The following is a 63,725-nucleotide window of genomic DNA, read 5'->3' on the forward strand; positions in this document are numbered from 1 at the left end:
GTTTTATTCTGAAGTCAAATGTTGAATGCAGCACCTTTCTACTTTCACTAAGGTGAAGAATTTGAATACTTCCTCCACCACTGGTTATCACGATACACAGCACTTTTTGAATGATTGACCATCTCTAATGTGAACAGATAGTTCATTACAATGACTTTACATAGAAGAGTTGTGTTTTGATTATATTTTTTAAATTAGTCGAGATACACATATCGGCCAGTCTGCACACTAAAACTCTGCTCGCATCTTTATCAGAGATCGAATGACACCAAAAGGGATCCTCGTCAGATTTTCAACTTTCTTGAGGATGTTCTATGAGTCTGTGGTGGCCCAGTGCTATCCTCTATGCTGTTGCATGCTGGGGCAGCAGGCTGAGGGTGGCGGACTCCAACAGACTCAACAAACTGATCCGCAAGGCCAGTGACGTTGTTGGGGTGGAGCTGGACTCTCTGATGGAGGTGTCAGAGAGGAGGATGCTGTCCAAGCTACAGGTCATCTTGGACAATGTCTCACACCCTCTCCATGACGTACTGGTCGGACACAAGAGCAGCTTCAGTGGGAGACTCATTCCTCCCAAATGTACAACTGAGCGCCACAGGAGATCATTCCTGCCTGTGGGCATCAAACTGTTCGACTCCTCCCTCAGTGTCAGACCTACTTCACCTGTCATGTACTACCTCATTATTTATTCTTTAAATATACACAACGGTGCAATACATACATATATATACATACATACATATACACTGTTATTGTATATATCTTTTACTTTTATTTTTCACTTAAATATTGTAAATGTGTATATTTTTTATTCCTTATTTTTATATGTTATTTTTGTACATACTTTTATTTCTAAATTTATGCTGCTCTCTACTCTTGAGTGGGAGCACCAGTACTGTATAATTTCCCCCCGGGGGATCAATAAAGTATTTCTGATTCTGATTCTTTGATAAAGTTTGGTCCCATGATTACATTGTGGGAAAGTTTGTATGCTTGTAATCGCCCAATAATCCGCTTGTAATGTGCCACAATGCACCAGAAGTCATTACAAAGTCATGTTATTTCTCCAAACTTTGTTCAAACCCAAAATTAAATTCTAGTCCAGATCCCAACATTTCCCAAAGACACCAAATGTTTCTGAATTTGGGGGAAATGTGTCTAAAACGATGCACAAGACAACCAGAATAATTCAATTTGATTGAACGGTGCAGCGATAAAAACAAGGAGTCTTTGAATATTTCACTCAGTTTAAGCATCCTAGAGCTCAATGAAAAGCTCATTCAGAAAATATACTGTCTGACAAAAATGATTTTAACTTTAAAGGGAAACTGAAGGGGGAAACAGTTTGTTAAGAGGTTCTTCTTCTACTGCTATCTCACCCAAACGAGATGATACATCTCAAGGGGTTTATCCTGATACAATAAATCATCTTCCTCTGTTACATTGCTCACGTTTTAACTGAGCTCAGACAAATCAAACTAAGCGGTTTTAAGCTTTTCCACAGACACACACACACACTCTGAATGTCTATCACACACACTCACAGAGATCCTCTTGCACAGTGTCAGTGAATATTGCAGCAGTAAAAAAAAAAGCAGCGCCTTGCTAAAGCCTTGATCCCTCTTACTTCTAACAGGATTTGACCCTTAAGTCCCGGAGCATGACCCTCATCTGCTGCAACACCATCATCCTGTTTAACATACACTCTCACTATTGTCCTCCTGTCTCACACTCACACACATGAACACATTTCAGGCCCTGAAACCATCAATCTACACTCCTTCCCATCATCCCACACACACACACACGCACACACACACACACACACACACACACACACACACACACATGCACCCACTGTACTGTATGATGTAACACCGCTTAATTTTACGCATAACACACAACCTGATGGATCCAGTTAAATGTAAATTGTGAACAACCGCTCCTGGCGCTGCAAAGAGAAGAGAAATAAGGAGATGACAAGGGATGGAGGGATGGAGAGAGGAGGATGATGGAGAGGTGGTGGTGAAGGGGGGGGGGGGTTAACTTGCTGCGAGAGGATGATATGATTGAGTGAGTGAGAAAGAGAGAGATGAATGGAAAAGAGAGAGAGAGAGAGAGAGGTTGAGAGGATGCAGGGAGAGGAGAGACTGAGCAGGCAGCTAAGCACCAGATTAAACTCCGGGGTCGTCAGCTGTAAAACAAACAGTCCTTTTAGTGGGGATCAAATCCAGACTAACCCCCCTGCCCCTCCCTCTCCTCACTCTCCTCTCTCCTCCTCATGCTCTTCATCCTCCTCATCCTCTATCCACGCACAAACACACACACACACACAGTTCGTCACAGAGGAGATAATGCCGCTCGCCGAAGGAGAGGATGACAATCTCGGTTGAAAGCAAATTCCAGTCTCAGGGCCAGTTTTTTTGTGTGCTGCCACCTAAATTGCCCCTCAGGGAATGTAACGTTTTATTATACCCAGGCAGAATTCCTTCATTATATTTGTTTTTTGTCCTTTACAGCTTCTGTTGGTGATAGACCGGGCTAATATCTTGCACAGAAACACTGCAGAGTAAATAAGGCAGAGGAGCGGGTTTTCTTCTTACAATCCTGTGTTTATATTACATCTTTAAAGTAATATTCCCCTGACAACGCTGCTCGCCTCAATATTCAGCCCGTTTGTTTAAATCTCGCTTTCTGTCATCTGGTTCTGCCTGGGCGGCTCCATCAGTCCGAAGGCTCAATTTCCAAACTGTCAGCTTTTATACTCAGTGTGAGGCCTCTTCCTTTGTTGTGTGTGTGTGTGTGTGTGTGTGTGTGTGTGTGTGTGTGTGTGTGTACAAAGATGTGTCTGTGGCAATCCATGAGCAGCAGCTGTGTTTTTTATTGTGTGTGTCTACTTCTATCTTTGAGAGGACCAATTTGAGTTGTGGTGGTTGAGATTGAGAGCATTTTTGGAAAGTGGAGACATTTTTGGTTGGTCCTCACTGCTTCCGAGGGCTGTTTGAGGGTTGAAGCACATGGAAACTGACAAAGCAATCTCCACTCAAGGTCCACTCCATTCTGGAGCCTTCAACAGAATCACACGGTCTTCATCAGCAAAGTTTGCTCAGTTGTCATGTAACTGCAGATTGTCAAACCTCCATGTTTGTTTTAAAAGTTGAACTTTTGTTGAAAAAACAACAACTGAGGAAACAAACTGGAGCATCTGCTGATAAATACTGTGTGATGCCGTTGAAAGCTCCAGGAGAAGCAAGTAAGTGGACCTTGAGTGGTGGTTGTTATGTCAAATGTTTCTTTCCAAGTATTAAGCATTTCTTTATAACATTAAATATGTGTATCTAAATGATTAATAATACAAGTGTTAACATTCTTTAACACTCAAAAACTTGGTTGATTGGATCTGATTTGTCAGTTGCGTCTCCATGGCAACATAAGCAAACAACAACACGTGTATGTATGACAGTATAGTATAACATAACTCCCACTAAAACCCAAAATTCAAATTTTTACATTTTTGTTTGTGTCAATTAGTGAGCTTTAGAGGTGCTGGTGGGCATATTTCGCCGTTTCCCCCTGCTTCTAGTCTTTTTTTTAATGCTAAGCTAAGCTAATCACCCACTTGTTCCAGCTTCATACCAGAGAGTGGAACTTATGACTGAAACTATTTCTTAAAGAAACAGGTTTTCGGTGTCTTTAAGACTTGGTTTTAAGATTAAGGTTAAAAGTAGGCCTATGTTGAGGGTTGGAGCTGTGATGGTTGAAGGTCCATACTAGTGTTTTTGCAAGTTTAAGATGACCATGTAGTTTCCAGACATGCTGTATATTATTATATTTGCAGCCTCATGAAACTAGTGATTTGAGTAATCCATCACACTGAAGAAAAATTCCTGCATTGCACACGGTAATGCAGTAAGTGCAGTATCTATACTAACAATAATATAAACTACAAAAATGAATGCAGGCTGAACATTTACTTTGATGGATTACATTATTCTAGCAGGTTCAAGGAGTCTGCCAATTGATTTTCACACCATATGGAAATTAATGTAAACCAATGGCCACCCACAGCATGGAAACACTACAGTATGGTCTGCAAAATCATCAAATTAAATCAATTCTACACTTTATTAAGGTTAAAGTTAGCGGCTAGGGAATGCATCACATCAATAAGGGTCCCCACAAGTATATAATTGCAAATATGTGTGTGTGTGTGTGTGTGTGTTTGGTTTCAAGCCTTTTGCATGTGACCCCGGGTCCCTGGGCTGCTAAAAGCACAACATTCAACTCAATTAGCGGCATGCATAATTGATAGCTGTCTGGGAGAGTATTTGTATTTACACTGGAATTAAAAGCCTCCGGTGTCAGCTATCGCATCAGAGGGACGATAAGTGTGTGTGTGTGTGTGTGTGTGTGTGTGTGTTCGAGGGATGTATAGGGATGCATGTATATTATAAGCCTAAATGGATTGCTGCTGGGAGCTTCTCTTCTCTCTGTCTCCTTCTCTGCTGCAGTGAAAACAGCTAATCCACCTACAAACACAGCAACACTTTGTTTGGGCTAAGTAGTCCAGAATCATCTTGTAGCCCACATCTCACCGAAACCACTTTGGAAAACATACTTTCAGATTCCATTTGTCTATGTATTAATGTTTTCACCTGTTTTCTGATTAGGGCTGGGAATCATTTGAAATTTCCGATACCAGTGCAGATCTAATAACTTGGTTTTGGCACCGATAATAAAACAAAACTCTATAAGATATATGAACATGTTTTCCTACGAAATCCTTTATTAAACGAAAGAAGCAGAACTTCTCAAATGTAAAGGAATAGTTTGGGAAATATGCTAATTTGCTTTCTTCGAGTTTGATGAGAATGAAAATATATGAAATATATGAAAATATTCACATAATTAGCTTATTGGCATTCGTCACCATGAGGCTGCCAGGCAACCAGCGGAGACTCCACAGCCACAGGTACATAACCTCCCTACTAAGACTTGTACTAAGACTACAACTTTTTTGTGTGGATTTGACAAATGAGATATATCGTGTTAATTAGCCAACTTTAGAGGTGCTGGTAGGTGGATTTTGTTACCTTTGGACAGAGGTAGGCTAGCTGTTTCCTCCTGTTTCCAGTCTTTGTGCTAAGCTAAGCTAACCAGCTGCTGGTCTTATAGCTTCATATTTACTGTACAGACATGAGAGTGGTATCAATATTCGCACAACAACTTTGCCTAAATAAAATAGTGATTTAAAGCAGGAACTATCTCATCAGGGATAAAGATTAATAATCTGTCCAGACACTCGATGCCAACTTTCGGTACTTGAGTTCAATATCCAGACATATTTCTGACTGTGCTTCCTCTATTTACATTTTTATAGTCTTTATAAATATAATCAACACGTTTTGCGCCTTCTTCGTTAAAAGCCGTGTTATTAGTGCCATGAAAAATATTTATACATTTTAAAAATTGATTTATAATTCAATAATTTCATCTAATTGTGTTTACGTTTAAATTCATTCTATTGAAAAAATTTTTTAAACACAATTATTTAAAGGCCCATTTGAGCTTCCCACATATTAAAAATGTGTCCCTGCAAAGAAAAAGATTTAATGGGCCATTAAATGCTCTTATAAATAGTTTCTGCCAAAACAAATCTTAGTGATGTGATTTGTCAGTGTTGTAATGTTACCTCTTGTGGTCTAAGCCGTATGAATTCAGCTTCAGTTTCACTGGAGCGAGACAAGTACTCGAGACTGGAGTACTTGAGGGGCCACTATAAGACGTCTGCTCGAGCAAAATGTGTCACCGCTGCCTCCACCTCTAACAGCCTGTGCGGCAGAGTATTGAACGGCCTGTTGACCTTGACCAAGGTCACTCCTGTCGAGTGAAAAGCAGCTGTAGTGTGACTCTGGTGTTGAGTTCATCACCTATTTGATTCAGCGAGGAGAAAACCTCCAGTCACCTTCACGTCGCTCAATCATATCTTTCCCCTCGGCTCGCTGTAATACGCTGCAATCCCGAGCGTATTAGAGCACCTTCACCTATTTCCCACCGGATTATTTTTCCTTTTTTCCTTGTGCTTCTTTTCAGGTCTGACCCTTTATACTCTCACTTGTAATGATGGTAATGTAAGACTACTTTACTGTTGCCCTTTTCCGCTCTGGGTGAGAGCAGCAGTTGACCTAGACTCGTCTCTGCTTACAAACAACTCCTAGTGGGCATCCCATGAGGGGCTGCAACTACGGTTCCTAAATTAGTCTCTCAACTGTTTTTGGGATGAATTGATTAATTGTTTAGTCAATAAAATATCAAGAAAAAGTGAAAAATGCCGTTCTTAATAGAGTCAAAGTTGATATCATCAGTTAGCATGTTTTGTCCGACCAACAGTTAAGAACATTTTCGCTTGATTAATGTCTTAAATCATAAACAGAGCTGAAATAATTATCCATTAGTCAATTGAAGGAAAATTAGGTAGCGACTATTTTGATTATCAATTAATAATTTGACATTTTTGCTTGAAACATTCTTTAATTCTAATGGCTCAAATGTGAGGATTTGCTGCTTTTCTTTGTCATATATATTAGTAAACTGCCCTAGATATACATATCGATTATCAAAATTGTTGTTGATTAAACTTCTATTGCCCAACTAATTGATTAATCAACAGACTAATCTGTCCCAACTTCCAAGAAAACAGTTTTTTCTTTGTGATTTGTTATTTTTTAGAGTTGAGACACTTTTAAAGACACTCAAAGGAACTCAAAAGGAGCCAACATCAATCAGTATGAGATCTTTTAGTTTTGACATAGTGTCCCTAATTCTGGGATGGGGGAGAGAGGGAGGGATGTTGTAGGAGAGAGAGAGGGGGAGGTGGAAGTGTGTGTGAGTGTGTGTGTGTGTGTGTGTGTGTGTGTGGTTGGGGGTGAGATGAAACAGAGGGTTTAAGATTCGGTCCATCAATCCTTCAGTCCTCCCAGACTTGAAGTGGGCTGGCAGACAAACTGATCATTGTTATTCATCTAACGAAGGTGTTTCCACTCCTGCTCCAATCAAGGTAACAGGACCAACGGAATTATTATTACACTTTAATTAGCTCACTCTTTGTAAACCAGATGATTGTAAGGCAGAATTCTAGTAAGTGATTTGTTAAATTACGACTACTTTATCTACTTGAAAAAAACAAATCCTCTCTCTGTCGTCCTTTTGTGCTTGACTGGCATGATGATTTCCACTTATCATTTTTGATTGTAGCATTCAGCATAATTCTGGCTATCATTAGATTAACGGTGGCTTTAGATTTGCATGTTTAGGCACTTATTGATGCTCTTATCCTGTGGGACACACTTTAATTTGTAGTTGACCAACAAAACAGCTAATAAAAAAGGGGGGGGGGGAGTACAAATATCAGAGCCAAAGTTTGCATAAAATTGCAGAGGAAACCTGTTTCAGCATGGTTGTATTTTCAGCATGGTTGTTTAAATTGTTTTTTTTGTTAACGTCTTTTGAAAGCAGAACATTTTGGAGCCTGTTTTGACTAAATGCTGCTCTGAAAGTCAAATGTCTGTGGCTCAGCTCTCCTAGTTTCCTGATAATGTCCCTGCGACCCTGCAATGATCATGTGTGAGTGTGTGTGTGTGGGGGGGGGGGTGGCATCGTTTTTTTGTTGCTCCGAGATAAGAGGATATTACAGCTCGTGGAAGAGGGCTTAAAGGAGAGGAGACATCATTCAGTGGGGGAAAAGGGTTATGTGAAGTACTTCTGGGAGAGATGACTTTCCAGCCTTTCATGGAAGATGGTGGGTGTCTCTGCTGCTCTGAACCGCCTGAGAAGGTCAATGTGTCTGTGGGTGGACGATGTGTGTGTTTATAGGATGAAATTATAGAAGAAATATAGAAAATACTAAACAGTATCTGCAGGGAAAATGATGCTTTTCACACTTTCTTTTACTGCAACATAATCTGATCTGCTTTAATCAGCTATTGGATTAGTAAATGTAATTTCAAACACATTACGAACTGAGATCAATAAACTTTATATCTACTTACAATTATATTGATATTGATGCAATATACAGGCTGGAGATCTGGAGTCTTTGTTCTTTGTTTAGATTTGTCATTAAATTAATATGTGTGAAGATGATTTAATTTTAGTGAAGTGAAACTGAGAGCAGAAGCTGCTGTAATCAGCTTTGTTGTGATGGCTAATTTAACACCACATGACAGCTAATTAATATATATTTTTTTCTTTTCCCGCCTCTCTTGTGATGGTGATCACGGTGATGAAGATACTCAGCAGTTTTATCTGATTTTATTTTGTGGTGTGTTTTCAGATGCAGTGCAGCTGTAGCTCTTCAGTAGGACACCTTTCACCGCCGTACTGGAGCAGAAGTAAGTGTGTGTCTTCGTCTCAGTTATTTACATGTGTGTGGGTCGTCATTTGTGTGGGAGATCTTCCACATTTATGTAAGAGTTATTACATATTCATTCTTTCCAGTGGGAATCTGCCTATAGTGCAGTCGCATGATAAAAATAGATAAAATCATAAAAGACCCCTCGTGACCAATCAGCAACCAATATTGTAAGTTGCCCTGTTTTGACCTGTGAGAATTAGCGCCCCCTGTAGCTCAATCGCAGTAATTTAAACTTAAAGTTAAAATCGAAGGTGTGCCGTCGACTACGGGGGACCAGAGCGGACATCCAGGATGTTTTGTTGACAAAATAATGATTCCTTTACCACAAGACATCCATTTGTCCTGGTTATCAATCTATTTAATTTCATAACAAAAAATAATATTTTTCGATATGATGCTAGCTAAGCGCAGAGCTAAACAAGTCTTCACACACACACACACTGAATTAAGGCATTAGCCATACAATAAGATTTTTACGTCAAATTTCAGGTTTGTTTGAACTGAAGTTCAAATGTTAAACTGAAGAAGCAGGATGTGACTTTTCTTTAAATGTCTAAATGGAGGATTTGTGTTTTGCTGTGAGAAACTTAAACCTTTTCAACAAACAATCATGTTGTGAACTCAAGACATAACATAACATAACATAATGGGCTTGAAATTGTTTTGTCATAATGAAGGAGGGATTAGTTTTGCGCTCACAGGAAAACAAAGCTTCATGATCACAGGAAAAGATAATGGAAGAAATAATTACACATACTGTCTATATGTCCTCTCTGGCCCTAGATAAAATTTTGCATGGCGTGGCTTGTTGAGACAACTATTTACCAACTTCTCCGCTTCAAATGGCACATTAATTGCTAATTTTGAGGAGTGAAATGTTTCATTTTCCCATCAAATAAATAGTTATTTGTGACACATTGTTGTGCAAACTAATTAACAAATTAATGAGCAAATGGGCAAACAATCAATGTAGAAAAAGGATGAAGGAATCTCAGCACATCAGCTTACTCTGAGCTCAAACCAGTGACTCAACAGACAACTGAATAATGAGGTCTGGAGCACGCGGTTATATTAAGAGCTTTTTAATGAGTTGCAGCGACTATTGTTTTGACATGACGCACGTGTTCATCAGAGTAAACTCCTGTTTAGTTTACTGATGTTTACTTTATTCTGATGGAGACATGCATCATGTCATGAACAAAAGTAACGACGTGTCATTCTCTCAAGATTTATCAAAACACGATTCAGACTGTATGAGGAAAACTGTATTTAACACATGCAGTAGTTTTTAGTTTGAAACAGGAAGTAAAAATACCAAAATGTATCAATAAGATGCACAACTCCCCAAACATTAAAATCAAATCACTTGTATCCCAGATATTGCATGATATAAAACATGGTGCATTCAAATAAATGAACCACTCATCTAACAAGTGAACCAAAGATGGATCAGTCAGTGTAAATCTGTCATTCTGAAAATGCTGGCTTTAGTCTGATGGGGGGCCTTTGTTATGGCCGAAACTGCTCATTATTTTGGGAAATACACTTCTTCACTTTACAGTAGAAGAGAAGAACGATACCTCTCTCATTTTGTATGTCAGCAGCTGGTTAGCTTAGCTTAGCATAAAGACCGGAAACAGGGGGAAAGAGCTAGCCTGGCTCTGTTCAAAAGTAACTACATCTGCCTACCTCACTAGGAGGCTCACTAATGAACATGTTATATCTGGTTTGCTCAGTTGCATCCTATTTACTGCACAGACATGAGTGGTATCAGCCTGGCAGGGACATGTCAATACCACACCACTTCACCTGTCATTCATAAGCAATAAGCAGCATGTCAGCGACTTCCCGCTCATTTACAAGACTTCCTCGTGTCTCTCCAGCAGTGCTGTTCCCTGACTGGGCCTACAAACCAGCCTGGTCGCCCGGCTCCAGGCAGGTCCAGCTGTGGCACTTCCTGCTGGAGCTGCTGGGACGGGGCGAGGGCGGGGCCATCGGCTGGGGAGGCGAGTGGGGCGAGTTCGTCATCCGGGACCCCGAGAGGCTGGCCAGGCTGTGGGGGGAGAGGAAGGGCAAACCACACATGAACTACGACAAGCTCAGCCGCGCGCTCAGGTGATGCAAAATGCACGAGGAAAGTGGACACATTAATACTGACACACATGCGGCATATACACACACACCCATGGGTTGCAGTTCTTTAACGGTGAAAGTGTGTAATCCTCCTTCTCCGTGCAGCTTCTCCCCTCAGGCGGAGGCTGTAAATAAAATGTTCTCCTCGCCAACATATGCTGTCAAATTAAAATTTAAAACCAAACATGCCCACAGATTCAACATGTGCCATTTGCGAAGCACTTTTATCTAAAGTGCCCTACAGGAACATGAGTGTATACCATAGACATTACAGCCTGGCATAAACACACACATCCAGTACAAGCAGACACGGTCAGAGTGTCTTCGTCTGACACAGAAAACATTGTACTTCCAGATACTACTACAACAAACGCATCCTGCACAAGACCAAAGGGAAAAGATTCACCTACAAGTTCAACTTCAGCAAACTCATCCTGGTCAACTATCCAGGACACCCACCACCACCACCGCCACCACCACCCAGCCATCAGGTCATCACCCCGTCTCTACATCTCATATCACAACTTAAAGGACTTCGCTGTTTGGAAAACTGGCTCCTAATTATATCACTTTTTATATAAAATGATTACAAGAGCATTTCTTTTGTCTCTGGGAGATCACATAAGCTGCAGTTTGATCAGTTTTCCAAAGGCTGGGTGTAGTCCTTTAAGAAGAGTTTTATTCCAAAAACACTTGAAATAAAAATAATTACCTCAACTGTATGACTTAATATTTAAAAATGGACCAACTTTAATAGAAACAATTACTTCAACTTTATCATTTAATATAAAACTGGCAGAAATCATTACAAAAACTTTATCATTTAATGTGAAATTGACTAACTGACTGATCCTCTAATGTAGAGGGAAGGCCCTGTGTTAAATTATATCACATTCACAGGCAAACCAAGGGCTGAGGTTACCTACCATCCTTCAGAAAGCACCGTACTTTGTTTAATTATATGATTCATTCTGTAAGACTAGGGATTCGTAGGGATGCGCTTTGTCGGTAAAAGCGCAGTCCATTTAAAGATTTATCATTCGTTTTTTGTAAATTAAAATCCCAGTATGGAATAAAACTCTTAATATCATGCATTGTAATTAAGTTTCTTACATATTTCTATTTTAAATGGGGCCACCAGTGTACAAAATATCAGAACCACCTTCCTGCTATTAAGTTGATTCATGTCTTAATCATCCAAAGTGCTTCTTTAACTTTTCTGCCTCCTCTCAACTACATTAACTTCTGAAGTCAAATCATGAATAGATCCAAAACTTCCCCTGATGTTCCTGATGTTTTGTGCACAAAGTGTCAGACTATGTTGTGTTGAAAGATCCATGTTCCCATTTCAACCATCCTTCCATCTCATCCTCCATCCGTCCATCCTCCAGCTGGTACAGAGCAGCCCCTTTCCTCTCCTCCCCGCTGAGAGTGGTCTTCCTCTGTGTGGAGGTGCAGTGATGGACAGAGGTAAGAACCCCCCCCCCCGTACAGCAGGTGTACATCTAAAGGGTCCAAACAAGTCTCACAGTGTTACAGTTGACAAAGTCATTCATTCTGTTTATTCTGTCTGTAAGTCTGAGAGTGAAGGCAGCTAGAAAATCCCAGATTTCGGATCTAAGAATCCAACTTTAAGGTGTTACTCTGTTGTCAACAAAGCCCATGAAAATACCAAAACCAACAATGTGTTGAAACCTTCTGACTACCCTGTCTGTGGCCCCACTCCCAATCCCATTGGCTCCTGCTAAAGACGTGACCCTTAGAAATGGGTCATAAATATGCAGTTTAATTGATTGCACAGTACTTCACAAGGAAAATACGATTCACACATATTCAGACAAACAAACATATTTATTACATAAACAAACCTGCGTACACACATGCAAACACATTTAAAAAAAAAAAGGCTCAGTCGCTTCCTGAGACAGCTGGGGCACTGTTACTGAAACAGGAGTAAACTGTGTGCTTGTTGGGGAATATTTTCAGCCGCGGATTGATGCACATTTGCTGCTCTAGTGAGCATTCACAGCAGCAGGAGGACGTATTTGTTTTCCTGGTAATGAAGGAACATGTCACCCAGTGCAACAGTGTGGCTCATTGGTGTGTTTTTAAAAGTTTCTTGACAACAATGGAGCTCTGTGGCACAGAGGAATAACATCCATCAGGCTTTGGCTATACAGACAATACGTGCTAGTCGGAGCAATAAATCGCCTCACGATCAAGTTTTCACAAAAGGCAGTAACTGCAGTATTAGCTGGACTCAGCTCAGAATGCTTTTCATCTATATCTGCTGTCTGAATATAGGAGAAACACCAAGAGGAAAACAATCACACTTAAACGCTTGTATGCTGCAGATTTCATAAGTCCTGAAGTTTTCTTTTTCGTTCAAGTCACAAGGAAACTGCTTTTCTACTGTGTCTGACTATTTCAAGGTGAAACGAGGTGTGTGAGATGGAAAATAATGCAAGGATGGAGTTCAATCTTGACCTTGAAGACAAATTCTGGGAGGGTTCGAAATGAATGAATTCAAGCATCTGGGATGTAACTGTGGTATTTTTTTTGAGAGTCAACATCAAAAGACGAGCTCTTTGAACCTTGAAAAATGGAATACTGCAGGTTTATTATACATAATTTATCGAGTTATTGGTTGGAAGCCCATCAATGAAGTACTACAATTCTGCAGATTATAATAGAATAAAGCAATAATATTTTGACGTAAAAGAGATTTCTTTTGACAAAAACATCTTCACTCAAAGTCCCCTTACTTGTGTTTTCTCAAGCTTTCACATCTTCCTCTGCAGATACTTTGTTCAGTGGAAGATAGCTCAGTTTAAAGCTCTGGGAAAAGCGAGTAAGTGAACCTGGAGATAAGCCTTTTTTTGGCAAACTACCGAGGTCAAGAATGAACTTTCACGCTCAAGATTTCTTTTTTTAAATGTTTATTTTATTACTTTTGCCATAAAACCATCAAATATGAATAAGTTATATTAGACGGCATCGACTAACGAGGTCAAAAGGACTTTTTTCATTTTGCTGTGAATGACTTTAACTTGATTTAAGATCCATTCATTGCGTCAAGTTAATAGTTTTGTTATATTAGTGTATGAATATTGATAAATGTGTATATGTATGTGAGCTCCTGTTGTCTTTTCCACATGTCATGGGCATCATGCAGTGGTAGAATGTAACTAATTACTCAAGTACTGTACTTAAGTACAAACTTGAGGTACTTGAGTATTTTTGTTTCATGGCACTTTGTATTTCTACTTCATTACATTTCAGAGGGAAATATTGTACTTTTTACTGAAATTATTTGACAGCTTAAGTTGCTAGTTACTTTACAAATTAAGATTTTTTTGCACACAAGACGTACGAAAATGTTCAAGTACAACTGAAACGATTATTCGATTAATCGATTGGCAGAAGATTAATTGGCAACTATTTTGATAAACGTTTAAGTAATTTTTCACGCAGAAACATTTCATGGTTCCAGCTTCTCAAAAGTGAAGATTTTCTGCTTTTCCTTTTAATTATTTTAACAAATTTAATACATTTTTAATCATTTTGAGGTTTGTTGTACGTGTCACTTTGGGCTCTGGTTAATTATGACGGCATTTCTCACTATTAGAATCCAAACAATCAATCGATTAATCGAGAAAATAATCAGCAAATGAATCTATAATGAAAATAATCATTAGTTGCAGTTCAAAACAAAATAGCTAAACATTTGTTCCACCTCAACTGACTACAACAGTAAAATCCTGCTTTTAACCATGAGTAATAATAACCAAATGATAATAATATAGTCCTGCAGTGACTACCTTTACTTTTAATACTTTAAGTACATTTTCCTGATTATACTTACATACTTTAAATAACATTTTCAATCACAGTAGTTTTACAGTATGGTATTAGTACTTTTAGCCGGTTGAATACTTCCTCCATGGCATCATGAAACTCATGAAGACAGTTTATGTTGTACTTTTTGTGACTCTCACTCTGTTTTCTTGACAGCAGTCCAGCCTGTGCCTTACCCCTTCTTGCTCCCGTGCTGCCTCCCTAAGCCCATCCCGACGCCCCGCGCTCTCCACGGCCACTTCCCCTTCATCTCAGCCCCAGCGCGTCTGGGCGCCAACCTGAGGGAGCTGCAGGAGTCGGGCCACCCGCCTCTCGCCTCGGCCCTCCACGTCAGCGCTGACGGCTGGCCGCACAAGAGCCCCGCGGGATGGGATCTGAACCACATCGGTCGAAGCCTGTTTGGTGGAGCGAAGCAGACTGAAACTCAAGGAGAGGAGAGGAGAGCGAGACATGTCGCACAGATGGAGGAGAGAGAGTGAGGAAGAAGAGGAGCAAACTGTAACAGATGGACTGCTTTCCCTCCTCAGATCTCTCAAATACACACTCTTTGTTTTTTTGTAGCTCATTGTACAGTAGTTTATCATTCACTGCCTGTGATACACAGACTTTATATTTATTGATTTGGACCATGATGTATGTTTTTTTTTGATAGAAATACTGAAGCTGCTTTTCCTCTGTCAGCACTTCTCGCCACAGTTGGGGAATTGCACTTGTAAACAATTAACTACATGGCACTTGTGTTTGAGTAAATAAAACAGTGCACTCAACTTACATTATTCAGCTGTTTGTCTTGCATTCGCCCTCCTTCTTCGGGCTTCATGAAAATAATAAGAGCCGCATAAATGATGCATTGAAACAGACACAAAGGGAGCCTTCATGTCTGCTTTGCAGCATCAGGACCAGCCGCTTGTGTCTGCAGTTACCACTCCGACACAACAGGGGGCAGTAGCATCTTTGGCATGCCACAAACTTTTCACAGCACAGCCTTTCCCCGGAGAGAGAGAGAGTCGCGTCTGAGATGTGTAAAAAGTAAAGAGGTGTCACTCTGTTGATATATTCCTGATACCCTAAATCTAAATCAGATTACTTTTCAAATAAACATATTTTTGTATTAAACCACGTGTTTGTACTTTAGGTTTTTTGTACTTTATTTTGTGAAAAACCGACCATAATAACTTACAGTCCCTTGCTGTTCAGTTACATGGGTGAATTACTCTGTTGTATGGTATTTAAGCCTGTTTGTCAGGGCTAACATGTTAGCCTCCAACCGTTCAAACTCAAACAGAAAAGCGCGTGCCTTTATCGTAACGGCCAAGTTTGCAGACCGGAAACGGGTCAGATTTTTAGCCAACGAGTGACATCACTTCGCTTTTGACAATCTTTGACTGAAATGTCATTTTGGCGCCGAATATTACAAGTATATTGTCATTCAGCAGCGCGGGAGTTGGTGTTTTTTGTGTGTGTGTGGATGTTGGACCTGTACCTGAACTATTAGTCCTAATTTAATATCAGGTAAAAGAAGAGTTTGAAGACAACATGCAGCGGAGCATCGCGTAAGTGTAAAGATGATAACGAGGAATGGTTTCCGTTTAGCTTGCTGTTGGTGGTGGCGTTAGCTTGGTGACGTCTGAATGTGTTTTAGCATTAAGTCGACTTCCCTCGGTTACTTTAGTTTAGTATGAGTTGTGTTTAGGGGTCTCTAAGTGCCTTACAGGAGAGAGTAACGTTAGCTAGCTGAGTTTTAGTGTTGACTGCACTTCCTGTAAGTTAGCATTAGCATAAATCAGTCTGCAACGTCTGTTTTGGTTGGAGGGGTCACTTTTTGCTCCCAACAGACACCAAACTCCTGTCAGATAAATGCACCGAGTAATGCAGCATGTCCGCGGGCTTGACCCTAATCGTTATGTGTTTTGGCACGACAAGAAAGTTTTTAAAACAGCGAGATGCAAATACTGTAACAGCATCTCCATCAGGCTTGCTATGTCTGCTAAGTTAGCAAGATGGTAATCTGGTAAACTAACAGTTACTCTAAGTCTATGCTAACGTTACGCTCTCGTCTTAGCTCAATAACTAATTCACTTTTAACTACCAGCCCACTAAGTTACGCAGAAATCAGCTCTGTGTTTTTAAAGTGCTCTAATGTCAGGCATGCTAACGCCCATCAGGCCATTAACTGTAAACTTACCTTCTTCCTTCAGATCTTTCTTTCAGCCCAAGAGCAAGGACAAGGATGTTCAGAAGAAAACCTCAGATGAAACAGTGAAAAAGTAAGCTTTTCTTTTCTATCACACTCAGTGGGAGGTTATTGCTTAGTAAGGCTTTACTATGATGGAGAGTTTGGGACATAACGTGCAATATTATGGACATAATCATTGGACATTTCTTATACATATATATGATCACCTTATAGTCCTTACTGCTAACCTTGTGTATATTTAGCACTCTGGATATCTGTTTTAATGATATCTTTACACTTGCGCCTTTTTATTGATATTTTATATTCAGTCTTTATATTTGCACTCCTTCTTACTTTGCACAACAGTTTCCCCCGAGATAAATGAAGCTCTGTCTTATCTGAACTTTTATGTAGGAATAAATCAAGCTCCAAACAAGTCAGAACTTTTTTTCGTAGGAATATGCCACTTATTACAGCTGTCAAACTAACAAAGTAATGGATATATCACTGCCTATGTACATACTTAAAAACACCGTTGTACCAAGGCAGTAATACAAGTTGAGAAGAAGAACATTAGCTCAGACATCAGTAAACCATATCAGTGCCTCAGCTTATTTTCAAACATGTTTCTGTGTTGAAAGTTGTTCTGACAGATTCAGTTGTCTTTGAATCACTCTGAATCATAGATCTCTATTTCTAAGTAAAACTTTTTTTGTGGCAAGTGCTTATCATCAAAAGAGATGATAACTTTTGTTTCTCATCTCTGAGCTGCTTTGACGATACTGTTCATTATCTCTAGACTGTATCATCTTTAAAGTACGTCTTAAAACTCACTCGAATACACTTGTCTTTATGTAATGATCTATTCATGGTTGCTTTGACCTCTCTTTTATGACTCTTGCCTTGATTTTGTATGTCTCAGTGATTTTGTTTAAAATTTTTTTATTGCTTTTGCAATTAACTTTATCCTTTTTTAGAATACTTAAAATAGCACCTTGTGTTTGTGCTTTTGACCAGTACCATATAAATGAGGCTCATGGCTTTATTTGTTTGAATTACACGGTGCCTTAACTGTGTGTCTGCGCTCTGGTCTCCAGACCTGCCAAAAGTCCTCTCAAGGTGCAGAACGGTGTCCGGGAGGCTGAGTCACCCATCAAGAAGGTTGCCAAACGCAGCCGTCAGATCCTGGACAGCGACGATGACGAGGCACCGGTCGTGAAAGAACAAGTCGCCACCAAGGGACAAGGAGACAAAGAAGCTCTTGGTAAAACAGAAAAGGTAAAATGCACCTTACACTTCCTGATTCAGACATCAGAGTCTCTTTGAAGTCAACAGTGACATTTGTGCAAAAACAAATTGACAGTTTGATGAGATGTCATTGTAATAAAAAGCAGAGCAGACATACTTGATTGTCTGATGCTATAATTATAAAAGATCATTTTCCTTTTTCCCTGCACCGTGTAAAAGTCATTGAAACAGCGTGTAACCCATCAAATGTTCTAAATCCACATTGTGACCTGCACAAGCTGAATCTAATAAGACTGTTGGAGCTCCTGTAGGCGTATCAGTGCCTATTGTTTATTCAGTGGTGGGAAAAACACTGTTGCACAAAGACACAGTAATTGTATGGTGAATCACCGCGTTGAATGCATTTGTCAATAAGCCACATAATGAAACCTGATTATCGGCTTTGGCTGTCGCTCAGCCACCTGTTGTTTGATAAACACTTCTCACCGTCCCGTTTGTTCTGTTTGTAATATGTCAGAAATTATTCATTATTTGTTCATTGAAGGAAGAGATTGCGAAGGATACGTGGTGTGTGTGTGTGTGTGTGTGTGTGTGTGTGTGTGTGTGTGTGTGTGTGTGTGTGTGTGTGTGTGTGTGTCAGCATGAGCCGTCCTGTTTCATATGGTTACAATTATTTGATATATTTGGGACTAGGTACTAAATTTGTACACCTTGTACTGTTGGCCACAAATCAGCTCCACCAGAAGTAAATGTGGGCAGCAACTGATGATTATTTCCAGCAGTGATTCATCTTTGTCGGTCTATGAAATGTAAAACAAAGTGTGAAAACTGCCCATCACAAGTCGAGGTCTTCATGGGTCCAGATTTGGTTTCAAGTCTGATCTAAGGAATAGAGGAGGCTTGACATTAGAGAAGGGCTATCTGCTCCAACTACACTTACTTTCAGGGATCATAGAGAAGGGTAATAGTCTGAAGAGGTCACTTCTTAGCAGTCTAACTTTTTTTTCTGGTGTAACTCTTCATCATCACCACCTGTCCCGTCCTTAAGGGTTAGGGTTAACCCTTAATGTGTTCATTTGAAAGGATTTTAAAGTCGATGTTGTTTAACACTATTAGTTATATGAAAGTAGACACTGTTACAATATTTGGTTTCATATCCAGGATCCAGGAAATGTTTCTTTATTTTGTTATTGGCCATGTTTGCATTCATACTTTTCTAATTAATTTTTATCATCTCAATCGTAGCTTGTGGTGTTCAGGGATAGCAACTTACCCAAGATGGTGGGAGAAGTATCCTATGCAAGTTGGCCTTTTGTAGCTGGTAGCAAATCATAATTTAAATTTTTTTTTTTTCTTTTCAAATTAGTTGTGTTACTTAATCTTTCCATGTACACCTTGTCAGCTGCAGAAGTACCCTCTGGGGTATATGTACCCCTGGTTGGGAATCACTGATATAAAAAACGACTTTATTGTAAGACCGACCAACACGTTTCTGCTTTTGACCTTCATCAGGGTCATCCTCATCAGTGATGCTGGAGTTATGACCCTTGTAGCACAAGCTACATGTACTGTACCCACCTTTTGTCGCAGTGCTCGTGTGGTGCTGCATAGTTATTAATACATTTCAGCTCATGCAAGAACAACCCTACAGCAGTGATTAATTGAGAATATTGAGACGTTTCATATGCAGTACAGGCCTCAACACTGGCTTTTAGAAGTGGTTCCCAGCCTGCCTGCTGTAGTGCTCCCTGCTTCCTCTGATTGATTTTTATTTTTTATTGTCTTCTAGCAGCCCTCTCTAAACGATGCGCTTCATTGAGCAACAAACTTGTTTCCTCACTGATGGAGATGTGTGTTGTTCAGGGTTTGCAGTATTGTTTTCCAACACTTTCTAAAATGCTGAGTGACTCTGTCTCATAGAGTTTGTTGAGGTTTCTGTTTTTCTGTATTTTGCTTTCAGCTGTTCCATGTTGACGGGTCATTGTTTGGCTTTTTTAAGTCCATAAACAAATGAATTCTCCGTGTCTTGAGTACGTGAGTACTGTCATTTGTCTTGGCAGAAGATGCCAAATTGAGGATGGGTGATGCAGACAATCCACAGTGATCCAGATCATATTGTTTTGGACAGCTGGACCACTGTTACTGTCAGTTCCTGCATTTTCTGTGTCAGCTGTGGATGAAAATAGTCAAATCAAAACCACGGTCGGCAGTAGTTGTATCCGTTCTGTTTATGCTGCCTCTCGTCACAGTGATCACCAGTACCATCATGGCTCGTCTCTTTCAGAAGGATGATGTGTTTAAGGCAGTTCCCACGCCCCTGTCTCCTCCTCCTGCCCCAGCTACACCTGTAACCCCAGCCACTCCAGCCACCCCGGCCTCTTCTGCATCACCTGGGACCCCCAACACCCCAAACTCCATCTCCCCCTCTGGGATGGTTAAACGCAAGACTGGTAAGTATCTGATCAGATTTGATCTATTCTTTCTTTATTTGTTTTTCAGTTTGTTTTTTTTCTACTAAATAAATCTGTGGTTCTCTTGTTTTTCTCCAAAGTTGCAGCATTTTTGAACTTTGACACCAGCTGAGGATTGATTGTTTTTCTGCCTCGAGCTATTTTACTTGATCACTTGTTAGCAGGAGCCTAATGGCTCTAAATACTCATTATTTCACAATGAGGGGAAAAACAAGACATTTATCACAAACTGAATGCATGAGGAGTTTGTTCACCACAAACACTTTCCACCCTCTTGTTTCGGTTATCTCGACTCTCTGGACGGGTCTCAGCCGTTAGACTGACAACCAGTAGACTAGATTGCGTTGCATTATTTGTCATTTATGTCTTCTGCTGAACCGCGAGTACACACTTTTTGAGCCTATATCATTATTTTTCTGCGTGTATTTGCATTGTGATAATAGTATTATTATTGCTGCATTGTCTTGCGATGTATCGTTTCCGCTGACTGCGCCTTAATGGAATCAGCAGAGCAGGTCGTCTTATTATTGTAGCTGATTGTTAATGTTTTTTTGGTTCCTTTTTGGTTTGCTGGCTTTGGTAACTTTCTTAAAAAAAGCTTGAACATATGTAGTGATTATTATTTTATAGCTGCAGTCTGCACATGACAGCTTGAACATTTCACGTGTGAAAAAGAGCTGCTGTCTTTCTGCCATACGTGTTCATTATCTGTAACTTCTAATTGAGATGTGTGTGTTAACCATCTGCATTTAACATAAAATGGAAAGGCCAAGTGACTTTAAGTGGAGCTTGCTGTGTTTTTCATGTCACACCAGAAATGTAGAATTTGTGAATAGAGAATTTAAGCTACTTAGAGCTACACAGTTTTCTAGTATTGCAGCTTTGTTTTCATTTGGGAAGCACCTCCTTTCTCACTTTGTTTCCTTCATCCTACTTTTGCAGCAGCAAAGCGGCTCATTCTCTTTTCATCATCCCATTCTCTTTGTGTTTGATGACTGCAGTATTTGCTTTCAGCAGTGGTGCGTTTCCACAATAAGCGCCCTGCCACCATCACCACTGGAGAAAACATCACATTAAAGAAATGTTCTAATTTGACCAGAAATTGCATTCTTAATGTCCTGGGTAAATGCTTTCATTATAATATCTAGAAGAAAAACTTCAGCAGTGCTACCTGTGCTAGAACTCTAACAAGGACCAAAACAGAGGCGGATGTGGAACCAAAACTAAAATTACCCTCGAGCACCACTGCTGCATAAAATTACAGAGGAAATTACACTGGAACCCTAAGCTGCTGTGCTGCATAATATCTTTCAGGATGGAATTAGTGTTTTCATTAGCAAAGTACGTATCTGCGATTCTCTTTTTTTCGTTGCCCTACATCTGCAGTAAGAGAGCAGACTCGTCCTGTTTTCATCTCCACATTCTCTTTCTGTTTGATCATGGCATGATTTCAGTTGGGATGCCTCTCATTTCTTTTCTTTTTTTTCCCTCTCCTCCTTTTTAATTTAATGCCTGTCCTGACGTGTGCAGCAAGGAAGATGTTCCCCAAGAGGAAGCTTGATGAGAGCAGGAGCGGCGGTGAGAGTCAGAAAGAGGAGGCAGAGGAGGAGCAGGGTCAGCAAAACAAACGACCCCGTGTGGAGAGCAGTGCCAGCAGCACAGGTACGCCACCTCTGCTATGACTCAGATAACAGAGTCCACCTCCTGCAGAGGGCCAGAAAGTCTTGATGAGAGTCGAAAATTAACTGGAGGCTTTCAAGGATTATCAAAGTTGGGAAGTTGCACAAACGCCTAGGATACATGGGGAGAAATAAAAACATTTAGTAAAGATTTTATTAACAACCAATGATAAATTATTAATAATGATTATTAGACTGTCAAATTCAATAGGAGTTACAAAATCTGACGATGAAAATCTTTCTTTGTTTTACAATATCAATACAATTCTTCACAGTACTATCTAAGGCATGAAATGTCACATCAACACAATTCCTTTATCACTGACACTCTCCTCTAGCCAGATATTTGCTGTGTGCACAAAACCTAAGGACATGTAGTGGCTCTAACTCTGCGTGGTGTTGTGTTTAGTGGACACGGACCACACTTCTCTGGGCTTTCTGTCAAGGCACCAGCGTAACTTACCTGCAATTGTACAAAAACAAAACATTCACAGGGTCTCTCTTGCATAAATGCTGTCTGCACCTTCCTGTACGTCTCCCTTCTCCCAAGATTTGGACTGTTGGTCAGTCAAAACAAGCAATTTGTTGGCTCTGGGAAATGGTGATAGACATTTTTCTTAATTTTTGAATGGATTCATAGAAAAACAATGATCAGATGACCTAACATCTAATGATGCGGCTGATGCGTGTTATCCAGAAAATAAGAGTATGTCGACGTGTAGTGATGATGCCATAAGCCTGCGAATAAAGAGAGTGAAAACAGCAAAAACAGCTTAAGCCTAGAAAATTAAAGAAAGTCAGTTCTCATCTGTCATTGCTTACTCCATAGTCATTATAATGCTTGCTGCTGTATAATCTCAGCTTAATCTTTCTATTAAGATGCCACTACAAGTGCCAAAACCCTCAGCTTTTGGAAAAAGTTAAATTTCTAAGCAAACTGTTGGAACTCTGCTCTGTGACAAGGTTTTACTTTTACTCCTTTGCCACTTGTTGGGAATTTTTATCCTAAATAACAGAGCAGCATCGGGGCCCACGCTGTCACCATCATTGAGAAGCAATTTCGGAAATTTACACCATCCACCAAAGCCACTTTGGCTTTGCCTAATCTGTTTTTGATTGAATTGAGTTTTCCCACAGTCAGCACTTCCTAAACCTGGAGTTTTTTTTTTTCCAAGCAGCATGTGCAGCTACAGTAGCATAGCTGACAGGGAAATGACCCCTCTCTTTTCTTAAATTGGATTATAAAATAGCAAAAGTGACTGTTGGATTCACCAATCATTTTTAACTTGCGGTTGAGAAAATTAATCTTTCATGTCTGGCTCCTCACTCAGCCAGTATCATGGCCTCAGCTCTGGCTGCTAGGACTCTGTGCTACAAGTTTGTCAATAATAATTTCTCCCTTACCTCTCGGGTGAAAAGGAAACCTCAAAAATATAACCTGCGGCATTTTATTGAAGAAGGCTGTTATGTTGAAAACCATCTTCAAACGTGGGCTCACAAAACTGGGTCGCGCTCATTAAACCTGCTGGCATTTCTTTCTTCAATGACTCCACTCCCTTTTTGTCTCACCCTGTGTAGGAAACACAGATGAACCCATGGAGGAGGGAGCAAAGGAAGAAAGAGTTGAAAAGGCAGTGACCGACGCTAACCGCCCAGATGAGGAGGTGGAGAACAAGAACAAAGAGGAAGGAGAGGAGGCCAAGGAGGAGGAGCGGGTGGAGAGGAAGAGCTCTGATGAGGAAGAAAAGAAAGCTGAGGGGGCGGTAAAGAAAAATGAGGCAAAGGAGAAGACAGATGATGAGAAAGGGCCTGCTATTGCCACGAAGGAGGTGGTTGAAAAGGACACGCGAGAGGGAGAAGAGAGCCCAAAAAGTCAAACGGCGAAAAAGCAGAAAGAAGCAAAAGAGCAGAAAGATAAGGAGCTGCCCAAGAAAGCCCCCATCAGCAGTTTCTTTGGTGAGGAGGAATTTGCATAGCTCTGTGCTTGCATAAAAAAAAAAAGTGTCCGTAAATGTGCTATGCTTTTATCAGTTAGGAAAGACAGCAAAATATTGCTCTGCCCCAACCCCTGCTCCATGTTCACCTTCACTTTTATTTGTTTCTTTTTTTCAATAGCTCCCAGAAAAGCAACAGTGAAGACGGAGAAACAAGAGAAGACTGAAGGAGAGAAGAAGACGAGTGCAGAGAGGAAGACTTCAGCGGAGGAGAGCAAAGACACTAAAGGGTAAGGCAAAGTACAACAGGAAGTGACTGACGGCTCAGGCGTGATAGGCCAGATGCGGTAGTCTCTGTTACCGGTGTTACACCGTGTTCGTGGATTCACCAATTACATTACTTGCCCACCGTCGTTTTGCCTTATTTGAAAGTAGAAATAAAACCCATCTAGTTCATTTTTGTGCATCAGCTGCCACATTCATCAAATAAAAACTCTTAATTTGTAAAATACTAAACGTGTTGTCAATACTTAGTCGGACGACGAACTTTTCAATTATAAACTGAAAGTGTTTTCTCCGTACAGTATCGGGAGTCTTTCGCATATCACGCGATGAGAGTAAGGAGAGTTGACTGACAAAGTGAGAAGCAAAAAGCGCCTGTGAGGACACCTGCTGTCCTATATGACAAAGCCGTCCGCTCGGCGCTTTTTCTCTCACTGTCAGGGCACGTGGTCCGGGGAGTGAACGCCAGTCCGCCATGTTCAGGACCGAGGCACGTCTCGCAGCGAGTGTCATCGGCGAAATCTCATATATTCAATTACATCTGATTGTTTTCATTGATAACTTCCACCAGGGAGGTTTATTGTTTTGATCCAGTTCGTTTGTCTGTGTGTCTCTGTGCCATTTAAATGAATCTTGTTCATTGTGTTAACTCACACTACGTGTTTTAATCGGCCTTTCTGCATGGCCAAAATGTACGACTTGCTATGCTCACGCTGAAGCCCTCATCAGTTCTGTCCATTGACAATTCCAGTCAAATTGAATTCAAGCAAGATGGCTGCATATACATAATGTTGACAAAACAAGAAAGGCAGCTTTACTTTATACAGTCTTACTAAAGGAAAGCAAGAAGGGAAAAAAAAACGTTCTCAAACTGAGCGTTAAACAACAGCCAGTTGAGCGGAAATTCAACCTGATTCTGAATAGTTAAACCACAAAACCAATATAGGTTTAAAATCAGTCTTAATCTGTACAGTGTCTGGTATATATAGATATATCAACGGACTTCAGTTACATGTTGTTTAAAGTTAGGCCAAAGAACAACTGATTGTTGATCCTAACACTGTGTGATAAGACATTTTTGACTATTTGTCGTATTTTCTCAAGAACGTCTGCTCGTACTTGAGTGGGGAAAATAATTGTCCCATATCAAATGATTATCTGTCACTGTGGATTTGGATGTAGATCTGGATCCAGATGCAAATCAAAATCTAAAACAAAAACACTTTTTGTTATTAAAAAAGGAGGATTTTGTAGCCTCAGCTAAGGTATGCGCTCTCTAGTGCTTTAAGACAATCAATTTCTGTATTCAACGTTATTATGAAAACGAGTCTTTCTTATAGAAAGCTGTGCTTTTATAACATATAAATAAACCAGTAGCAGCAGAAACGGCAGCAGTGTATTACTGCTTTGTCATTTTGAGGTCATGTTAACTATTCCAGCCACAAACTATTTTTAGCTCAAGAAGAGAGGAAATGCATTTTTCATCCTCCTAACTATTTATTTTTTATCAGTGCCTTGTGCGCGACAGTGTAGGAACGATAGGCGTTGCATACAAAAGAAAGTTCACAGCTATAGTATCTCTCCTTGTAATGAATTCAGGCAATGATATTTTGTTTGACTCCAGTTTTTTTGCATCTTGTGTGAGGAAAAGAAAAACTTCACATATCTTACATTTACTGCAGTAAAAAACATAACTTTTTAACCATCCTAATTAGTGTTTTTTTTTGCAAGAATAAATTATTATATAACATTGCTGACGTGGGGAAACACTTCCATTAAATATGTTGAATTTTTTCTTTATAAGTACTGGTATTTTTCTTTCGAGATGAACGTTGCTGTTGTTCAACTTCTTCCGGTGTGAACTAACCAGTGAAGCTTCCTCATTGTTGTGACAATAGTGTGCATGACTTTCTGTCTACAAAGAGGTCTGAGTTGGCTTCAGTGACAGTAACAGCTGTCACCATCATCTAGTTAGTTAGTATTGCGTTACTCTTAATTTGCTCTTTTTCTCGTTGTGATCTTCCTCAGTGAGTCAACGCCCGGACAAACGGACTACGATCCGTCTGGGGCTAACTACCATCCTGTGGACCACGCCTGCTGGAAGCAGGGCCAGAAGTAAGTCCAGACCACTTTTATCTCATCTCATCTTATTATTGTCTTATCTCAACGACCTTGTGCAGAAATGGGAACCCAAAGTCTCAAATGTATTCCTCCAACCTGGCTTTTTTGGGGAAGTCAAGGTTATATGTACCTTGATTAATTGTTTTATCTATAAAAGTACCAGATGGGTGGAGTTTACTGCTTCTGAACGGTTGAAACTGAACATGTCAGTCACTGAATTGACTTTTAAATGTCGTGTCTCTGAACTTGAATAATCATTTTGGCTCTCAGATTTTCTCATATTGCAAACGTCTGCTACTCCAAAGACATAGAGATAAATCCAAAAACTATCAGCATTTGATTTAATAAGACTGTAGTGTTCCGAATATTTACAATGCATTTAAATCCCATGATTCACCTCAGCGGCCCGCTACAGAAAATTATTTTTTGAAGGCTTTTGTCCTAAAAAAAAAAAAAAAAAAAAAAAGACAAACTCTTCAAACCCCCCCCCCCCCTTAAGGAGCATAATAGTTTTTTGTTTTTTTTCATTGTAAGGACACAGTTTTCCCGCCATGGCAGCTCCAACCTTTGTCCTCCCTGTTGTTGCTTTCATGGCTTTTTGATAACCCAGAATCAAAGCTCATTCTACTGTTGCACTAATTGCTTGTTGCTCTGAGCAGCTGAGTCAGCTAAACGCTTTGAATGTAAAAATCTGTCGGTGTGGATGCTTCGCCTGCTAACCACATGCTCATCGCTCTCCAGAGTGCCGTACTTGGCTGTGGCTCGCACCTTTGAGAAGATTGAAGACGACTCTGGCAGGTAAGAGCTCCATATGGAGGAAAAGGTGTTTGTTTTTAATTCTCAAATGAGGTAAACATCATTTGGGAGAAAGTGATCGCTGCTCTGTTCAAAGGATATAATATAAGCATTTTTACAAAATTACCACTCAAGCTTCCTGCTGGGAATTTCTGGAATATAATTAGAGAAATGTGTTCCAGCCAGGGAAAGTGAAGAAATTGGATTAATCTTCTGGGGAGGGCAGGGAACATGAAGAAATCGTACAATTAGGTCGCTTTCTAGGAATGCTCAAGAGTGTATTTTAGCAACTTTTTTCACACGTCGGTGTCATTTAATGGCTGTTTTTCAGCTCTTTCTTGGCAACTTGGCTGATGGCTTATTTACTAACTCTTGAGCTAGAGACCAACAACAAATATAGTTTTTAGTGGTGGAAATGCATGTGATTGTTAGCTTTAGGAATCCAGATCATACATTTTAATGGATGATTCCTAGTTTAAGCCTCTTTCCAAAAAATTGAAAACACCTTTACAGACTTCCTTTTTATATTTGAGAGTATTGAATGACAAATGACTCGTTGATGACTACAATTGATGTATAGTGTTTCATAAATAAACTGTTCATCCACCTCCCCAGCTTCCATTTCCGATTAAAACCTCCAGACAAATCTCATTTCCCGCCTCCTAGAATTTACAGGATGGTTTTAAAATTCGTTTAACTCGTCTTCCTTGTCTCAAAGCAATCCCGTTGTCATTTCCTAGACTGAGAAACATCGAGACGCTGTCGAACCTGTTTCGCTCCGTGCTGCTGCTCTCTCCAGGTAAATGGTATTTTATCTCTCCCATAATGCATGCTGATGTAGCTACACAGGCAGCTGGCTGCCAGCCACTCTATCAAGGAGATGATGATGAAGCCAGGTTGCACATAAAAGTGGGAGGATGAGTCAGTTCATTGATGTATGTGTGTGTGTGTGTGTGTGTGTGTGTGTGTGTGTGTGTGTGTGTGTGTGTGTGTGTGTGTGTGTGTGTGTGTGTGTGTGTGTGTGTGTGTGTGTGTGTGTGTGTGTGTGTGTGTGTGTGTGTGTGTGTGTGTGTGTGTGTGTGTGTGTGTGTGTGTGTGAGCATGTACCTGTGGGATTCGGATGATGTGTGTGTGAGCGCTTCTGTTTTTTTGTCTGGTGTTGACTGTGAGTGTATGTGGCCATGTTTTTGTTTTGAGTGTGTCTGTTTGTTAGTGTGTGTATGAGGATGTACCTGTGGGATTCAGATGGTGTGTGTGTGGTGTTTTGAGTGTGTTTATGTCCATGTTTGTGGGTGTGTGTTTGGTTGTGTCTATCCATATGTTCTTGGTTTTGTGTGTGTGATTGATGCTGTCTCAGCGTGTTGTTCCCCTGTGTGTGTGTGTGTGGTGTTTGTGTGTCTGTACTGTTGTGTCTGTGGTTTTCCGTCTGCATCTGTGCATGCTTATGTGTTCTGTGTAATAAAATGTGTGAGTGTGTGTTCTATTTCCAGATGACCTGCTGTGCTGTGTGTACCTGTGTTTGAACCAGCTGGGTCCTGCCCACCTGGGGATGGAGCTTGGCGTTGGAGAGACGGTGCTGATGAAAGCTGTTGCTCAAGCAACTGGTAATAGGCGCACGCACACAAACATAACCATTCTGGTGCACCCAAACACTTGCTTGCACATTCCCAGTCTAACTGCTAATGCCACCCTTCTTTGTTCCTCAGCCTGTGAGGCGGCTGCTATTTACCGTCTCGCTCTTGTTTCCAGGGCGACAATTGGACAAAATCAAGGCAGAGGCGCAGGAGAAAGGAGATTTGGGCCTTGTGGCCGAGAGTTCCCGTAGCAACCAGCGCATGATGTTCCAACCGGCCAGCCTGACAGCAGGGGGCGTGTTCAGGAAATTGAAGGAAATCGCCAGCATGAGTGGGAACTCGGTGAGCCATAGAATAACATTTTCATTAGGGGAAAGCAGTCCTGGGCAAATATTGTTTTCACTCTATTTCCCTCTCAGTACTGTGGTCAGGGAGGGAAAAGAAAGGAAATGTTAATGTGATTGAGCAAGGAATTATTTGTCCACTTCAGAGGGTAATCTTTCAGCCTTTGAATTAGCAGTCACCTGGCTGGAATCTCTCAAGCAATTAGATCCTTTTTCATCCGCGTTGCTGCTAGGTCTTTTTTCTTTTCTTTTCTTTTTTTTTACACTCTGGATTGAACATGGAGTTTGTACTCGCTTGTGACCTCAGTCTTTTTGCATTCTGTCTCTTCTTGCTCTTCTTCTGTGAATCTCAATTTCCTCCCGCCTGCCTCAGGCCATGAATAAGAAAATCGACATCATCAAAGGCCTCTTTGTGGCATGCCGCTTTTCCGAGGCCCGCTACATAGTCAGGTAAAATAACACTCTCTCTCTCTCTCTCACACACACACACACACACACACACACACACACACACATACACATACATATATACACAGGCTCGGTTGTGTGTGTAACCACAGGCCCACAGGCACACACACACACACACACACACACACACACAGACATCGCAGTGCCTCCTTAACTCCTTGTGGTTATGCTCAAGCGTGTAGCTGTTTTCATGGGCATCAGGTGCAAACTGACTTCAATACTGACAGCTGTTGGTTTTGTGGTTTTGATTGACAGGTCCCTGGCTGGGAAGCTGAGGATAGGCCTGGCTGAGCAGAGTGTCCTATCAGCACTAAGCCAGGCTGTGTGCCTAACCCCCCCTGGACAAGGTAATCTTGAATTTTAGGATAGATTCACAATTTTTCAAGTCCATCTCCAGTCAGGTGCCTATGTGTACATCGAACCAATTTCTGCTTGCTGTAATTATTCCTTCTGTTCAGTATAAGTTTGGAAGATACTCACGTATCTAACTCAGCGTTTTATTTTTAGAACACAATCCCTCTTTGTGTTGCCCCCCCCCCCCCAACTACAGCTCAGCCAGGAAACACTGTCCGGAAAAACGCAAAGAGGGAATTTTGTACTAAAAAGACTATCCACATGATTTGACTCAGACTGCTGAAGCCGCAGACTAGTTTCAGACAGACACTTTGGAATATTTTATGTATTTATTATGACTAATCGAGAACTGTGGAGTCTGTCCCCAAACTCTGGAACAGCTGGTGACTCACCCCATGTCCTCATTTAAGTTTGCAGTTTTTTTTTAATGGTTTTGTTACTGAGATGTTTCTATATTTGTGTTCTGATGGAATTATCCCTCATGAAATGTTAATAAAAACCTAACTGGGAGGTCACACTTAAGGAGAGGAAGGTGTGGTGTTAGAGCAAGGAAGAAGGTTTATTTAAAGAACACTTGTTAAAACTGTCAGATATTTTTTTGCATTCATTAGAACAGTTATAGATGAAATTTGAAACTGTGAAATGTGTAAACCAAACAAATATATGGCCAAATGTGTCTTTCTGAAACATGTAGAATTAAAAAATACAACAAAAACATCAACAAAAACAGCAATCGTGATGTATGTAATTGACACATCTTCACACAGCGTTAATGAATTCATTACTTTCCAGAGGAAGTTTTGACAGCCTATCTCTCACCACATGCTTTCAGCACTGATCCAACCTGCTCTCACCAGCACCACCTACACCAAATTAAATAAATTAATTCCTGACTTATTAGTATTCGTGCCTGACTCACGACTGGAGGTATGCTTTAATAAGCGTCAATTAGACCAGAGGCTCGGTGGGGAAATTTGCATTGATCTGTGGTCTGGTCTGGAAATGTTTTTCTTAACATTTTTATTTATTTATTTAACCATTATTTAATCAGGCAGGTCAACTAAGAGCACATTCTTTGTAGGGTTGAAGTGGATCATTACAATGAATAATTTATTGGAATACATTTAGTATTCAGCCATATTCTGAAAATATTGTAATTATTAATGTTGAACTGGGAAACAAAATAATTGATTTGGCCGCCAACCTTATATAATCCTAACCATTTTAACCACAGTGGGACTGAAACTACATCTTTAGGTTGAGTTCATCCAATATTGTAGAAAACACTGAGGTGCAGCTGCTGTACACAAGCGGTTGCGTTGCTGTAAGTCTTGTATATTTCCTGGCCTTTGAAGTGCCTCTGAACTTTCATCCAACAAATGTTTGGTCATACAAATGTTCAAACACTTACACAGATCTGTTTGAAATGCATCTTTTTTCTCTCCTTCCTTATAGGTTTCCCTCCCGCTGTGATCGACGCAGGGAAGGGAATGAGCGCTGAGAGCAGGCGGGCCTGGATCGAAGAGAAGAGTCTCATTCTCAAACAGACTTACTGGTAAGTGAAGCCTAAAACCCCTCATTTTACTTTGCAGTCACTCCTCAGCACCACTACAATGTGTCATCCCCCTTAAGCCCTGTCCCTCATTCTCCCTCACTTATTCTGCTCACTTTCGTTTTGGATGATATTGATTTTTTTTTTTTGCTCTTTTGTTTTTCTTCCCAAACACCCTGCCTCATCTCCCACTCACTCCCCACGCTCTCCCATCCAGCGAGATGCCCAATTACGACGTCCTCATCCCTGTTCTGCTGAAAGAGGGCATAGACCAGCTACCCAATCACTGCAAGCTCACTCCAGGTAAGCAGCCAATCGGGAGGCAGAAAGGCTATAAGATCCAAAACAGTGACTGGTGTGTGTTTATTGATCCGTTCAGTGGAGGTGAGTCAGTTATTTTAGTTGAGTCATTTATCACAGAAAGACAATAGATACCACTAAACTAAGGATTAGCTCCCAATTACATTGTTGTCAAGCTATTTGTGATAAGGAGCCTTGGCACCAAGGTGGGAAATTAATACCAGCCACCTTCTGAATGCTCCTAAATTGGGAAGCTAAATTGGCCCTTGTTGGTCAGTTAGACAAATCTAGCAGCTATTTTGGCACGTAAACAATCGTTATTCAGAGGGCTGTTCTGTTCTAAAATGCAATATAGTTAAAGGAGCTGGTGAATGTTTTGGATAGTACCAGCCAGTTTGGACAAATTGTTACTGTCCTGTCATATCTGGCTCGGTGCTCTGTAATCTGCAATTAAAGGAATTTGTTTGGTATATTTCATTATATCACTCCTCTGCTGCTTTTGAAGTTAGCTGCGCAGCTGAAGGGGATGTAAGTGAGTCAGAGAACTTTCGTATTACGGCCAAGTGAGAATACAAACTCACCAGTTTCAACTGGTGTGATGCTGGTGTGTCATGTGAGAATGTGTCATTGAAGCTAATTTCACAGCTTCTGGTTGGTTTTTTTGTTTTTTGCAAACTGATCCGAGATCTGCCTCGCTCTGATAACCTGGAGGCCTGTTAGCGACAGAGCCGCCCCTCTTCCTTTCCACACATGCCAGAAAGTGAAGAAATGAAGAAAACTTCTCCTGCGCTAACTCACAATTAGTTTCCCCCAACTATTTATAATTCATGAAATGCATGACTATATTTTTTTTCTTTTGGTGTTCCTCTGTTTTTATTTACTTTACAATTCTCCCGCCACCTTTCTTCTCCCAGGTGTGCCGCTGAGACCCATGTTGGCTCACCCAACCAAGGGTGTCGGCGAGGTGATGAAGAGGTTTGACGAGGCGGCATTCACCTGCGAGTATAAATACGACGGAGAGCGTGCACAGGTGTGTTGTGTTGTGTGTGCGTTTGTGTGCATGGAGGTGCCGAAGTGACAGAGTGCAACTGTTTGTTTTCCTGGCGTTTGTCACCACACATATGCCTGCTGAATTTTGTATGCATATACCTTTCGGCTGTGTTCTTTGAGTATGAGGTATGGCTGTGCTGTGACTCGCTGTGTGCTCACTTGACTGTGAGCTCACATGCATGCTGTTTTGGTACAGTGTGTGTGTGTGTATGTGTGCCTGTGCCTGTGCCTATTCTTTTAAGATAAACAGTAGTGCTGCTTTTGCCCTGGGCCTGTGGGCAGAGCAAGCTACTTCTGCTGTTGTGGACCAGAGAGGAGGAGGAGGAGGGGTGGTGGGAGATGGAGAGAGGTGAGGAAAGAGGCTAGAGACAGTAAAGGCGAGACACATAAAAGGGAGAGAGAGAGAGACGTACACAAAGACGCAACGAGAGACATCAGTGGGGCTGAGGAAATTTCGAGAGAGAGAGACATAAAGAGACACAGCAAGAGAGAGATTGTAATGTAAACCCCTCCAGCTGTATTGTTAATTTTGGACAGTCATGCCAATAAAGTGCCTTTGAACTGAGTTGAATTGAGAAGAAGAGAGATGAGCAGTGAGAGAAACAGAGGATGGAGAGAGAGCGGGCGAACCCCATGACGTCCTTCTCTCTCTCTCTCTCTCTCTCTCGCTCTCTCTCTCTCTCTCTCTGGTCCCACCGCAGTGGACATTACCTCTAACAGCCAGCAGAGGGACTCGTGATACACAACTCAGTTAAACACTCCCTGTGTGTGTGTGTGTGTTCAGATTTTGTGAATAGCCCTCAGACAGTGTGTGTCTGCGTGTGTGGCATTGGATTACTCTAAAATGACTGTGTATGTGTTAATGGAAGAGTGTGTGTCCCATTTCATCAGTCAACTAAGTGATTGTGTGTTTGTGAGTTTATTTATTACAGACGATGCTCATTGATCAACAGAAAACTGTAATTGAGTATAATAATAGCATAATATATACAGTAATATTTGTTATCTGTGGACAAGTGTTAAAAACACACCAACACAACATATAGTGTATAAAGTAAATGTATACAAAGTAGGAACGTAACAGTTATTGTGAGCAAGATGGTACATTAGCACTACACATTCAGCAATAGATAAGACCATCGTAAATCACATGGTAGTTGGCTGCAGTCCACACATGATTAAAGAAAGAACATAACATACAAGGAAGGGAATAGACTGACTGAATATTGAGTTCTTAAATGCCATTTATACTTTTCAAGTTGACACCCTCTAACCTTAGACCCTCAGTTCAGATAAGGAAAAACGTCCAAAACAAATGTTAAAAAAGGTGTAAACCTCAGGTAGAGCAACAGAGGAGGCATCCCTCGTCCAGAAAAATGACAGTCAAGACGCGAAAGAGAGAGGGATACCTGTGTATTCAGAGGGTGCCTCATCCGTCGCAGATCAACGGAAAATGAATAAGCAACTGTTTTCATAATTTATTAATCATTTAACTAATTTCTAAAGCAAAAAAATTCCAAACATTTTGTGGTTTCAGCTTTTGAAATGTGAGCATTTCCTGCTTCTCTTTGTTTTATGTGAAAGTTGGTTTTTAACTGTTCTTTGGACAAAACAGGGGATTTGAACTATTTTGTCTTTTTATTGACAATTAGATCACCGACTCCTGCTTCACTTTCATTCAGAAAACCATATTTATGTACAGAAACCATCATTATTGCTGTCAGGTGGGACAGTGAAGTCCTTAATGAGCGAAGTCGCGAAAGGAGGCAAGCTTTGATTGGTCGGGGTCCAGCTTGTAGTTGCCACACCGTGATCCTCCTCGAAAGACAAAACTCTATGTGGTCTGATCTTATCATCAAGTGATCAGATTTTGTGTGTTTTTATTTCCCCCCCACAGATTCACATTCTGGAGAGTGGTGAGGTTCGAATATTCAGCCGCAACCAGGAAGACAACACCAGCAAATACCCCGATATCATCTCTCGCATTCCCAAGGTAAAACACTTGAACACACAGAGCGCTGCAGCTCAGCCCCTGGGAGAGCTGTGACTGTTAAATAAGCGCTTTTACAGCGGTGCGGATAACAACTGCACACATTTATCTCGCTCACTCTGTCTTTCTCTTTGATGTTTTTTTTCAACCCATCTCTCATCTGTCTGGTTTCCCTGTGCCCACTCTTCCTGTCTGCCTTCGTCTGTCTCAGTTGGAAACCCTGCCTCAAAGTGTGTTTGTTCCTTCGTGCCCCTTCAGTCATCAAGAGCCACCACTGGCCATTAAATTTCTTTTTTAGAATTTATAGAGGTGTTTCCTCTAGGAAAGGATGGGCATTTTTAAACCAGCTTATCATGAAACTTCATCTCTCTAATAGATGTCAGAAACACTGGTCGTTTAAATTAAAACTGCAGCTGTGGGCAGTCTTGCCAAATTAGCGGGTTTCTGCTTGCGTGGGGAGAGAGAAAGAGATCACCAGTACCTGAAGCTTCGGCAGTTGGCCTGGGGTTATCTGAGTGTGCTCACCACCTCGTCGCCCGCTGAGTGTGTTTTTCTGCTTTATTTAGGAACTGCAATGAAGTTCCAAATAAAGCTGTACCAGTTTGCTCTTTCCTCTCTCTCCTATCTTATTCATTGTTGTTGTTTTCAAGACTTTGTCAAGGACACATTCATTATTGAAACACTCGGTAATATTAAAAGAAATTCCCATTTGTTCTGCACTACTCAGGGCAAGTTATTGAATCTGATGAACTCAGAATAGTCTGAGTTTTACTAATGGTTCCCTTTGCTAGAATTTATTAAGACGTTCTTCACAACTTGCGTTTACAAGAGGAAATGTTTGCACTTGTCCTCCACTGAATTTCACTCTGTGCTCTGCTTCATAAAAAGAACTGCAGTGGATTTGTTTCTCAAAACAAATTCAGCTAAAAGGCAACACTCCAGTGATTACTAAAATCACCTCATATCTTCAACATTTCTGTGAATTTTATTTTGAACTAATGGATCGATCAAACGGCCAAGGTTTAAAGCAAGATTTGTCTATGATGCATGTAGTTTCTGGAAGATTGTGTCAAGGTTATCATGAAATACCACTGAGACAGAGCTGTATGAAATTATTGATACTGCAAACTGAACATTTCCTGCTTCACATTAAAAACTTTCCACTGGTGGGGCACTGGAGCGGCCTAGGGGTCGGGGACATTTGCTGTGTTTTGCTCCCCATCGGTCTGTCTTCTCATCTCTGTCCTCTTTCCAATCAAGGCATAAAAATGCTGCATAAATACTTATAGCTATAGCTATATGGAATGTATTTGTCATGAAGTTAGCTTCGTTAGCGCTGCCTTTTGTTCTGTTTTCACAAAAAGATAAGGAATTATTTGGTGCCATTTGGACCGCGGATGAGTTTTAAATATTGCAGGGAGGAATAGCGGAAGAAGAAACAGCCATAGTGAGATTTTAGAGATGCTCATACTGCAGTTGGTTTGAACCAGCACACCATCAAGGTAAAAAGCTTCTACCTTGCCTTGCTGTCCTGTGGAAACATCAATAGCTCTGTGCCAGCATGACTTGAATGGTTGTGGTTGCACACATTAGGTCATGGCAGCAAACGAGAAGTTTACTTTTCAGTGCTACCCGCCCCTCCGTCGTTCTCGCTCTCTCACACCCTGTATCTCATCATTTCACACAACACCTGCCCTCTCACGTTTCTCTCACACTGATTTTTCATTCCTCTATTTCTTGCTCCTCTTCTTTTCAGAACTTTGAAAGCTACATGGCTCTTTGTCTCTCACCTTATTGCTCTCTCTGTCCACCCGTCGCTTTCCCATGTCTCTCTGTCTAATCATTTCTCTCCTTTCTTCTTCATTACTTCTTGATGATACCTGTTCGGTCCCTCACTACTCGCTGCACTCTTTTCACCTTTCCTTCTCCTCTCTTCTCTTCTCACTCTTGTCTTATTCATTCTTGTCTCTCTTCCTCATCTTTTTTCAGCGTTGCCTGTCTATGCTCCTGTCTGCTTCTCTCACCTTTTTTGTTTTTGCTTCCTCTTTATCCTCATCTCCCTTCTCGCCATTTGTCTTTCACACTCTTTTTCCACACAACTCTCTCCCTTTCAAAGCATTTTCTATCACTTTTTGGTTTTCTCTCTTACCCCTCTCCCTTCTCCTCATTCTCTCTAAGCTCCTCCACCTGTTTTTCTTATAAAAAAATAAAATCCACCTCTCCTTTGCTGTCTCTCGCCTTCCTTTCTCACCATTACCTCTTCCTAAACTGTTAGATTTTGAATGAAGAAACGGTAAAACAGAATGAAAAGTTTGGGTGTTTGTGCTTCATTTTCATGTTGTGACAAAGACGCACCCTTTTTAAGTGATGGCATCGTTTTATTTTATTTGAGCGTGTTTATTTAATGTGTGACTCTTAATTTATCATGATTGTGCTGTAATAGCTCATGTCAGTTGTTTTCATCGAGGAAATCGATTGCTGATCATTAACGTGGCAGACAATTGATTAAAGAAATTGCTTAAATTTGCATCTTTACGTTGTCATGGCTGCGTCTGTGTGTCAACACATTCTCATGAACATAATAAATGAACAATGCCTGGGTAGAACTTCACACCAACACACATTGCCTGCATCGAAGAGATGGTCTGATTAGATTTTACAGCACCTTGCTGCATTATTTTGCATATTAATGAGGACAAACTAATTTTCCCCGAGGCTACCATTGTGCCTTAATGCTTCTAGTTATGAATTAATATTAATACAAATATATTAATTGGTAATTCATGTATTATTTAGCCTAATGACCATATGAGTATAACTGGTTATGTTTTGATGTATTTGACTGTTTCCAAACAACCTGTTACCTCTGATGTGTCTCTTGCTCTCACTGATTTCACTCGCTGATCTGCTCTCAAGCTGTTTCAAGTTGTTCATTTAAAGCATCCTGGTGGCCCCAAATCGACCAGGACGCAAGAGATTAACGTCCCTAAGCTTCACACACAGGCTTTGGTGGCTCAGATAATTAGCAGCCACTCTGTCTGATCTTGAAAATCAGCGGTGATGGTCAATATAATCTGCTGCATAGATGGTTTATCCGCAGCGTTAACCCTATCAGTGTTTTTCCTGCACAGGGAAATATTTATCAGCTGCAAAAGCCTTTTAGTTAATTTAGAAATGGAAAAAAGTGAACTGAGAAGCAAACTGTAAAATGTCTCTGGTGAAGCATTTGGCTTTTGGCACAACGTAGGCATCCGACCAAAAGAGGGGGTGTGTTTAACACTTTAGTAACTGGATGAGTAGAAGAGACAGCAGCAGCAGACACGGCTAATCAAGTAGCAATAAATGTAGAGTAGAAAAAAAAATGTTAATGTGTTGACTTCCAAAGCATTTGGCAAACAAATTGAGGGCAGCTGCAGGTCCTGAAACAGCCTGAACATGTCTTCAATTTGATTGCCTGTATCCATGCCTTTTAAAGGCTCCAAGTTAGTTCTTGTACTGAGTTTAAATCACCAAGTTTTTTATAGTGAAACTTCTAGACAAATCTTCCGATTGCTTCAGCAGATGTTCCTTATATGCAGATTGGCAAATAATGTCATCTGGCTTTTTTTAAGTTGAAAATCCCTCCTCATCTCTCAACTGAACATAATCTCTTTGTTCATTTATAATTCCCTTTTGCTGTATCTTTGTTTTTTTTAAAGGTGAAGAAGGACTCTGTGGTATGCTGCGTCCTGGACGCAGAGGCAGTGGCCTGGGATCGTGAGAAGAAACAGATCCAGTCCTTTCAGGTCCTCACCACTCGTAAGAGAAAGGTATGGACAGAGAGGAATATAATAAGGTGGGAGAAGGATGAATGAAATGCTCGGGGTGTTTTAAAAAGGTAGAAAGTAGAAGATGATGAGAGAAGAGAAAAGAAGTGAAAAGGTTGAAGAGAGAAAACAAGGCAGAGATAACCAGAAGGTAGAGGAGAGGTAGATAATAGAGTGAAATGATCCGGCAGACAGAGAGAGATGGACGGAGAAAGAGCAGACAGAAAGAGAGGGAGAGATTGATAAGTAGGAGACAGAAGAGTCAAATGGAGAGAGGAGGGGGGGTGTGAGATTGCAAATGTCAGCAAGGTGTTTTTTCAGTTTTGATCAGAATAACGGCCTCTTTCCACTACACCAATCACATTAGAGTGAAACGGCTCCCTTTACCTTGTCTTTTTGTATGCATGATGACATCTTTGTAAATTAGGAGAGGAGAAATGGGAGTGCAAATATAGAGAACATGATGATGAAAATGGCTGAAAATTATTATCCTGATGATTTTTTTGCTAGATACTATACCGCCACTATGAAATCATGATTATTTGTAATGACGGTTTGATGCACAAACTGATTGTACTGCCCTTCTGGCATTTTGTAACAACATCTTCACTGTTTTGATACCATGAGAATGAAATATTTCGGATGAGGAGATGAAACCCGATATAGACTAATTAAACATCATTAATGGGCGGAGGGGAAAGTAATGAGGGAGTGAAAAGGAGAATGAAGGAGAAGGGGGATAAATCAGGAGTGAGGAGGTTTGAAGACTGCAGAGGGTTTATTGTAGACACTGACATGTCATTTTGTATTCCTGATCACACCTCAGTAACACTAGTCATAGAAGTTTGGGAATATCGTCAAATTTCGGAGAGTTTTCTTAAAGCAGAAAGTTAAGAGCCGGTTGCACCAGCTGTGGAGACGGTGGAGATTTAGGCATCACTCAATTCAAATGGATTGCTCCACAAAAACTATGTCTAACGTAGGGATTTGTTGCTGCTAGATATTAAGACCAATAACTGCCAGGTTTATCTGTTATGTAGCAAAAGGTAGTCAGACATCTTTGAGCTGAAGTTATTTAGCTACTTGCAAATGTTGAAAGGAAAACCTAATCACATTTGTGAGTGAAGTGAGTGAAAGGATTTAGATTCCATAAATGGATTTGATACTGTATTTGAATTAAATGAAGTGCTGTCCAACCCTATCCCTAGTTATGCAGCTTGTTTTACTGCAGTGACTGATTGCTTTTGATTTGAAAGCTGCCCAATATTTCCTGGCAACTGATTTATAAATAGCTAAACTAGCTAAGACATTTCTTAAAGGTGCCCTGTGGAATTTTTGTAAACAAAGTTTCTGTGTACATTTAGTTTTACTCACCAAAACATTACAAAAATTATATTTTTGATAGTTTTGAAACCTGCTTTGTTTACATCCATTTTTACTTGCCAGCAGTCTCCTTCCCTGCCTTTGTTGGTGCAGTGCTGTGTTTCTTTGAGTGTTACAACCACCTGTAGATCAGTGGAATAGTGTAAAACCCACATCACCCACTCGTAAAAACATTGCTCCATAGTACTACTAGTGGGTATCAGTACCCAGTATCTTTAAGTTTTAATGGTAAAACCTGGTTTAGAAAATCACTAGTTTGAAATCATCGTGTAGCTAGAAAGGAGGGACTTTACACGTGAGCAAAGTACTGAATTTACAAATAGCTGGTGCAACACAATCTTTGAATATCTTATTACTTTGGTAAAGTTATGGAAAAGTCATGAAATTTCACATCAGGGCCATGGTGGAAACACTGTTGTAAGGCAGAGTGGAGAGTCTAGAGACTGACGGGAGTAAACAAGAGTGGAATAAACAGGCGGAGGTACAGGAGAGTTCGAGATGGAGAAGCAGAAGAGGTGAGTCGAGGAGCAGGAAGAGACGGATGAAGCCAACGAGGAGGTGCAAAGCTGTTAAAAGGTAGAGGGGAGACGAGAAGGCGGGGTGGTTAACTTTCAAGATGAACGGGAGAGAAATCAAAGAGCTCTTTGTAACAAGTCCCAAGGTTGGATGTAGCGATTTGTGAATAAGATGCGTCTATTTGCATATTTTTGTCAAGGGAAAAATATTAAAATATATTTGTGTGTGTGTGTTATTTCCCTGCAGGACGTGGATGCCTCAGAGATCAAAGTCCAAGTGTGTGTGTACGCCTTTGACCTCCTCTATCTTAACGGCGAGGTAAGGTTCAGTGCTTATGAGGAAAATATTACCCAGAGATCTCTCTCAACGCTCCCGTTGTCATTTAAAACTGGCCTGTGTGCGTGTTTATTGTTTGTGAGCGTGCCCGCGTGCTCGTCGCCCCGCTGAGATGCCAACACCGTCCCTGAATGCCAATGATGGTGCTACTGGAGGCCGTAACTAGATAATGATTGTAACGCTCATTGTAATTCCAGCGGAGTGTGTCTGAGTGTGTCTGTCTGTCTGAGTCTCTTACTCTGTGTGTGTGTGTGTGATTGAGAGTGTGCATGATTCCATCCAAATAATACACAATTTTTAAGCTGATTTCCTAAAAGTCAGCCAAAGAAAATGCAAGTAAGTGACTGTTTCCATCAGCCGCAACGTTTTCCCAAGTGGACGGAAACAAAATTACAGAATTAAAAGCACCAGTGACTCTTAAGATGTGCCATTTCATTGCTGCTCCCCCCCTAATATGGCATTTATGTAAATGTTATGAATTAATTTGTCTCTGTACGTACATACTTTGTGACATTTTTTAGGCTGTTGCCCTTTTTTAAATTAATTAATTAATTAATTAATGATTTATTTTAATTGATTATTTCTCTCTTCTACACATTGTGACTGTCCAGTTCCCTGTGCTCTGCAGTCCTTGTCAGTGCTAACTCTGTTGTTGGGAAGGGCTCCTCATGCCCCCCCCCCCCCCCCCCCCCCCCCGCAGAACCCTCTGTGCCAACACCCAGCCAACCATTAGGGGCTGCTAGCAGGACTATAGCTACCACTGAGAGGAGAGAGGGAAACCAAGGTCATGTCCTTGATGCCATGTCTCTCTCTCATTGTTCTCTCTCTATTTTGGGGAATTCGGCAGGTTTAAAGACCAGAGGAGGAGTTAACATGCTACAATTAAACACATTTTACGCATGTTGGGGTTTTTTAAGGCTATATTTTTCAGACTAAGTATGTTAAAAGTTAACAGTTTTTAGGAAAAAAATAAATACAACTAAAATAAATGGGATTTTGTGGCAGTGTGGGGGGGGGGGGACGAAATAGTTTGACCATTAAAGGCAACACACACCAGCGGTGTATAACCCATCAAGAAATACACACCCTTTGTTCTCCATTTATGTGACATATTGGCAGCGTCTTGATGTGCGTGGAGAAACCACTGTCTTTTTACCCAGCGTTGACGCTTTTCAGTTCTCCAGAAAAGCAGCAATTGTATCGCATTCGCTTCCTGGATTAGCACATCCAGGCTGCTGTATTTTGGCTACTTCTTCTGTCTATATCACGCATCAGTGTGCGATTATGGGTCTTTTTGTCGTGCGTTGGTTGACAGCAATGCGCTGATGCTGCATCTGTATTTCTGCAAATTAAGAAAGACGAAGAATAAGAGGAAACAGGCCCTGCAACATAATCATTATTTGGAAAAACCTGCATATCTGTCAACATTTAGTGTTTCTCCTTTTATGAATATCGAGGTGTTTTCCATTTCGGCAAAGTATTAGATGTGTTTTGCGATATTTAGGGGATTTTGTGGCCAATTCATTCATGCCCCGAAAACTACAGTAGGTGGTTGGAAGCCTGCTCATAGTGATTGTGTGCAACCAAGACCGTGTGAGACTGTATATGTGTGTGTTTGTGTGGGCGTTTGTATGTGTGTCCAAAGCTGTCGTGACTGTGTATCTGTGAGTATACTCTGAGACTGTGTTTGTGTGTGTGTGGGTAGCTTGTTGAGATGGCATTTCATCCTTGTCATTGCAAGGCTCCAAGCTATGAAGGGGAAATGGTTGTAATGATACACAGTTTTGCCATTTGTAATGATGTGTGTGTGTGTGTGTGTGTGTGTGTGTAGTCCCTGGTGCGACAGCCGTTGTGTCGGCGTCGGGCTCTCCTGAAAGAAAGCTTCTCAGAGGTGGAGGGAGAGTTTGTGTTTGCCCGATCCATCGACTCCGACAACACCGACACCATCGCCGAGTTCCTGGAGCAGTCTGTCCGAGGTGTGTGTGTGTGTGTGTGTGTGTGTGTGTGTGAGACGGAGACTTCTTACTAGCTTTGTCTTGAAGTTTTTGTGTGTGTGCTCGCTGTGTACTTCTGTCCTCGCCTGCTGTTCCCATGCATCTTGAACCTTTTTTGTGTGTGGGTGTGTTGCGTGCGAGTTTCATTTCATTTGTGCTCTTGCCTGCTGCCTTTATGTGTAAATTGTGAGGGGTGTGTGTAGTAGTTGTGTACTTCTTTCCCTGCCTACTGTCTTTATTTTGCCTGTATGTTGGTTGTTTTATTGTGTTTTTTTCCTGAGTATGTGTGAGTTGTGTGATTGAGTTTCCTCTTGTGGTGTGTGTGTGTGTGTGTGTGTGTGTGTGTGTGTGTGTGTGTGTGTGTGTGTGTGTGTGTGTGTGTGTGTGTGTGTGTGTGTGTGTGTGTGTGTGTGTGTGTGTGTGTGTGTGTGTGTGTGTGTGTCTGTGTCTGTGTCTGACTCTGTATATGAAATAGAAACATGTTTCCCTGTGTGTACTATGTGTGTATGTGAGTTATATTCCAGTGTCCTTGTCTACTGTCTTTCTGACCTTTTGTGCGTGTGTGTGTTTTTGTGTGTGTGTTTCAGAAGGAGACAAAGACCTTCCATGTATCTGAAAGATAATCTGTTAATTTCCTTTCTGCCCAACTAGAATCGTGTTTTGGTGTATCAATTTGAGTGTGTGTGTGTGTGTAGACTCCTGCGAGGGCCTAATGGTGAAGACTCTGGAGAAGGATGCCACCTATGAAATCGCCAAGCGCTCTCATAACTGGCTCAAGGTGTGTGTGACACCGAAGTAACTCACTTTAGACATTACGCTGTCGGTAAATGTGGGCACGCATCGACCCAAACACTTGTGTATGACACCAACCTTTGTTCTCTTGTGACACAAACACATAGAAGTGAGCACACATTGAAGCAGCACTGACTGTTAGGGTAGGCCGATTGGTATATTGGCTGAGTCCAATTAGTTTGGGGCGAGGATAAGGTGAAGGCAAATGTATTCAAACATTTTCCAAACATCTTAACACTTTTACACACATTGATATTAGATTTCTGGAGGATAGGAACGATTTAAAGACTATTAGCTTGTCAACATTCAGGCAGCAGTTTAGACCTCTGACAGCTCCCATTGTTGATAAATGACACTTAATTGTGTCCTCTGGCATTTAATTTATGCAAATAAGATTAATACCTTTTTATTTTTAGAGTCATAACTGATCCCATTTTGTTAATATTGAGATGCATTTTTGAGCTCCAGTAATGCATTGCATAGCATTTGTGCTATATTGTGCCATGACATATTGTTGCATCCTTAATCATGAAATATACGATGATATCCCTCTCATGGTGTTGTCCTCCCCTCAGCTGAAGAAGGACTACCTGGAGGGGGTGGGCGACACAATGGACCTGTGTGTGATTGGCGCCTACCTGGGAAAAGGCAAGAGGACGGGCACCTATGGGGGCTTCCTGCTGGCCTGCTACGACGACGAGAACGAGGAGTTCCAGTCCGTCTGCAAGGTGTGTGTCTGTACAGTGCATGTTTTACAACGATACAAAGCATAAATGAAGCTTCAAAGGTACAAGTTTTTCAAGTTTAATGTTGTTTTTAGAGTAGTTTAACTTATCATTTTTCACAATCTGCATAACACAGTCTCTGAAATGTTTTACGAGCAGATCCATACTTACCAAACCCCTATTTAAGAATAACAAATGGCTAGATGTCCTTCATTTCTTCATTCTCTGAAAAAGTTAGAACTCCAGCAACGTTTGTGGTATAAATAACACATGTGTTTGACCAACACGATTCAGCTTATGACCTTCATAAGGGTAGAGTTATTATTTATACCACAAGTGTTGCTGGAGTTTTAATGTCTTCAGACTTTTTCCCATTTTCTTTGCACTTTGAAAGTAGCTGTTTCTGACACAACTTCACCTACTTTCATTCTATGAAAACCACAGAACCGTTCAGTCAGTATATTTCAGTGGAAGGAGCTTTTGAACGAAGGTGTCCTTCGATTGGGGCTGCGTGATTGTTATCGGTTATAAAGGTTCACACTCAACAGCATGCTGCTCTTCTCTTTTTCTTCCCATCTTATTAACATCAGGGGAATAGTGCACAAGGAAATGTTTTAAATGTCAGTGCATTTCTGTATTTGGCCTGGCCAAAGGAACCAAATTAAAGTGATTTTATACTTCTGGCCTGGACATGTATGTCAACATGTTCAGGCAGCAGTTGAATCCTCAAGTTCATAAATATAATATATGTAATTTAATTTTGCCCTCTGGCAGTTTATGTATGTAAACATGTAACCTTTGGGAGGCGAGACTGATAAAAATTCAGATCTCTTAAAATAAGGAGCTCTGTAGAGTTGAGTGTTCACATCTGTTTAGAGTGTGTGTGTGCTGCAGGGTGTTTTTATGTGTTTGTTGTTTGTTGTATTAAGTGTGTGTGTGTGTTTTTGAGCTGTCACTTCTCCTCTCAAATCTGAGTTGGAGGAAAATCTTTGTGTGTGTGTGTGTGTGTGTGTGTGTGTGTGTGTGTGTGTGTGTGTGTGTGTGTGTGTGTGTGTGTGTGTGTGTGTGTGTGTGTGTGTGTGTGTGTGTGTGTGTGTGTGTGTGTGTGTGTGTGTATCTTAGGATAAGTGGTAAGCATGTATTGGTGCATGCGTGACCGCTTGTGTGTATTTATGTGTGTGTGTTTGAGATAATGAGAGCGTGAACAAGCTCGAGTACGACTTCACCACAGAGCATAAATTTTGTCTCTTCTGTCCTGCGAAAACCTTCCATCTCCATTTTTTTTCCTTCTGTTACTTTTATGTCTTTATCCATGGAAAAGGGATTTACAGAGCAGCAAGCACACACGCACACTTTCTCCAGCACCGCCCGCTTCACTTTCACGTACTTACACACATTCACACCTGGGAGCTCGCTGGTACAACCACAGCGTTCTGCTGTTGGCCACTGAGCAGCTCCACTGGAGCAGATGGAGCTTAAAGCGCCCATTAGATTACCGTGTTAACTTTTTCAGCCAGTGCCCCCCCCCCCCCCCCCCCCCCCCCGTTTTCACTGTTTCTCCTATAAATAAAATCTCATTGGAGAATGTTTTCACACTTGAGATGACTATCCTGGATAAGGTGAGGCGAGGATGGATGTTGCGTTTAAATTACGCAACAGAAGACACGACTTGCTGTGTAAAATGTGAAAAATGTCAGAGTTCCTGCCTTTTGTCTGTTATTGATTTTCATATTAACCTCTCTTCGCTTTGATAGCTCTGCAGTGTTTAGAGCCCTTCAATTTTCAGATATATAATTTAGAGGGTGTTTTTGGCAATTGTCATCATTTTTTTTTAACTTTTAGCTCTAACCAAATGCTGACTGAGTCAGAGTGACCTGGTGCATCCAATCATATCGTATCATAGATTTATTATGTGGGCGATAGCCGTGGCCGGAGGCATTATGTTTTCAGGTCGTCCGTCCGTCCCACTCTCGTGAACGCGACGCCTTGGACAGGATGAACTGATTACAATTTAGTGGTCAAAGGTCACTGTGATGTCACAATACATGATTTTGGTCATAACTCAAGAATTGATGACCATATTTTACAATTGGTCGGACAATTAATTGGTGACACTTTTGAGTAAACAATAACGTACGGGCTTTCCTCCATCTCATCCATTCTGCCTTTCACTTCCTGCCTCATTCTGAATTTCGAGCGTCATTGGAATCACGTGACTGCAAACGACCTATTGCAGTGCGCCGCTGATCGTGATCCTGTGGGTGAGTTTCACCGCAGGTCATAGAGAGGCTTTGCACGTAAGAGAAAATAATTCAAAACATTTTGTGCCGCTGTACTCTAGAAGAATACATCTTTACATAGTACTCAACTACACGTGTACCTGTTTAGCCAATTCATCTATGGAAATCCTTCAGTAATCAGTTCAACAATGTATATTCGCTGGAATCAAACATATGTATCATCAATATGGTGATAACCTCCATTCAGCCAAAAAATACACTTTATATCTTTTTTTTTTATTCAATTCCAAGTGATCACTACATATATTACGAGTCTGGACAGACATCGATGTAAACTCATACAACTGCGGGCCGATGATTCTAGCTAACTCTGTTATTCACACTTTCAGCTCAGAGCTCGGCCACATTAAGATGGAGTCTCAGTGACCATTCTGAGGTGTCCTGGCTGGCATTCCTATCTGATCTCAGTTATGTGTGGATAACTTGGCAGTTACACCTTGTTCTTAAAGTTGTGTTGGTGCACCACCTCCCCCGTGCACAGTAACTTTTGTAATATTTAAAAGTACACAGAGGCCTGCAGTCTTTTAAAGAGCCAAAAGGAGTTTGTTTCATAATGAAGTGGCGGACTGACGTGTGTTGGTGGGCCTCCGTGTAACCTGCCACAATGTAGATAGTGCAGGCAACGTCATGCGTCTTTGCCCTTTCACAAATACATGGCAAAAAAACTTGACAACAGTGGTGGAATGCGTACATTACTCAAGTATTGTGCTTATGCAAAGCACTTCAAAAATGTTACTAATATTTCCATTTTATAATACTTAAAACTTCTATTTCAGAGAGAAATATTGTTCTTTTAACTCCACTACCTTATCTGATAGTTATAGTGACTAGTACTTTTCCTTGTGATACTTCTAGAGATGAGCCCTGAGCCAAAGTGTTTTGCTGCTAATGATTTTGTTGTGATTGCTGGACCTGTACTTTTAATGGAGTATTATTTTATAGTGGGACTTTTACTTAAAAAATCTCAATACTTCCACCCTGGCTGACACTGTGACAATATGAGTGAGTTTTTCTGACACTGTCGCAATAGTTAAAGGTACTTGACAGAGCCAGGAGGGTCTGTGTCCACTACATGAAAATATTAGCAAACTGCTGATTTGAATAATTGTGAAATCCCTGTCTCAATCTTTCCACGTCAGTATAAATGGTATAAAATGAGTCTTTCACATCTCTGTAGTCTTGTGGTTTAGGGTGTGTATCATGCGACTGCAGCGCTAACAGTTCCTCTGTGCTGCTTTTCATCCTTTCTTTTTCTTTTTCACTCTTCAATGTCAGCCATAAAACAAAGGCATAAATCCATAAAAAGATCATCTTGTTGTCCTTGACTTGGGAAACTTCAGGAACCCTCAGTTTGAGAGGCTCGTCCGTAGCTGAAAGCAGAATTTAACCCACATTTCCATTTCCCAAATGTAATCTCAACTCTACGTCCGGCTGAAATGCCCTTGAGCGAGATGTGAGTCGGAGAAGAACTGCTATTTTCAATACCTTAATTGGTACCATACTGGTATCTAAAAACATTTAAATGTTACCCAGTCTACCTCTTAGTCATGTTAGCTCTCACATATACACACCTGTATTGATCAAATTAAGCTGCTGTGGAGGGTCTGATCTCATTCAGCAAAGCAAACACTTCTTTGTATTTCTCTACACAAAGAAAAACACCTACAGGTGCTCCACAGTCTGTCTGGAAGAGGACTTGGCCTAGCCAGACAGATAAAAGTGAATGCATAGAGGTGCCACAGTTGAACGAAACACCCCTTAAACCCTCTTTTGGTGACTGCAGCCTTAGAAACATAAAGCTTCTGGTGGACATCTGCTGAATTCACCTTTTTATAATACATCTGTGAGCTGGAAAATGCTATATTTGCATGATATACCGGCCTTTTTTCTTTCCCTTTCTGTGCATGTCAGCCCGCTAGGTGATTCTCGTGTCTCAGCAGGTTCAAGTCTTTTGAGAGGTGACATGACGCTTCAGGCAAAGCAGGCAGACAAGGCGCTCGTGGTGTAGGGGGGATTTGCTTGCTGTTCTGTGTTCTGCCGCTTGCTGCCAAATGTCTGCTGTCTCACCATGAGGGAATACGTGTGTGTGTGTGTATATCTGAGTGTGTGTGTCTGTCTTATCTCCTTTCGTCTCTTCCAGATCGGGACAGGCTTCAAGGATGAAGATCTGGAGCAGCATTACAAGTTCTTAAAGGTAAAGTGGCACGGCGTGATTGTCGCACTTACCAGCCCGGTAAAAATCCCAACTCAACACTCGCACATTGATTCATTTTTTCAAGTCATAACCGGGGCTTTTAACATTCCCCAGCTTCATCTTTTAAAACAGAATCAGTCATTTTTGAGGTTATAAGAGCCAGAATGAATGTGGCTGAGGTCACTGGGACGCTTTCATTCTACAAATAGCCATTCCTTCGTTTAATTCGTCATTCATTCTATCTTTTCTGATATAAATGGAGATATCCTTGCCAAAGTGAGATGACGAGTGTGCAAATACACTCAAATACTGCAATCATTTTGTAAGCGACGCTGCTTTTAAGGTGCAGAGAGAGAGAAGTCAGAAAATAAGCTCAGCTATTACAGGAAATCTTTTTTTTGTTTTCTTTCCCCAGGCTTGTCTACTATTCTGAACGTGCCATACATCACCTAAAATAAATTACAGAAATATCAATAATTTGGCTTTAAAACACATGTATTTGCTTGCAAATGTGTGAATTTAGTCCATTCTTGGAGCATATTGGGCAGAGATCATAAACTACGTCTGTTCCACTAATAAAAATCTACATTTGGAGTAACTGTGCAGGCGTGCTCTGACGTTGGGTAATGAATTGCTTTTTCAATTTACATTTGAAGAGGTTTGTTCCAGAGCAGCAGAGCAGCAGCATTTGAAGAAATTGACAACTGCCCTCTGAAAATGATAACTGTTGTGAGAGTCACAATTCATTTGAGTACTCTGTTGACTTTATCAGCTAAATTTAGATCTGCTTTTACAGAAATAAGAGCAGAGAGGCTTTTTAAAATGCAGTCGCCTCTTTATGAAAGTGACTAATTATGAGATTATATTCACTGTACAAACCTGGTACACAATGTGGTGCTTTGGAATAAAATAACCTTAAAGTAATATTGTAAAGGTTAAGGGTGTAGACTCAGTGGTACAAACTGCTGTACAGTGCAGAATCACAGTGAAACAGTGATTGAGAAGGTGGTGTAACCTTTTTTTTTTCCCCCAGACCAATACAGCCTGTACTGTAGTGCTTTGTAATGAAGCCCTCCATCTGAAAGTGATGGATGGTGAATTAAGGCGAGCCGCTGGTGGCCGTGTTGCTTTAGTTGCAGTGCTGCAGGCCAATGGGACTCCAGACAGGGAGCTGATTGGCTCAGTTCACACTCCTCTGGGTGGCGAGGGGCTGTGCTGTAACAAGGGACGCACCGATCCCCTTTTTATTTATTCTGTTACTTGAACTCAGGATTTGGATCTTGAACCAGTGCTCCTTTTTTCTTTTCAATTCACAGTCTACATAGCTCACTGTGTGGAACTGGGGTTCTTCTTCAGTGTGTGAGATAACATGAGGCTGCAGCCAACAGTTTCAATCGATTACTTGATAAACAGGAAATTAATCTGCAACTATTTTGATACTAGATTAATCGTTAAATCGTGAATATTTGCTAGTTTTTTTTAGTCTTCTATGATGGTAATCTGAATATCTTTTTTGTGTTGATCGGACAAAACAAGCAACATAAAGACATCAGCTTGGGCTCGGGGAAATTGCGTGACATTTTTCTCTATTTTCTGACATTTTTATTTTAAACGGTTTCCGTTTATTAGAACGTTGGTCTAATTTTTGCATTTTTGTCCTCCCATTTCTATTGGATATGTTAACATTGTACTCACCAAGTAAATATCTGAGATCTGGGAATGTGGCAGCATTGCTATGGAAGCAAAAATCACTTTATTTGGAGGTAAAAACCGAAAGAGAGAGTGCTCAAGATATCGACAATACACAACTAAAGCAAGTACAGTAGATCAAAGTTAAACCAGGAAGTCTTTACAGCAATATCACCAGGGTTTTTTTAGACCTCAGATATTTACTTGGTGAGTACAGTGTTATTATTACTGATTAGAAATGATGAACACTATGATTCATATTCAGTAGTATGTACAACCCACAGCACCATTTCCATCAGTGTGGTAACACATCATGTCATACTCACCACTCTTCTAACAGAAATACAGTTTCGGGTTTTTTTTGAGTGCTGTTAAGAAAAACAGCACTTCCTGCACAGATGTTTCACATTTAAACTTTTACCAGGAAGAGGAGAAATTATACCCTGTTGAGCTGTTGGCAGAATGCTTTTATAGGAGGCCATATGGACCCAAGTTGTATTTAGCTAAAATGTACCTTTTAACAATCGGGTGACATTCTGTAGTGACCATTTGCTTTACTTAAGCTGCCACTGAGGGATTTGTTTTTGATATAGCTATAAGTCAAGCTTTTTTAGCTTACCATTAATGCTGCATAGTCTGCAAAAGCGGTGTGCTTCCCCCAGCAGCAACACCTGCACTTGATTATAATTACTCTCCTAAAATAAGTCTCTTTACATATGCCCTCAAGATGGATGCTTCACCCAGTGCTCCGAGGTGTAAATGACTCAAACACATTATAATGTTCAAGAAGGCTCGTAAATTGGTGTATTTTATGACAGTAAAGACTAAGAGTCTAACTTTAATGTGGATCATCCTCGTCTCGCTGATGCCCGACCTGTAAATATATAGGTGCATCGTTAGCTCGTGTCTATCAGCAGCAATGTTTTATAAGAGTCTGCACGCCTACCAGCTCACTCATTGTAATTCATTCTGTATAAGAGTGTCACTTGAATGCCTACAGTATAAATAATGTGTGCGAGAAAACCAGCACCACTACTGCTGGAGCCTTATTTTCCCAGCATTATTTAACTATGACCCAGTTCTGTGGACACTGCAGCAGTCTAGTTAACATTTCACTGTTACAGACTCACAGTCGCCGAAAGGGCTGTTTTACGCCTAAACAAGATGGGTGTCATTTTGTAAAAGTGTGACACCTACGCTGACAGAGTGATTGCTTGTGTCAAAGTTAAAAAGACACCATTAAATATTTTAGAAGTTGACGGTTTTCTCAGTCTGCTTGCAGAACAGGAGCAGTTGGGCGGAGGCCTGAGCTCAGCTGCAAGGTTTTATGATTCTTTTTTAAAGAAAAAAAAATTCTTAAGAGGTGAATATCAGGTAACAAAAACGTGCATATCAAGGTGTTTGAGTGAAACCTTTCATGTAGGTGTATGATAATGTGGTTTGGAAATCACCCTCTCATGTTGCCCCTCAGGCAAGTAGGTATCATTTGAATATGAGTGTGTTCAAACTCTGCGCTGTCTCTTGGGAAGTGATTGTGAGGCAGCGGCAGGATTCAGCAGGGCAACCAAAGCCCCTCTGTCACTGTCTCTCTATCAGGTGAATGCGGTGACCTATTTTTCACATTGTTCACGGCTGTATGTATCTACAGTAAACGTGTTCATATTTCAAAATGTGAGGATTTACTGCTTTTTTCTGTTTTTACATCGTCATAAATTGAATATTTTGGGGTTTTGTGACATCACTTTAGGCTCTGGGAACTTGTGACTTTGTTTGACTTGTTTAATATTTAATATAATTTGTGATGAAAATGGTCATTATGTAATCTGTGTTCTCCAGGAGCACATCCTGCCCAAGCCCCGTGCCTACTACCGTGTCGACCAATCGGCAGAGCCCGACGTGTGGCTGGACGCCGTGCAGGTTTGGGAGGTGAAGTGCGCCGACCTGTCGCTGTCGCCTGTCTACAAGGCTGCCATGGGAATGGTCAGTTCAGCATGTTAACCTCCCCCTGCTCCCCCCCAACTCTCCCATCATGTGTTCCCACTGATAAATTCTGCCTGTTATGGTCTGTTGCCTACAATGAAAAGTCACAATTAGCCTCTTAATTGAGTTATTAAAAATGTTGTAAAAGATGCTGGATTTAATGGAACAGATACTTCCATTAGCTGTTGGACTCGGTCCCACAGTGCACATAAAGGGTTTGCCGTAACATTATACAACTCTCATTTTAACCAAAGTTGAAGTAAAATGGCACGAAGATGAACAAATTCTCTCTATCTGGAAACATTTAAAGGAAAAGTTTTTACCCTCTTTAGTTGTAACACAAAAGGTGTTGCTTTTCATTGTCAATAAACCTTAAATTTTATTTTTAAACCCTTGAATTTGAGATGGCTGGATGAGAGAAACAAATGAGACCTTTGCTAAGAGGATTAGTAGTGTCTACATATCATCAACCACCTTAGTTTAACAAGACAATTTATCAAATGACTTTATGGCTTTAAACAACAGCTGCGGCTTCTTCCTTCAATACAAGTCTTGAAAGTTTGGAAAATGCTTAATTTCAACCGTTATGTTTTGAAGGTTAGGAATGGGGATGTTGTTCGCAATTGGATTTATAGTAACAATTTAGATGTGATGATGAAGGCTTCGAAAATCTGGAAGTCTTTGGTTTAGGTACCTTGAAAGTGCTTTTACTCTTAAAAAGCTGCACAAACCCTGTAAATAGTTGGTGGAAACAATGGTGTAAGGCCAGAAAATAAATGACTGCTGCTGCCAATGTCACTGGAAACCTCTTAACTTTCTTTGATTCATTTGATTACTGTTCTGTAGCGAGTAATGTAATAAGAGTATTTTAGAGGAGTTTTTGTCGATGAACTGAAAGGGTGTAAAAACAATATTATTATTTTTTTAATCTTTTAACTTTTGATGTTTTGAAACCTTGAACTAATGGAGTTTTAATAGCTGTCAAAGGCTGACAGTCATGAGTCTCCATTTTCACTACAGAACAAGTAACACAGGACAAATGCTCACATGCATCAATTGGCTGTACATTGTATACTAATTGTGATTCTGTCGACCCGTCTGCCCTCAGGTGGATCCAGAAAAGGGCATCTCTCTGAGGTTCCCCCGCTTCCTTCGGATCAGAGACGACAAGAAGCCTGAGGACGCCACGACAGGAGCTCAGGTACATCAGATTACCTGGACTATGTGAGGGGTGTGAAATCAGCAGTGCAGTGATGTACAGATACACACTTTAAACATCAAATACTGTCTGTAGAAGGTGTGTGAAGGCCCAGGAGGTCGAGTAGGTCGGCCTTGTGCAATATAATAACTTCTGTGAACCGGTAAAAATTCAATCATATGTTTGTTTGGTCACGTTACTTGAAGAGCTCTATAGAGATGATGCATCATCATCACGGTCACCTCACAAGAGCTGTCCTGTAAAACTTCAAGGGTGAAAAGCACTGCAAGGACAATCTTCTTTTATACTGGCATGGGTTTATGTAGTGGCCTCCCACTGCAGCATGAACAAAGCTGTATAACAGTCAGGTAAAGCAGTTCAGTGGTGGAGTCTGGGTAATATACTGTGAGGCAGCAAACAGTGAATTATATTGTACAGTAGACATATGCAGGTCAGCTGCACCTACACCTGAAGACGCACACATACCCAACTATCCAACACCAAAGACACCAACATGTAACCTTTATCTCTTCAATGGGCTTCTCTTATTGTCGCTCTGTATATGAATGGACACCACACTTTGAACAGTGACAATACGTTTTGCCAAAGACATACATTTAAATGATTTAGGATGTTTTTATTTATTCTAAAATGATGTTTACTTGCTTCTCTCTGACCTGCCTGCTGACCCACCAGCACATCATTTATTTATGATTCAACCAACCTGAATTACTAGTCAATGCACACATCACTGTGTTATTGTATATGATATGGAATACCTTATACAAACGATCTGTTTAACTGTTTCTGGAGAGGCTGTTGAGATTCACCTCTTCAAGTTCTCTTGAAACATAAAGACCAAAACTATTCCAGTCCAATTGTTTATCACATTTTTCTAAAGCCCAATGTGGCCTCTTCAAAATGCTTGTTTTCTCCAACCAACAGTCCAAAAGCCAAAGATGTGTAATTTTCTATCATTTAAGAGAAGAAAAAGCAATAAAATCTCACATTGGAGAAACTAAAACCAGCATATGTTTGGCCTTTTAGCTTAAGAAATTGCTTAAAAGATTATCAAAATTGCTAGATATAGCTGACATCACCTTGAATTTGTTTTGATATTTCGGTTCCCAATTCATATAAACTAGAAACTTTAGTTTTTACAGCAAGGTAAGGAAGAGTTGAATACTGTCAAAACTCAAATGTGTTCTTGTTCAACACTCAAGTTCACTTCAGCAGGGTGGCACATTTGATTTTTGCTGAATTTACCGTCAGCCAACCCTTGTGATAATCTGAGATCGAAATATTTGCCGTCCCTTAATCTGATGTAGGGCCGTGACTAATTATTTTCTTAGTCATTTCATCTGCCTGTCATGTTCTTGACTAATTAATTTATCGCTTAGTCTTTAACATGTCTGTCAAAATTATAAAAAAAAATCAGTGTCCTTAAGTCCAAGGTGACATCAAGAGTTGCCCTGGATATACAAACTCTGACTGACAACCAAATCCAAACCAGGTGGCACGCAAGCGTTGCTCATTGTTGTGTAACTGCATACATGACATTTTCATACATTTTGAGTTTTGATGAGGCCCAAAATATCAAGCTAAAGACTGGATTTTCTCTTAACCTGAATTCTAAACCAGCTTAACTTTTTTTTTATAAGGTCTGAATCCTATTATTATAGTGTGAATTTTCACTGACTTGAATTTAACAGCCAGTCAACTGTGGAGTCGAGTAGATTTGTGCAGGAGTCAGGTGTGAACATCAGCTGCATTTAAATGACTCCTCTGTTAGTTAGTTTAGGATGCACACACGTTCGTTATCTTAAAGCATAGTTTCACATTCTGTGATTTAGCAGACGATTCAAATGAAACCAGACCTCATTCAAGTCCGAAGGAGTTAAGAAAACGTGGAGGCTGAACGGCTTTGACCCAGTCGGTGTCAGACTGAGAATCAAAGCTTTATTTTGATCCCGTGTAGGAGAAATAATGTGATGTTTCGTTGTTTTCACCACACTGTGCCACCCTGCTGTCGTGGTACTGCTGGTTCTGGGTGAGCCTGCTGAATGCAGTTTAATTAGTCTTAAAACCTGCCAACATAAAAGCCAGGCACGTGCACGTGATGCTTGCAACTGCTCAACGCTTGTTTGCTCGTCAAGTTGACTTTTGAAACTTTGAAGACAGGGATGGAATAGACGGTGGCTGATGTCTCCCCTCCTTTGATTGGTCACTTTAAATACTGACCAGGATCACTTTGAAGACCTGCACACTTTGAACAGATTTATGTTACTGGGGTGTTGGAAGTGACCAATCAAAGGAACGGAGACATCCGCCGCTGTCTATTCCATCCCCACCTCCGAAGTCTCAAACGTTTTGAGCGGGTAGGGATGGTCGAGCTCACCCTTGTCACGGCCTCATGTTAGCGAGACCACATTATTCTGCGCGTGGAGCAGAAATGGATCCTTTCCCGCTCGCGGATGCTGCTCTGTGTGCTCGTATTATGTGCATGCGCCTGTTTTTTTATGTGCGTGGGTTTTGAGACTAATTAAACGCCATACTGCTGTTCACACATTATTCATTGTCCCGCCTTCCACCCCCTCTCCCCCCAAACCCTGATGAGCTCAAGTGAACACAACCTCTGTCTCCCAGTCAGCAGCTGGGAGTCACCGACTTCAAAGCCCAGGATATGAATAATCAAACTGTTATTTTTAGCTTTTCCTCTTCATGTTATTGACCTGACTTCATGATCTTCATCCCCCCCCTCCTTCCCCTCCTGCCTTCTCTCTTTCATGCATGCTATCTCATGCGAACCCTCTCCCCTCCCTCTTTCTCTCTCAATATCTCACTTCCTCTCCATCTCTGTCCATCTCTTCGGCTCCCTGCAGATCGCTGATTTGTACAAGAAGCAGCAGCAGATTCAGAATCAGGGGGAGAAAGCTGACCTGGAGGACTACTACTGATCGTCTGGTCATCAGCAGAGAATAATAAATAATGGCAATTTCAAAATAATTGTAAATAGCTTCTTTCTTTTTGTAATGTTGAATGAAAATAAAGGCACATGCCAGTTTTAAGCATCCAGTTATTTGTGTTATTGATTTTATTGAAGCTGCTCCCTTCCCGACTCCGATTTCCCTTTCAGAGCCAAAATTGCATAAATATCTTGCCGCATAAGGCGCACATAAATTCCAAAAACCCCAAATCGACTCAGTAGTTACAGCATACCTGCTGGTAATAGATCCCTATCAAAAAATTCACTGTGCAAAACCGCCCAGCAGCAAAACATTAAATGTATGGGCGGCATACCAATACTTTCAGTTGGCCTGATTTCTGCTTGAGTGCTCAAAAGGCGGCAGCAAAGTGCATTCAGCGTGTGCGGTAATAAGAGGACAAGCCAAGGAGATTGCCGGCTGCCTGAAACGTTATTAGAAGTAGAAAAAGACGCGGGAGCTGACAGTTGCTCAAACAGCAGGACAAAAGAGAAGCACTCGCAGCTTGCAAAGATGATGGAAATCCACTAACTGTCCAGCCTGAATCAATCAGAGGCTGTTGGAGATGTGTGGAGGGGGGGGGTCAGTTTGAGAGGCAAGGACGAGCAGTTATTACATAGAGAGGCAAAGAGGATTTTGAGAGTTTCCTGCACAGTGATGCCATGTGAGAGGATGAGTGTGGTTGCGATGGAGATTGAAGCACTTAGTGTTTGCGATGTTTGTGTGAGCGGCAAGCAACTCAGAATCGCATTAAATGTAGAGTGACTGTGCAGGAAATGTTTCGTTGACACCGACACGGGCGCCAACTGCTTGAGAATTTGGCTTTGCATATAGGTACGCATCATACAAGGGCAACAGAGCTGCATTACAAACACAAAGAGCTGTTGGACGGCAAACTGGCTGCAAATAAACTCCTGTAACTTGGAGCATCTTAGCGGTGGTCCTTACTGATTTGAAGCCACACTATCGGCTCTAGGGATGGTAATGTTGGTCCGTCCACCAACTTTGCTGATTTCCTGCTGTTCATCAGGTTTTGTCAACATGTCAAAACTTAAACTTGTTCAATACCTGCAAAGCTAATGACAATCCCATCAGCCTCAGCTGTACCTGCTAACACGTTTAACAAAGTGGTGAACATGATAAAGATTATACCTGTTAAACATCAGCATGATATCATTGTTTTAATCTATAGGGGGGTGTACTAGCTGATCAGTAATACAGTTCTCCAGTGCAGCAGCAGGAAGTGAGATGAGATACATGAAATAAATGACAAGCATCAAGTCTGCGATTCTTTTTTTCCAGCTCTGTGTTCTGACTCACTGCGTGTGGCATACTATTGTCACTGTTTTGACTTGCATAGTGGTTTGTGTTTCGTATACTGGAGAGCTTTTGAGATCACTGTTTGTTATGCTATCTCGGTATGCAAGTATGCATACTGCACGACTGGTGGTTTGCTTTGTGGTTTGACTGGATTTGTGTGTGTGGGCTGTGTCCTGTGTCTGTTGAAGGGGAGTTTGAGAAGGACACCATTGTGGTAGGATGGGAATTCCAAATTCAGATTTGCCTGCCCTTTTCGTCTGTCACTGTTTATCTGTACCATACGCTTATTTTTGCTTAGCTTTCATTCACTTCCTTCTCCTCGTGAAGATTTAAAGGTGTTTTATTTCTCCCATTTGCTCTTTAATCTCTCTTCCTGCACACTACTTTGGGTACATCTGACACTCCTCTTGGATATCATCATCACATCTCATCTATTTTTTTTTTGAATAGAAACAGGGGACTTGCTGGTGTTACTAAAATCTGAATTTCAAATAGCAGTTGTCAGCTGTACTGTTGCTTTAGAAGTCGGCTTGAAACAGCAAGTGTGAGAGATGGAAAAGGCCCTAATGGAAATCAAACAGGCAACAGAGCATGAAATATTGAAAATGCAAATATGTAATGAATTCAATTCCATATTGTGTGTGCTGTATGATCCTGGCTTTTGTTGTGAATTACTCTGAAGTTTGACTGCGGCAAGCGTTGTCTCTGCCTAATTTATATACTGTACGTGTGATTGTGTAAGTGGAGAGGAAGCATGAAAGTCTCTGAATCTTTGTGTTGCGCGTAAGTGTCTGCACGCTGAGACGTTTCTGTATTTGTGTCCTCTTTTGTCTGAATGGGCTTGTTTTTAATCATCTCTTTGTGAAAATGTGTGTGGCTGGTTAACTGCCCGTGTTTGTGTGTGTTTACCGAGGGGGGCAGCTGGCGCACATCACACGCCTGCGGAGCATTGCAGCACAGCGGCCTCCATCTCCACCGAGGTCCTAGCCCATGTTCAAACAGCTGTGCTGTTAGTTCACATCAAGTCACCCGTTCAGAACGGGTCCAGCAGGGGAAGTTACAGTTGCAAACCTACCTGCTCACCGCCTCTGTTGAACTGGGCTTTGCTACATGTTAAGAAGCGGCTGGGGGCTTTGGGGTGTGGAGCATGATTTGGAGAAAAAAAAAAAAGCCCCAGAAGTGATCTCTGGTGTTGTGACAGATGAAAGGCAAGCTGAAGATGGCTCTTCTGTGCTGAAACTGTCCCTGCTGTGTTGCTCTTTAAAGTTTTAGGAAGTGTCCCCTAAAGCAGGGTTATGGATTACCTCCAACTGCAAAGAAAAAAAGGGGGGGGGGGCATCTATAAAAAATGCCAGGTTTCACCTTTCTCTGTCCTTTTGTGCCCCTCTCTCTTCCCCCACCCCACTCTCCCACATAAGCTATCTGTCTTGTTCACAATGCCCCTTTCTCCACCCCGAGAACAATGCGTTTGTTCTCCTCCACCTCCTCCTCCTCCCCATCCCTCCATCCCTTTCTATCCCTCCATCCATTTGTTTGGTGCTCTCTGTGACATCTCTGCCATGCCAGGCTATGAGGGAGAGAGGGAGGCGACAGGCCCTGCCATTGTCCCCGGCCAAACCCACGGAATATCAATAGTGTTTTTCTTGAGCAGGAGCGCCGAGCGTTGGCCAGTAACCTTTCGGATTTGATGATGTCAGGCCCCCTCTTTTTAGGGCCCTTTATATGATTTCCCTCGTCCTCCAGTCTCCACTCTAACAGGGTATTAGGTCCTCCACATAAGAGACAGTACAGAATTGTAGGCGCTGTGTGACTCATCGGGGCACTTCATCAGCTCAGTTGAACTAATACAAGTTGTGTGCGATTGTGCCAACAAGTCCTCCAAGTTAAATGAGAAAATGCAGCGTTTGTAAATGCCCTCCAGTGTGCCCTTCTACATCGGGAGGACATCGCTCATCAGTGCCTTCAAGAAACTGCTGCAACTCGCCATCGTAAAAAATGAAACCGCTTTATTGTGTGACTTTACGGTTAAGCATTAGTTAGGTCTGGACAAACAAGAGTTAGTCTGCAGCCATGCTAGCAGCTCTGTGAGGCTGAACTTCAGTACAGCGATGCTGTGAGGTAGATGCAAACGTTGGCATGCTAACATTGGTGGCGCCAGATGAAAAGTCATGAGTTCACCAGAGAAGGTGTTCATCTTCTTGGGACCGTGAATGTTTGTACAGAATTTCATGGCAATCTACCCAGTTGTTGAGATATTTCAGTCGGGACCAAAGTTATGGGCCGACCAACATACCTGCATTGCCATCTCTAGAGCCATGGCTAAAAAAACACCGTATCGAATGTCGAAAGGAAGTGGAAAGCGAACACTGGTCTTGCTCGTCAAAGTCCAACGTTTTGTTGACCCCTCCTCCCTCTGCAGACTCTGTTGCTCTATAACGTCACCAGACTTCCTCCTTTGCTCCCGACAGACGAGAGTCACGATTCCTACGGCTGCTAGAGGTCTTTGTCACTTGAACGCAAACATGTCGCTTGTTGCAGGAGGTCTCGACTGTGCGAGAGGAACAAAATGAAAGCTCATAGGTTGAATGTTACTATGCTCATAAACAGCCACGTCTCCTGCAACAAGCTACTAAACGTCAGTGAGCTTTTAGTAGATGACTGTCCTCTAAATTAGTGGTTCCCAACCTTTTTTTTTGTGGGACAAACACCCACAGCCCTGTCAGGTGAACTCAAGTACCCCATTCATTGACACCAGCATTTATTTCAATCGCTTATGCGTTACTTTCAGCTATTTCAACTGTTTCTCCATTATGTTAAGCTAACCATTTTAACTATTGATTTATTACTTTAAGATAACCGTTTCAAGGTCTCTGCTCGCTTGGTAGCTAGTTTTAACATGTGATGTTCAGGTGTTACAGCTGACTCAATATGAAGATAGAGTATATTTAATTAAGATTGTAATTCATATTTTTTCAAATTACTCAAGTGTCCACAATCTTCCAAGTACCCCCAAGCAAACAGCAGAGGTGCCCCCTGGGATTCGAGTACCCCCCTGGTTGGGGTAAATGCTTAAGATACACACTGACTCTTTCTAGTCATATTTTATGTTCTACTTCTTTTTTTAGTCAGCAGGCTTTTAACCTGCGTCTTATTAGAAAACCTAGATGGCATAACACAGCTGTATTTATATTTAATCCTGCCTTCTAGCCTTAACTTTTGACAGTTTTCTGGCCAATTGCTTGCCATGGCTCATTTGCCTTATTTGGTTATGGAAATGTTTCGCTTGATTATCCAACCCCTGCAGCAAAACTGTGAGCCGATCTAGTCATTTACAAGACCACTTTATGATTGGTTTATGATGGCGGTGGTTGTTGTTGTCCCCCACTTGTCAGTGCTTCACTTTGGCCCACACTGAGAGGCTTGTGCTTAAGGGGGTAAGGCTGCAGTACACTCCATCGGATCATTGTTGAGAGTCATTAGTCTTATGACCTTCGTGTGAGCCAGCCTCTGTGGTGTGTATCTCCTCTGTCTCTCCGCTTTTTTCCCGTCTTGACCGGCAAGTAACCTTCCAGCCGTCCCGTCTTAAAGACGCTCTCCATTCACAGAAGCACTCCACATTAGGAAAAAGACATTCCCCTTCTGCACATCTGCCAGCCTGCCTTGTGATCATGGCTGCACTCGGAGCGGTGACAAACATACTCAACATTGCAGAAAAATTAGACATGGATAGAGTTGACAAGAGCCCCTAACATCTACAGCTCGGGATGCTTTCCCAGACTGTGATTATCCCTGGTCTTTTGAATGTGTGCTTGGTATGTCTTTTTTTTTTTTTTTTTTATCCCATTGGAAATAATTCTACGTCAAAGAAAATTACAATATCACAAAAAAATATGCTCGGTAAATTTCTACGGGTGTCTAATGACATGCCCTCACCAAATGCAACTGAGGCCACTGTCTCAACCCGTGAAAACAAGCTTGATGAGTTATACAGGCAGACAGTTGAGATGGTTTCATTCACACAGTGGCTGAAGCCTAAGGTACTTTGCGTATTCAGTCATCTCTAATAACACCAATTGATATGAAGCCTTGTCCACCTCAATATCACTAAAGTGCAGCTGAGGACTCATGTATAATTTAGTAAAAAATCTCTAAATGGCTCTACAGATCGAGTTTTCTCTGTCTGCTCACAGACTTCTCTCACTGGTACCTCTCTCCCCTGTTCTTCCCTCTCCTCTCTGTATAATTTAGCTGCAGATAAGCTCTCCCTCTCCTACATTTGTGTGCTATACCACTGCCAGCTGAAGGAATGGGGGCCTTCGCTCTATATGTGATACAGTTTCTGCCTGCCAAGCTCAGCTACTGCTGCTGCCACCGTCACTCGGTGCTGACGAGTTTGGGTGCTTGCCACATTCTGCACCTGCCAGGCTCATAAAGAATCCCCCTGTTTCTCTGGGGCCTGAAGGCAGGATCTGCCATAATTGTTAAGGATGTCGCGATTTAGACATTCAAGCCAAAGCTTAGACAGTTGATGGCGCCAACAAGTTGGCAGATGGTCCATTTTGTTCAGCTGATCCGTCAGCGGGGTATTTGAGGTGTTAAGATGAATGAGTGGATGCGTTTTATCACAAGTGGCAAGAATTTATGCTGTGGTCTCAAATGTAAGCAAAAGTCGATCTGTCGCTAAATGCTTTGCTTCTGTCTCGGCCAAGAGCCTCGCAAAGGAAATCCTTGATTTTTAGCGTAGAAAGCTGGATAAGTAGGCTCAATGCAATAACAAAGTGGAGTGGGCGTCCTTGCCGAGTGCCTCCTCTTCTTACATCCTCATCATATATACATTCCCAAAGGGGGGGTAGGAGGAGTCAAACAATGACTGATAAGGTTTACGCTTCATGTCGAGAATAAGTGAATCCAGCATGTCTTGTGTTTGCTGAAGCTGGAGGAGTACCACAGACCATTAATTTGTGCGTGTACTCACTATTATGATGCCAGCGGCTAAATGAATGCATATTTATGACATGTGACAAAATGATGGAATGAGGCCTTCAAAAAATGAGGTTTTTGCAGAAATTCCACTCCAGCGTGTCCGCTCATTCACACCGCTGGCTCTTTTTCTCACTGTGTCTGCCTCTGTCTTGCTCTCATGTCTGCGCGTCTTGTCTTGTCCTGTCCTCATATCAACCCATCTATATATAGCAGGTCTCTCCCCACACTCTGCCTGTCTGTGTTACTGGAAAAGTGAGGAGTGGGTGCTCCACTGAATACACAGCTTTGTCTAGGCGGGAGGAGAAAACGAGGCTGGGAGAGAGAAAGGGGGGAGGCCGGAGAGGAAGAAAGCGCCATTGACAGTCGGGCAAACACCAGTCAGGCCCTGTCCCCCTCTCTCTCCATTGTCTCCAAGTGCTAGACGTCAGCAAACGACAGGAATCTGGAGAGAGGGAGGACGGAGAGAAAAGAGAGAGCAAAGAGTCGGGGCTTTGTTTGGGCCGCTGGCCTCAGACCCGGTGAAAGTGCAGGGAGAGGAGAAAGAGGGGTGAGGGATGGGGATGGAGGAGAGAGCACTGGTCTGACCCCGCTGCAGGATCTCCCTTCATCCCCTCCTCCTTCACTGTAAACAGACAGAAACAGGCCGAGACAACCTCCCACCATTCCCCATGTAATATTTACATGTGAGCAGTGATCACATACAGAGCGATTACAGATGGTCATGATTCCCTGTCACACACCTCGCTCACGCCTACATGCCAAGCATTTATTAGCATTCCCTCT

The 63,725-nt window shown here is 41.4% G+C and overlaps 1 protein-coding gene across 1 annotated transcript; it reads left to right on the forward strand.

Annotated features, from left to right (window-relative positions):
- The first annotated feature begins 15,874 nt into the window (after nucleotides 1-15,874).
- Nucleotides 15,875-56,730, forward strand: lig1 (ligase I, DNA, ATP-dependent). The gene is made up of 27 exons (XM_070918766.1): nucleotides 15,875-15,957; nucleotides 16,603-16,671; nucleotides 17,678-17,858; nucleotides 20,113-20,278; nucleotides 21,830-21,961; nucleotides 23,557-23,934; nucleotides 24,094-24,202; nucleotides 26,223-26,309; nucleotides 27,057-27,113; nucleotides 27,851-27,909; nucleotides 28,601-28,714; nucleotides 28,860-29,026; nucleotides 29,402-29,478; nucleotides 29,752-29,843; nucleotides 31,306-31,405; nucleotides 31,620-31,705; nucleotides 32,617-32,732; nucleotides 34,650-34,745; nucleotides 38,441-38,551; nucleotides 40,694-40,765; nucleotides 42,615-42,759; nucleotides 43,473-43,555; nucleotides 44,145-44,297; nucleotides 48,735-48,788; nucleotides 52,314-52,457; nucleotides 53,566-53,658; nucleotides 56,538-56,730. Exons 1-27 carry the CDS (start codon nucleotides 15,941-15,943, stop codon nucleotides 56,610-56,612), a joined length of 3,033 nt encoding a protein of 1,010 aa, XP_070774867.1. The 5' UTR covers nucleotides 15,875-15,940; the 3' UTR covers nucleotides 56,613-56,730.
- Nucleotides 56,731-63,725: the final 6,995 nt, after the last annotated feature.

Source organism: Enoplosus armatus, chromosome 14 (assembly GCF_043641665.1).
Source record: "Enoplosus armatus isolate fEnoArm2 chromosome 14, fEnoArm2.hap1, whole genome shotgun sequence".
Classification (NCBI taxonomy): Eukaryota; Metazoa; Chordata; class Actinopteri; order Centrarchiformes; family Enoplosidae; genus Enoplosus; species Enoplosus armatus.

Excerpts from the sequence above, each read along its gene's own strand:
- lig1 (XM_070918766.1), top strand. Across the intron at positions 29,479-29,751 it reads GAGGCCCGCTACATAGTCAG|GTCCCTGGCTGGGAAGCTGA; the intron begins GTAAAATAACAC and ends TTTGATTGACAG. Across the intron at positions 40,766-42,614 it reads TCCTCTATCTTAACGGCGAG|TCCCTGGTGCGACAGCCGTT; the intron begins GTAAGGTTCAGT and ends GTGTGTGTGTAG.